Raw genomic sequence first — 62,277 nt, forward strand, 5'->3', positions numbered from 1 at the left:
ATCACTGTATATTGTTGCAACACCTCCCCCACGATCAGTCTGACGGGGCTTATGCTTATAACAGTAGCTTGGTGGAGTAGACTCATTTAGGCCAATATAATCATTTGGTTTTAGCCAGGTTTCAGTCAAGCAGAGTACATCAAAACTATTATCTGTGATCATTTCATTTACAATAACTGCTTTGGGTGTGAGTGATCAAAACTTTATGAGCCCAAACTTTAAAAATTGTTTTTGTTCATTTGTTTTACATTTTTCTGGTTTTATCATGGTCAGATTTTTTCTAGATCCTACATTAAATGTATATTTTGACCTCACTATTCAGGGAACAGACACAGTCTTAATAGATTGGAAAGTGCAAGTACTTCTATCATTTAAGCGGGTAGAACAAAAGCCATCATAGCAGTTATTTGAGATATTGCTTAGCAACATCCCAGCAACCATACAGAACACCCTAGAGACTGCATAGCAACACCCTGGAAGCCACCCAAAACTCCCTAGCAACCGAATAATAATACCCTGACAACCACCCAGAACGTCACCCACAAAGCTTTGCCCTGGCAGCCGCCCAGATCGTTTTAGCTTTGTGGCTGCAAGTGCTGCAGGGGAAGCACCATTTACATTTTCATCAGAAAATGGAAAAATCTAGTTTGGAAATATTTTCTCATTGCAACCCTGTTTTTCACATTATAGCTGATTGGCTTGACTAACACATTTCCTCATGGTGAAGCACTCAGCTTTGTCAAAACATCCCAGTCAGCCACTGAACAAACACAAACTGCTCCTCACTGTCCAGATCACAACAGTAATACAGTGACACATGCGGGCTAGCCTGCATTATTTGAATAGGAGGGTACTGAGTGTTATATGATGGGTGACTAGAATCTAAACCCGTAGGTTAAATGTTGAGTGGGCAGATGAGAGTGTGATGAGAGAAGAGCGGGTGAGATGAACATTTACACCGGTGAGTCAGTGAAGAAACACTCAAGTCAGAGCTTTGAAGGAGAGTGGAAGATCAGAGATTTACAGACAACTGAAATTCCCCCGTTATTCATGTCAGAGAGAGAAAGAGTGAGAGATAGAGAGTCAAAAAGAGGGGTAACAACAAAGAATGAGATGTGGAGGGGCACTCGAGCAGAAACCAGACGTTAAGAGTTAACAAGAAGTTTGATGGGTTGGTCATATTGATCCAGAGCTATGGAGGCTGATTTGACTCATTCTCCTGGGAACAGAAGAACAGATTCCTCCAGTTCAGTTCATCTAATTTTAACCATTTACAGCATGATAAATTTCACCCGTAGATGAAAAAGAAAGATGAAGAATATAAAAAAATATGACAAAACCGCTTGCTCTTTAAGAGAGGTTTGTAAGAAATAAAAAATAAAAAAAAGTACTTCCCACCTGCTACACAAGCTTTGTTGGATGAATTTCACCTTGTCAAGAACACGTTTGGGTCATATTTCATCTAGAAAAATAAAATCAAATGAATAGAAAAATATTATATTTTGCTGTATAAAAAACTTTTTTTGTGCATTTTTCATATTTTTGGAACAATTTTTCACATACAAATTCCATACAAATCATTTTTTTCTAATGCAAAAGTTGCTTTCTCATATATGCAAAATTAAAATACAATATAACTTGTAAAGTATTGATATATCATGATAGCAGCTGATGTATTTATTTTTGACATTTTAAATATAAATATATATGTGACTCTGGACTTGTTTCTAATTATTTTTGGAATAAAAGAAAAATCTAAAAAATTGACCCATACATTTTTTGTTATACCCGTGCTACCTATGACTGGTTTTGTGGTCCAGGGTCAAATGTGTGTGTGTGTGTGTGTGTGTGTGTGTGTGTGTGAGACCCCCACATGGAGTACAGGTCACAGGAATATTGAATTGATTGTATATATTTTATTTATTATTTACATGTGTCTATTTCTATGTATTTATATAACATATTGTCATGAGAATATGTCAAAGAGAACAAAGTTGCATTTTGGGAGATTTGCCATGGCGACTATTTGCCATGTCTCTTCAGTCAAAGCTAACCTATCCTCTTTCTTCATTGCAAAAAGGTTAGTTAAATGGCCAAATGTCAAGAAAGATGACTAATTCACATTCTTTACTGTCCAGTTAATGTATTTCAATTAGATACCTATTTAAATAGTAATTTCAGAACAGCTGTCCTGTCATAGGGTTCACTTGTGTTTAACACTTTGCATTGACTTTGAAGTGGTCAAGTTTATGAGTAACTGTACATAAAATAAGTATTTTAATGTTTTTATTAAAGGGTTTGTTTTTAATGTCAAAGTTAGCAACTGCCAGTGTGAGGATACAAAAATACAATATAACAGATACTGTTATTACTTACCTGTGTAACTTACCTGAATTTAGTCTGCTATGTGAGTTGTGTGAAACATTGAAAGGATTTATTTCTTTGTTTATTTAACTGTTTATTTGTTATCACTGTGTGTTTGTATATATTTATACTTTTTTTCCCTAATGTGAAATACTGTGGGTTAAAAATTCATGGATTTATCGCTATGTTTTGATTAAAGTCAACAAAGAGGACCGCTTGACTAAAGGCAAATTGTTGTCTCTGTCTCTTTCTTCATTGCAAAAAAGACAATTCTCATCTGTTGAGTGGACTTCCAGGGTGGGGTCTGCAACAGATTTGTGGGGGCTCGTCCGGGATCATCTTCTAACAACACAGTGAAGTTGATCTAGAGATTTCTGAACTGTGGGACCAGAGACTTGGTGGTACTGGAGCCATGGTGCAGGTGATCGCCAAGTCTACAGAGATGTCAAGTGGCAGAACGTGTGAAAGTGGTGAAAGGACGGCTGACTTCATCTTGGGAAATTGACTGTGATGGAAGGGACTGCGGGAAGTTTCATCATGGCAGATCATGCAAGAAGAAGCCTGGTGTAGGACATTAGGAAGTGTTTGATCACATTGTCTTCTGATGAACTGTTCAGAGTTGCCAACATCTTTGGTCCAGTACCAGGAAGAGACCAGTCAGAACTAGACCCAGAAGACTCTGAGAGATGTTATGATCACATTAATGCCTTCATGTCCAGTGAGTTTTTGCTTAAATCAGAGGACCAAGGTATGAGTGAACTGTTATCGTTACAAGAGACTGTGAAATCTGTTAAACAAATGTGCACAGTTGTATATTCACAAGAGATTAACAAAGACATACCCACTACACCCAAAACTCAATCACTCAACACTACTGATCCGGTTCAGTCAACATCATCATTCAATGTAACTGGATCAGGGGACATTAGAATGGCAAGAACTGACACCGACAAAGAGGATGCTTTCTGATTATGAAGAGCTGAGTAAGAAACTTCTTTAATATGTGTCTATACCCACACAACATAATCCACAACAAACTAGTGCCACGACACAACATACAAACCAACCTGAAGTTCCAAAGCAGCACCATTTTGACAGGATGTTCCTTATGAGAAGCCTTTCTTACATTCCACACCTGGAATTTAAGATACATGGGGGACAAATTGGGGATCACACATCAGATATCACCTATAATAATGTTTGTAGGCAGTTAGATAATGGTGTAAAAAAAAACTTTAGTGATGCAGAAATAGTCAGAGGGGTACTGCGGATTATAAAGCGAGGATTTCTCAAGGACAAAGACTACATGACCATCAGAGAACTTAAGGGGTTTTTACAGTCGCATTTGGGTGACAGAAGTAGAACTGAATTGTTTCAGGAGTTAATGTGCACCAAACAAAGGCTAGGTCCACCATCCCATTCAAAGCCCAGCATGGCAAGTTGTGCCCAACTCAGCGAAGAGCCTACTAAGGAGACAAAAGCTTTGAAAGAAACCCCTGAAATTAAAAGTCATAGTGATACTATAAAACAACTTACCGCAAAAAATGATGCACTGACCAGCATGGTCAATACTATGAAACACTCCACGTCACCATCACCTGAAGCAGCTGTGAGTGTTCAGTGAACAAGTCTACTGCCCTTCACATAACCTGTCCACGTGGCTGTCCAGAGTGTGTAGAAAGGGGGCTTCAAGGCTGTACTCACTCGTTTCGTTTGCGGTCAAGAAGGACATTGTGCTGTTGGATGCCTGCAGAAGCAACAACGACAAGGAAAGGAAAAGCGGTCACTGAAAGGGGATGAACAGTGACCGAGGTACAAATGCCCAGCCAAATGTAGAGCATCCACAACTAACAGAGTCAGACACAAAAAGAACCACCTTCCCAAAAAACACTCATCGAAAACAGGAAATCAAAGCATCTGTTAATGAAGAAGGAACCCAGACACCTACTCTTATTACCTGCACACAGAACTCCAGATGATTCAATAATCAGGCTGATAGGGAGTAAAGCTTTGACACACTGTAATTTGAATAGTTTACCAGTAAGGGCACTAATGGACAATGGGGCACAAGTCAATATAATAGACCACAAATGGAAGGAGCAGTACTTCCCAGATGTTGAAGTGAGACCACTCAGAGAACTCCTGGGGTATCATGACAACCTTAAAGTTTATGCTGTGAACGGACAGCCAATCCCATTTGATGGCTCTGCGATCATAACTGTGAACCTATTAGAAAATTATGACCCTAGTCTGTCCATCAATGTCCCTTTCCAGGTGAGCAGTCTGCAGATTGATAGGCCACTATTGGGTTCAATGTAGTAGAGGAACTGATACAAGGAAAACCTGAACGTCTAATGCCAACACTTGTCTTGTTACTCGCTGGAGCCATTGATGTACCCAGCATAAAAGCACGGACCTTGATCAATGTGGTACAAACCATTGATTGTGGCTGTGAGGACAATAGCCTGAAGGTCGGCCAACGTGATGTGGTCAGCTCTGCAGGACAGATGGTCTGGGTGAAGTGCAGAATCCAACCAAACATGGCACAGTTAGACTCAGTGATTTGTTCCAACCTCAGGAAGACAATGTAGTTCTGACACGTCTAGACATTGGTGAGGGCCTCCTGGAGATACACTCGAAGATTAACCCTTATGTGTCTATACCTATTGGAAACAACACTTGGAGTGATGTGACTATACCACGGGGTACAGTAATTGGAACTGTACAGTGAATTGAAAAAATACTGGACCTTGAGCAATCAACTACTAGACCAGTGCACACTGCGATGATTCAAACTGCTGCAAAACTGCTGCAGCACACTGTTGGTGAAGTAAGGAGACTACTAGGCTTGCTTAGTTATTATCATGCTTTCATTCAGGATTTCTCCAGAATAGCAAAACCATTGTATTAGCTTCTACAGGCAAAACCTGATACTCCTAGAGATCTTCGCAGTCAGAGGAAGGTCAAAGGTCCACAAGTCCCCTCCAGAACTCCAGTGGAATGGACTAATGACCATCAGCAAATTCTGGAAGAGTTAATGGTATGTTAGTAAGCCCACCTGTGTTGGCCTATGTGGATTTCAACTTACCATTTACGCTCCACACTGATGCATCTGAGAGGGGTCTGGGAGCTATCCTCTACCAACGTCAAGATGGAAAGTTGAGGGTCATTGGGTACAGTTCCAGAACACTGACTGCAGCTGAAAAGAATGATAGACTACATAGTGGGAAGCTTGAATTCTTAGCATTAAAGTGGGCAATGTGTGAGAAGTTCAGAGACTACCTGTTCTATGCTCCACATTTTACTGTTTACACTGACAACAACCCCCTGACCTACGTCATGAGTATGACAAAACTCAATGCTGTGGGACATCGTTGGGTAGGAGAACTGTCTGACTTTCGGTTTGATGTCAAATACCATTCAGGGAAAGCTAACATTGATAGAGACACATTTTCTCGCATCCCCCTGGATATGGAAGCGTATGAGGCAGAGTGCACAGAGCAGTAATCCTCAGATGTAGTGCAGGCAACCTGGCAGGGAAACCATGCTGCTAAACAGAAAGATGTGGCTTGGATTGCTGCCCTCCAAATTTCTTCAGTGAGGGATGAACAACTGCTGCATAGCACATGGATGCCGAACAGAAGTCAAAATGAGCTGATCAGGGCTCAACAAGAAGACTCAGTAATCTCTCAAGTAAGGCAGTGGAAGACCATCTCACTTACCAATGAGGTGAGAGGAGAGGTGACAGGGGCTAGCAAAAAGTTCTTGGATGAGTGGAACAAGTTATACCTGGAGGCAGTGATGGAGTACTCGAGTCCTGGACTCGAGTCCGACTCGAGTCACTATTCTTTGGACTCGAGTCCGACTCGAGACTCCATTCTCTGGACTCGTGACTTGACTTGGACTCGCGGAATGATGACTCATACTTGGACTCGGACTCGAGGATATATAAAATCGGACTTGAGCATTCATCACGTTGTTTTTGACTAAATATGTTATAAAAAATTATATAAGGTGTTACACTTTTCCTGTTTTGTGCCCAAGACCGGCCGGGATCTATTTTTTTCCCTCACAGACACTGCTACCGCTAGCTCTCTTTGCTTGACAACACACTCACTGACGTCACTCACTTTACGCTCGTGCATGATTCGCGGGCTAAATGTTCACATTTGGAAAATGCAGAAAGATGTGCCCTGGATCGTGAACTTCGCCCACACGAATTTTACATGCTGGAAAGAGCAGTGCTAAATGTTGTGTGTGTAATCGCACAATTGAGGAAAAGACTGGGACAACTTCAAACTTTAACAGACACCTGTCACGGATGCACCCAGAAAAGTAAGTAAAATGCTTTCCATTGGCTAACGTTAGCTTTTAAAAAAAATATTATTGACTAATGCATATATGATAATAAACAGAAGAAGCTAGGGTTGGGCGATGTTTGACAATTTGGCATCAGACGTCGACGATGTCTAATGTCTGGTTCAGATTACACAATTTTTTTTGTCTGTTGATAACTTACTAGTCACTGTGTCAGATCAGATTACATGATTTTTTTTTTCTCTGTTGCGATAGTCACTGTGTCTGATGCTTTTAAAATGCAACATGAAAATGCAGCATGATTAAACATGCAATTTGTAAATTTTCTACGCTAGTTCTCAATCACAAGTTCACAACAATGGAAGTAAACACATGCTTTTGATGGCGTCGTAAAGTTGCAAAGTGTTGCAAAGTGTATATGTCAAATCAGTTAATAAACTCCCTTTGCAATTGTGACAGTGGTGTCATTTTTGTTTAATGTAGAACCTCTTTAATACATTTTATCAGTTCTTTGAAGGTCCCAGAGTGGAGACATGTAGGCACTGGGAGCTCGAGACTCGACTCAGACTCGAACACTGGGGACTCGAGACTTGACTCGGAGTCGAACTCTGGTAATTATGACTCGACTTGGACTCGACTCGGACTCTTCTTTGGTGACTCGAACTTGGACTCGGACTCGAATACTGGGACTCGAGACTCGACTCGGACTCGACAGTTGGTGACTCGACTACAACACTGCCTGGAGGTAGGATTTTTATACAGATGGACTGGAGAGAGGAAGCAAGTTGTCCTTCCTAACAAATACAAACAATTAGTGTTCGAGTACCTTCATGACAAGATGGGGCATGTGGGTAAAGAGCGGGTGCTGAATCTAGTGAGAGAGTGTTTTTTTTTTTGGCCTTACATGTAGAATGAAGTGGAGGAGAATGTTTCTAAGAGGTGCCCATGTATAAAGCAGAAAAAACCTTCTGTTCATGTTCGAGCACCTATGGGCGGCATAACATCCCACTCGCCATTGGAACTGGTGTGTTGACTACTTACACCTGGAGCCAAGTAGTGGAGGTTATGAATATATCCTTGTAGTCATGGACCACTTCACAAGATTTGCGCAAGCCTACCCTACAAAAAATAAGTCAGGACAGACTGCTGCTGAGTGCCTTTTTAAAGATTATATTCCATGCTTCGGTTACCCTGCCAAGTTGCATCATAATAATAATACATTTTATTTGTAATGCGCTTTTCTTAAACCCAAAGCGCTACAGTAATAAAGTAATAAATAAAATAAAACAAAAACACCAAAAGCAATACAACAATTCATTAGAGAAAGACAGTCTTAAATAAATGTGTCTTAATCAACTTTTTTAAAATAACCCAACGTTGGTGCATTTCTGACGGGCAGAGGAAGAACATTCCATAGCTTAGGGGCTTTGTATGAAAAGGCTCTTTTCCCCATGGTCTTTAGCTTACATGATGGCTGGTGAAGTGAAAGAGAGTTAGTAGAGCGAAGAGAGCATGATGGAGTATAAAGACTGATGAGATCACAAAGATACTCAGGTGCAGTCCCATGAAGTGCCTTGTATGTTAAAATAAGAATTTTAAAATCAATTCTCGCATTTACGGGAAGCCAGTGTAATTGTGAAAGAACCGGTGTAATGTGTTCACGAGGAGAAGTACAAGTGAGCACACGAGTGGCAGAATTTTGTATATACTGAAGCTTGCTCAACGACTTAGCTGGAAGGCCAGAGAACAAGGCATTACAGTAATCTAACCTAGTTGTTATGAAGGCATGTATAAGCCTTTCTGTGTCTGCAAAAGAGAGAAAAGGTCTAAGTCGAGCTATGTTTCTCAGGTGGAAAAATGCAGTTTTAGAGATGTGTTTTATGTGTGGCGCTTCAAATGATAATTGTGGATCAAAAATGACACCAAGGTTTCGCACCTGTGAAGTGGGGATTACTGTACAGGAATCAACAATCAAACTGATCTGCTCGGCCTTACTAGTAGCCGCCACTGTACCAATCTGCATCAGTTCAGTTTTGGAGCCATTCAGCTTCAGGAAGTTGTTATGCATCCAGATACTGATCTCTGCTAAACAACCACGCAAAGCTATTAATGAGCAATGGACATCAGGACTAGTGGTGATGTAAATCTGCGTATCATCCGCATAGCAGTGATACCTAAGACCATGTTTCCTAATGATGTGCCCAAGTGGAAGCATATAAATGTTAAATAATATTGGACCCAATACTGAACCCTGAGGAACTCCCTGTCGAACAGGCATGGTATCTGAATTGTAGTTACCCAAGCCAACGAACTGGGCACGATTCGTTAAATAAGACCGAAACCAATTGAGGACACCTCCAGAAAGACCCAACCAATCTTCCAGCCTGTCAAGCAGAAGAGAGTGACATATAGTGTCAAAAGCAGCACTGAGGTCTAACAAGACCAAAATACTGCATGCACTGGAATCCGCCGCGATAAGAAGATCATTTACGACCCTAATTAAAGCGGTTTCAGTACTATGCCCTCTTCTGAACCCAGATTGAAAAGGTTCAAAGAGACTGTTCAGAGCTAAGTGATTATTTAACTGAACAGCCACAACACGGTCAAGAACTTTAGCCAAGAATGGGAGGTTAGAAATCCGCCTGTAATTGGATAAATCAGAAACATCACAACCAGTCTTCTTAGGAACTGGTGTAATGGCAGCTATTTTTAGTTCTGGAGGAACAATTCCAGAAGTCAATGACAAGTTCACAATTGAAGTAATAAAAGGGCAGATTGATGCAAGGCAGTTCATAATGACCGATCAGTGAACCCGTATCTAAAATACTGGTTGTAGTGTTCATGGACTTCACTGTACTTATAATAAAATCATCTCCGACCATTTCAAAGTTTGAAAAGGTAGAAGTTGGGAAGTTTGAAGGCTGGATATTAACTAGCTCAAGAGGAGCGATGGTATTTAAAGTGCTATATATACCCTCAACTTTACCGGTGAAATAATGAAGAAACTTATTACACTGGTCAACAGAGGAATGAACAACGGCCTTAGTTGGTTTGAGAAGATTGTCAACCAGTCTTAAACAGCGATTTAGAATTTGTTGCAGCGTTACCAATGATGCTTGAATAGTAGCTCTTACGTGCAGTATTCAAAGCAGAATGGTAAGCAGACTGTTGTTCAGTGTAAAGAAGCCTGTGCACTATCAGGCCAGATTTTTTGTACTACCGTTCTAATTGTCTTCCGGCGGCTTTCATTAAACGTAAATCCGGGGTAAACCATGGACAGGGTTTCCTAAAAGTAACAAGCCGTTCTCGCACAGGTGCGAACTCATCCAAAAGTGAGGAAAGCATGGAATTATAGTGCTCCACGGAGCTAGTAGTGGGAAGCCCAGAGACAAAAGTCGAAAAAAGAGTGAAGTCCATGTGCTTGATGTTACGAAATTTGATAGTGCACTCAGAAATGGATCGTGAAGACATAACATTTATGTCAAAAGTAATAAGTCTATGGTCACTTATACTCATGTCGATACTATCCAGAGATTGGATACCAACACCAGCAGAACATACCACATCCAATATATGGCCCAGCCTATGGGTCGGAAAAGTAACATGCTGTCAAAACCATCCAAAATGTCCAAAAAGGTAGCAGTTTTGACACAGTTTGGATTATCAATATGGAAATTGACATCACCAGTCAAGACCATAGACGGACAGAGTGGACTAAGAAGTGTCAGCAACTCAGTAAACTCAGAAAAAGATAAAGGATTAGGTTTTGGTGGATGATAAATGAGCAGCACAAGAACAGGTGAAGCACCATTGACTTTAAAAACCAAACATTCAAATGATGAAACAGTAGGAGCATCGATAACATCAAGTGATATATTTGACACAAATATTGCAGCCAAGCCACCACCCTTACCAGAAGCTCGAGGCACGTCAATATATTTATATCCAGATGGGGCACACATGTTTAAATTAAGACTGAAGTCATTGTCTTTATGCCAAGTTTCACTGAGACAGAGAATGTCAATTTTCCTGTCAAGGATAGTGTCAGTGATAAGTGCCGTTTTATTGTTTATTGACCTCGTGCTGAAGTGAGCAAGTCGCATAGTGCTACAGCACACATTCGCCGCGGGTTTTTGAGAGAGAACCTCAGGATAGCGTAGGTTACCATGGCCGATTCCACGGCAACCAGAAGTATGAGGCAGTGAGCACCTGCGGTTCGACCAAAGTGCAGTGACTCCAGCACCGGCAGTAGAACGACTCAGACGAGAGCCTCTATGATTATAACTAGGCCGGCGGAGGAGCTGCATGGAACGCAAAGTTTGTATGACGCTGATATCTGGACGGCCATGGTGTCCCAGGGACAAGAGATCAAAGAGAGAGTATCTCAGCATGGTGAAGCATCATGACCAGGGTCGAGAGTTTGAAAATGAGCTCTTCCGTACACTCCAAACAGTTTGCATGAATAGGCCATTCACAAATATCACCTTACCATCCTCAAAGTAATCCAGTGGAAAGGTTCAACCGAACACTTTTACAGATGTTGAGGACGCTGGCAGACAAAGAGAAGGAAATGTGGAAAAAACACCTTCCACAAGTTGTGCATGCCTACAACTGCACTAGGCATGAGTCCACTGGGTATTCCCCTTTCTATTTGTTATATGGACGAAATCCTCACCTCCCAATAGACCTAATCTTGGGTCTTGTGGAAAAGACAGACGAGGTCACACATAAAGTGTATGCAGACCAGTGGGCAACCACAATGGCTGATGCATACCAAATTGCAGAGGAGCACAGCCGACAGCCTAGTGCTAGGGGCAAAGAACAGTATGATCGAAAAAGAAGAGGAGTCATACTAGGAGACACGGTACTTGTCAGGAACCTTGGAGGACAGGGAGGCCCTGGAAAGCTGAGATCCTACTGGGAAAAAGCAATTTATGTGGTGAAGGAACAGGTGTCAAACAACCCTGTATATATAGTTTGTCCAGAGAACAGAAGTAGCAGAAAGACCAGAATGTTACATCGAAACCTACTTTTACTGGTGAACGACTTACCCCACTGAAATCACCGCATACAAGGAAACATGCAAAAGAAAGAAAGACATACAGGTGCTGGTCATATAATTAGAATATCACCAAAAAGTTGATTTATTTCACTAATTCCATTCAAAAAGTGAAACTTGTATATTATATTCATTTATTACACACACAACCTAACCCTAAGGTTGTGGGTTCGAGTCTCAGGCTGGCAATACCATGACTAGGGTTGGGCGATGTCTTTAAATTTGGCATTGGACGATGTCTACAGTGAAACATTGCGATGGACAATGGGGAGGGGATTGGGAGAGGTGTGCCTGAAGCGTGAATTCTTATAAGGGAAAAAAAATCTAACAATTCCTAACAGTGTATCTACACTGGATGTGAGCGGTGTGGTGTGACAAAATACTATAGAACCACTGATCTATAATAGAGATTCATTATATATAGATCAGTCAATAGAACTCAGTATAATCAGTGATGCTGTCTACACTGGATGCAGCGTGGCATAACACCACAAATCCCTGACAGTAAACAGCTGATGCGGCTCGGCACCACACGACAACTTTCACGTCCGGTGTAGACACTGTGTAAAGGCACACCGGATGAGAAGCTTTGCGCCGCGTCTAGGACATCTTGAGGTATCGCACACCGGACGTGCACATTATATACGCACAAGCTCAATTTCCATCTTATTTAATATAAAACTATGCAGATGTCGCTCTGTGGTGCGGTAGGAATTTGAACAGCATCCTGAGTCGTAGCTGGGCGCCGTGGACAGACGCTGAATGGCGCCACCAGGGTGTGCATACACTCGTAGAAAACAATGTTTTATTTTATATAATTTTAAAGACGTGGCGCAACGTGACGTGGTGCGACGTGACGTGGCACTGCGCTTCTCGTGCGGTGTGCGACCCCCTTAATGAGAGATGACTGAGAATGATGTACAAACAGAGTACGTGGGATCGCGAATCTCGAAAGTGATAGTGAAACTAAAAAACTGTTGTGCATTCAAAAAGGGGCGGGGGCGGGGGAGCATCACGATGCCAGCGCAACATCGTGATGTCTATCAGCCATCGGCGATGGACGATGGCATCGTCTATCGGCCCAACCCTAACCACGACTGAGGGGCCCTTGAGCAAAGCAATGAAACCCCAACTGCTCCCCGGGCGCCTCAGCATAAATGGCTGCCCACTGCTCCGGGTTTGTGTTCACGGTGTGTGTGTGTGTTCACTGCTGTGTGTGTGCACTTTGGATGAGTTAAATGCAGAGCACAAATTCTGAGTATGGGTCACCATACTTGGCTGTATGTCATGTCACTTCACTTCACGTCACTTCACATATGAGACATTAGGTCAGCCTACATTGCAGCCACATACAGCAGTTAACACTGTTGGTTTTTATGGGCCACCAGCTAGGCAAAAAAGGGGCTTTACATCATACTATCCGACACCAACATACTTAACTCTTTACTGCATACCTTCAGGTGACATACCTTTTATGCCATGCCAGTCATTCACACCATTTACATACCATGTATGTGTCTATTGAGACTATGGTGCTTATTAAAGAAAATTTGGGAGGTATTATCTTCTTTGTCTGGGAGAGTGTGACCCCCACATGGAGTTCAGGATTATTGAATTGATTGTATATACTTTATTTATTATTTACATGTGTCTAATTCTATGTATTTACACAACATAGTGTCATTAGTGTATGTCAAAGAGAACATTTACATTTACATTTTACATTTAATCATTTAGCAGACGCTTTTATCCAAAGCGACTTACAAATGAGAACAATAGAAGTAATCAGATCAACGAGAGAACAACAACAGTATACAAGTGCCATGACAAGTCTCAGTTACTCTAGCACAGAACTCATAGCAAGGTTTTTTTTTTCTTTTTTTTCCCTTCCCGGGAATAGGATAGACCTAAAAAAAAAAGGTAAGTGCTAGTATTAGTTGGTCAAGTGCTGGCGAAAAAGATGAGTCTTTAGATGTTTTTTTGAAAATGAGTAAAGACTCGGATGTTCGAATTGAGATTGGGAGGTCATTCCACCAGATGGGCACAGTGCAGGAAAAGGTCAGTGAGAGTTATTTTGAACCTCTTTGGGATGGCACCACAAGGCACCGTTCACTTGCAGAACGCAAGCTTCTGTAGGGCGCATAAGTTTGAACTAGTGAGTTTAGGTATATTAGGTATATTGGCGTCTGCTTTACTCATTTTCAAAAAACATCTAAAGACTCATCTTTTTCGCCTGCACTTAACCAACTAATACTAGTACTTACCTTTTTTCTTTTCTATCATATTCCCAAAAAAAAAAAAAAAAAAAAAAAAAAAAAAAAAAAAAAAAAAAAAAAAAAAAAAAACCCCTGGCTACGTGTTCTGTACTACACTAACTGAGACTTGTCATAGCACTTGTATACCGTTGTTGTTCTCGTTGATCTGATTGTTTCTACTGTTCTCATTTGTAAGTCGCTTTGGATAAAAGCGTCTGCTAAATGATTAAATGTAATGTAAATGTAAATGGTGCCGTGCCAGTGGTCGTCTTGTAGGCAAGCATCAGTACCTTGAATTTGATGCGAGCGGCTACTGGTAGCCAGTGTAACCTAATGAGGAGAGGAGTAACGTGAGCTTTTTTTGGCTCATTGAAGACAACCCTCGCTGCATTCTGGATCAGTTGTAGAGGCTTGATAGTACATGCAGGAAGGCCCGCTAGGAGAGCATTACAATAGTCCAGTCTGGAGAGAACAAGAGCTTGGACAAGTAGTTGGGTGGCTTGCTCTGACAGGAAGGGTCTAATCTTCCTAATGTTGTATAGGGCAAATCTGCAGGACCGGGTTGTTGTAGCAATATGGTCTGTGAAGCTTAACTGATGATCCATCACAACTCCTAGGTTTCAGGCTGTCCTGGAAGGAGTTATGGTTGACGAACCCAGCTGTATAGAGAAGTTGTGATTTAACGACGGGTTAGCTGGAACCACCAGCAGTTCTGTCTTAGTAAGGTTGAGCTGAAGCTGATGGTCATTCATCCAGCTTGAAATGTCACTCAGACAGGCTGCAATGTGAGCAGCTACCGTCGGATCATCTGGTCGGAATGAGAAGTAGAGTTGAGTATCATCAGCGTAGCAGTGATAGGAAAAGCCATGCTTCTGAATGACAGATCCTAATGACGTCATGTAGATGGAGAAGAGAAGTGGTCCAAGCACTGAGCCTTGAGGAACCCCAGTAGCAAGCAATTGTGACTTAGAAACTTCACCCCTCCAAGACACCCTGAAGGATCTATCTGAGAGGTAGGACTTGAACCACATGAGTGCGGTTCCAGAGATGCCTATCTTTCTGAGGGTGGACAGTAGAATCTGGGGATTAACTGTGTCAAAGGCAGCAGACAGATCCAGCAAGATGAGTACTGAGGATTTGGAAGCTGCTCTTGCCAGTCGCAGGGCTTCAGTAACCGAGAGCAGGGCAGTCTCAGTTGAGTGGCCGCTTTTGAAGCCAGATTGGTTGCTCTTCAGGAGGTTGTTCTGTACAAGAAACATATAGAGTTGGTTGAACACGACTCGCTCAAGTGTCTTTGCAATGAATGTAGGTCTGTAGTTTTCTAGAAGTGCTGGATTTAAAGATGGTTTCTTAAGCAGTGGGCTTACCCGAGCCTGCTTAAACACTGAGGGAACTGTACCAGAGTGAAGAGAGGTGTTGATAATGTGAGTAAGTGAAGGTATTACTGAAGAAGAAATCGCTTGAAGGAGGTGAGTGGGAATAGGATCAAGTGGACAAGTAGTAGGATGACTGGACAGGATAAGTTTGGAAATGTCCATCTCTGAGAGTGGAGAGAAGGAGGAGAGAGAGTGTGTATTCATTGTTATGAAGTTATCATCCGTCTGCGGTGTGGAAAATTGGTCACTGATGGTTCTTGTCTAATTTGTGAAGAAAACTGCAGTCATCGGCTGTAAGAGTCAATGAAGGAGGAGGTGGAGGCGGACTAAGAAGATAAGAGAAAGTTTTGAAAAGTGTGCGAGAGTCAGAATAGTTGTTAATTTTGTTGTGGTAGTATGATGTTTTAGCGGTGAAGACATCTGCAGAGAAGGTAGAGAGGAGAGACTGATACACACTGAGGTCGGTAGAGTTTCTTGATTTATGCCATTTCCTCTCTGCAGCCCTGAGTTTAGAGTGATGTTCCCTGGGGTTTATCTAGGTGGATGCTGAAGTCACCAAGCAGTACCAGAGGAGTACCATCCTCAGGAAAGCTTGATAGTAACACATCCAACTCCTCCAAGAAGTTTCCCAGTTGACCTGGGGGACGATAAACGACCACAAAAGTTGCATTTTCTAAATACTGAGCGGCAGTTGAGGGAAGAGTTGCCATGGCGACTACTGTGCGTCTTCAGTCAACAAAAAGGACCGCTTGACTAAAGGGAAACTCTTGTCTCTCTCTCTCTTTCTTCTTTGTAAAAAGGTTAGTTAAATGGCCAAAGGTCAAGAAAAATGACTAATTCACATTCTTTACTGTCCAGTTAATGTATTTCAATTAGATACCTATTTAATGAGTAATTTCAGAACAGCAGTCCTGTCATAGGGTTCACTTGTGTTTAACACTTTGAATTGACTTTGAAGTGGTCAAGTTTATGAGTAACTGTACATAAAATAAGTATTTTAATGTATTTATTAAAGGGTTTGTTTTTAATGTTAAAGTTAGCAACTGCCAGTGTGAGGATACAAAAATACAATATAACAGATACTATTATTACTTCCCTGAATTCAGTCTGCTATGTGAGTTGTGTGAAACATTGAAAGGATTTATTTCTTCTATTCTATTATTACTATTATTTTATAACTTCTATTATTTATTTATTTATTTATTTATTTTGGGTGGTGTGACCTTCATTTCCAAGATTCCAGAATGAAAGGGAGCATTCTGATATTTTAATATTTCACTGTTTGCAACTTCATAAAGTAAAATAACCAGATCTTTTGTTCATTTTCACATAACCTCTCCATTTAAAATTCATAGATCTGGCTATGTATACTGTAGCAAAAAAGTTATGAACGTTTCAGTCACAGCACACACAAATGCATTAAATATTCATGTATGATTAAGTAGGCTGATATGGATTTCTATATTAGTCTACATTTGAATATTAATATATATCTTAATTGTCTGGACACAATTTTTGGTTACGCCTGAAGTATGTGCTTTGAATTATTCCCTTATATAGGCATACTTCACCTCTAAGCGCCTTTGCCCATATGTGGGATATTAGACTAGCGATGGTATGATACCAGTAGGCTTTGATTCTGATATTGGTTAGAGATCATAACGCTCAAGTTAGGAATTAAATGAGTAACGCATAAACACGCTCATGTTACGTATGGTTTGTGTGACTCGATTCAGAAGTTACATTACTGCAGTCAAGAGTTTTACATTGAGTAGGTATTCCAGTTCAGAGAACAAATTTGCTTGCAAAGCCTCACGGGACGTACACAATTGCCTCTCTCAGCGTGAAACAGAAAAAAAATTCTCAGAAATCAGAAATTTCCCAGAATTCAACACAAACACTAAACAAATCGACATGTACCATCAATCAGCCAATACAATTTTTAACAGAATAAAATCTAACATTTATTCATTTTTAAAAAATAACAAATTGCTCATTTTTAAAACTATATTGTAGCTTTTTCAGCAAGAAAATATTTGTGATTTTTTTACTTAAAAAAAAATTATTTAAAGAAAAAGCTGTGCTCAGATGGAAATATAGCTGACGATCATCCACTGTCGTGGTCAGCAAGGACTTCCACTGCCCTTTTTGCAGAAGCAAGTCAATATTTTCCGTCAAGACATTTCTTACTTCCCTTTTCAAAATAAAGTTAATATTGTGCTAGAATACATCACGCCCTGCAGTTACTTCTCAGCAAATACCAGATCTCAAACAGCAGTTATGATTTGGGATAGAAGATATATGGATGGAAAAACTAATAATGGATAGGTGAAATGTTATCTGAAACATCGGTTAGACTTTCAGTTAAAAAACAAGAAGATTGTGATCTCTGAAGAAGGGGGAAAAGTACAGTCTCTTTTCTTCTGAAAATGAAACTGGGGGTGATCAAGCTTAAAAAAAATAATTAAAAAAAATCCCCAAACGGCCATGTTGATTTCGCTTATTCCAGGAAACCCAGTGAGTGTGACACATGCAGGTCACAGGTCTCTATAGCTGTGGCTTTTGTTGTATATGACAGGGAAATCAATGAGAAAAACACTCCCTGGTAACGAAGTGTGTTTATTTACATTGGATAGCTCAATATGAAATATGCATCATGACCACTGTTATCCTCATCAGCAGTCGCCTCGCCTTCCAAAAAAAAAGTGAGCTGAAGTTGCATTTTCAGAATTGAGATTGCTTCAATTCCATCCATTTCCAGTGTGGAAACTGTTTATCTCTTCACAGAAAAGTAAATGACCTTCATTGTCAACTTTCAAGAACTAGAAGAAGTGCGTCTGGGATGACTAAATGACTATTATATTCGATAGTGACAGTTTATTTCTGCTTTTTTTTTTTTTTTTTTAATCTTGAAAGCTTCACTGAACATGCATGGAATGGAAAAGAATGATCACATGAATACATTTTAATTATGGCATACATTAAAGAAAATTCATTTTGTGTTCCATGGGAAAAAAAAAGAAAGACATGTGGGTTTGGAACAACATGAGGGTGAGCAAATGATGACAATCTCGTGTTTGGGTGAACTGTCACTTTTAAAATGAACACAAGTGCTATTGATTAGGTACTTACCTTTAAATGAGATACAAAAAAAAAAAATGAGATAATGATTTTCAAAGATGCTGTTAAGCTGGTATTTTCTGTATTCTTAACTGATTTGGTTATTGCAGTTACCACATGTTGTTGACTGAGAATATTTTAATACATTTCACAAATATATATTCAGCTATGCTCAGGAATGTTAAGCTTTGTTATAAATGTGTGTATATAACACACACACTTATAACAATAACAATACATAACATCTGATAACACTGTCTAGAATGGCCTCATATCAAGATCACATTTTAGTCAATTTTTATAAAGCTTTGCATAGGAAGAATATGAAATAACACCAAGCAACAACTTTAATTCAGTCTTAAAACTCTTTATTTATTCTTATAATTGAAGTTATAACGTTGTCCAGACTTGTTAGATATTCACAATGAGCTCTTGAGAGGAACTACAGCTCTGCTGAATGACTCGGAGATGTTTGATGTTTTTCCACACGGCTTTGTTAAAAATGAAACCTCAAACATTTCCTCAAAAACACTTCTCCCCTCACTTTCATATTGGCACAGCACTGACAGTAAAGTGGATGACTGGGTCTTAATAAACCTGACGTGATCTTTCTCTTTGAGCCTCGGCATCTAAACGCAATCCAGATCCCGCCTGTGACCCAAAGGCAAGATGATGAGAGAATGATGGCTCCCTGAAACCTTAAAAATCACAGTATTAATATTCTCCACAGTTCTGAGCAGACGGGAAAAGCTGTGGCCTCAACTGTTCTCACTGCAAGCCTAATATCAAGAACCGTAATATTCAACCACTGAAGCTGCTTTCTGGATTTGAAACACGTGCCGTATAGAACACAGCAAATAAACTCGTCTCGTCGATCGTTTTCAGTCCGACCTCAGCAAACTTCACTGCAGCAAATGTTCCTCAAGAAAGCAAGGCAGTCAAACTCAGTCTTGTGGAGAAAAGAAGGCAAAAACCAAGGCAAAACAGGACCGACTACCACAAACATCTGCACCAATGTAATGACTAGCATTGAAATGTTCAAAAGGAATGTCTTCAAAAACACTAAGAAAAGGTTCAGTCTCTAAAGGATATTTGCATGTCACAGGAATGTCAACACAGCACTTATTCAACCATGAAGTTTCCCGGGATTCCTTGGGACGCTTTTGGGCCGTCCGCCTGCATACTCGAAATCAATCATTTTATAAAATCATAGCTTGAAATGAAATAAAATTAACAACGGAAAACTATCAATACAGAAACACCTCCGGCTACATGATCATCACTCTTTTGGTCTGTGATTTTAATTTTAGTCTTTTCAATCAAATATACCAGAGATTTAAATCTACGCGGGGCAAATGAATTCAGTCCGATTCTCATGAGGGAGGGGGAGATGTTGAGCTGCGTTAGATAAGTTCCACGTAATTTGCCGGGAACATGCCGAAACGGCCATCCGGTGCGTATCCTCGCCACCAGCCTTCATCAATCATCTCGATGCCGGTGATGATGTCATCTGGGTCAAACGAGATCTCTGTGTCATCAGCTGAGAAGACACACATAAAGCAGATCAGATCACAGATTAAATGATATAAAAAGCCGTATAAAGGCCAAAGTCTACTTCTGTTTTGACACAAAACCTTAGCGGAATTGGAAAAATCAGGTTGTGTGTTTACAGTAGGTGCATATTATGCTGATGATCGCATTTGTGCCGTGCAGGCTGTATGCATACCAGAATTTACATGTACAAAAAGTGTCAAAAAACAGGACGTGATGCTGCCTTCACATGTCATATCCCACTTCTGAAGCTGTAATTATGAGTATGTAACATTCAAGTGCTTTGTTGTCAGAGGTGATGTCATTCATTCGTTAATTTTTGCCTGTTTTGGGGGAAATCTCAGCCATGGAATATTTAGTCAATATCCAACAGGTTTTGAATATAATGTAGCATCCCATTCATTGATAACTATATAAACATCTAGTTTTCAATACTAGTTTTATTTGTATAAGTTATTTGTATAAAGAAATAAACGGTCTGTCATTTTTATGGTAGGTTTATTTTAACATATAGAGACAGAATAACAACCAAAAAATCCAGGAAAAACTCATTATATAAAGGTTAGAGGTTGATTTGCATTTTAGTGAGTGAACATTACGCACTTAAAATAAAATCAACTCAAAAAAAAAAAAAAAAAAAAAAAAATCTAAATTATCGACGTTACTGATATTCAAAATGATAAGCAAACGCTGCTTTGTTTATGTTTCGTATATCGGCATCATAAATCTTGGAAGAACCAGGACATTTTTTAATATAACTCCAATTGTATTGGTCTGAAGGACAAATAAAGTCATATACACCTGGGATGACTTGAGGGTGAGTAAATCATGGGGTGATTTTTATTTTTGTGTTTCATTTCATTTCAAAATGATCTCAAAGTTCCAGTTTTTAAATACAACTTGAGAGGCTACTCATGTCCAATTTCTGCCTAGAAAACTATTTATATTTACAATAATTCCAATACAAAAAAATTCTAATAAATAAGCTGAACAAACCAGATTTGCAGTGATTAGTTGATCTTGCAATAAACTCTCAATACACCAAGAATTTCACCTTTTGAGATATTAATTCCGGGGGCAGTTGTAGTCTTATGGTAGAAAGTTAAACTTGTAACCTGAAGTTCATGAGTTCGATTCTCAATACCGACAGGAAATGTAGGTGGGGGAGTGAATGAACAGCACTTTCTTCCACCTTCAATACCCATGACTGAAGTAGCAGCAACAATTGTATGTGTTCACCACTCACTCACTGCTCTGTGTGTGTGGACTTGAATGTAGAGGACAAATTCCAAGTATGGGATACAATACCTGGCTGCATGTCACTTATACTGATTTTCTTAAAAGCATGACTGAGAATTCATACTATGACGATTTTAGTAATAGCAGAATGCAGATGGCAAAGCAGAAGAGATTTGTGCGAAAGGAATGTGCATCTCTATGCATTGTTTATCATGTATAATTAATACACACCAGCTTGGTAGTCATACAGAGCCCTGGCGCAGACGCCGCGATCACCTGTCGTCTCATACGTGTTCTGCTCCTCCGCCTGACAAACATCCACAAAACATTCAAATCAAATCAAACACATTCAAATCAAACATGCCTCACATCCCCCGAAAAACAGCATGAAATAAATTTTAAAAAAAAATCCATGATATGAAAATTTAGTGGCTTTTGGTTCATATATATTAAGTTTGTGCTCCTCTGGCATATGCTAAAAGACTGACAAAATGAGTTCCTAAAAAAGTACCCCTTTAAAATGCACAATCTTTTACTTCTAGAAGAACAGACGAACAATAACAACGACTCAAACTGCAGTACACAAAATACTGTCCAATCAAAAGCTCTCTAGAGATGATTTTGGCTATAACTGCTGTCGTTATTCAGAATTAGTTAGTTCTGGTGGTGAGTGTCGTACCAGTGCTGGATCCTCATAGATGGCGTCTTCTTCCACTACTGCCTCATACTGTGGCTGCTTTTGTTCTACAGGCATTTCATAATTATCAGCGACCGCTTGTACATCTGTAACATCAAAGAAAACAAGACGAGAAAAATCATTTGCTATGGGTCCTGTAATAGCACACATTCCCCACAAGGTGGTGCGGACAATCAGTTGATTGACTGATGATGATAATATGACAGTGAGATGGGATAAATGAGGGAGCTGATAATGTGTGTGTGTGTGTGTGAAGCCCACCTTCATACTCTGGCTCGGGTTCTGGCTCTGGTTCCACATACTGATATCTGGGTTGCTCCTCAAAACTGGGCTCTACTCAAAACACACACACACACACACACACACATGCATGGAAACACACATGCATGGTAACAAGATCTGTATTCTGACAAACAGAGCATGGCCAAAATATATCACGATATGAGTGATTTTATATGATAGCAACTGTATATAAATCACAATATAGTTATTTTTGCTGGGAATTCCACCAAAAAATAGCAAATAATCAATTAGTAAAGCATTTTTTTAATAATAGGCTGCACTAAATACTTCACAAACATTTACAAAAAATCTTCATGTCATTTGATTATTTTATTTTCGATTTGGAACTTGATTGATGAAAAGCAAAAGACCAGATTATTAGTAGCGTGTAAATCCACCATCAGTGCAAATGCTTCCAATTATTTAAAAGTAACAATTTAAAAAAATATATAAAAATAGCAATTTATTAGAAATCTGAATGGATGAGCTACATTTAAAGCCAAATAGACTATTGTTTTCTAGATATACAGTACTGCAGCATAATTGTGATAGTATACAGAAATGCTCTGTGGCAAAAATTATTGTTCAAAAGTTTTGGGTCAGTTTGTTTTCCTGAAAGAAACCAATACTTTACTGATCAAAGATGCATTAAATTGATCAAAAAGTGGCAGTAAAGACTACATGTACAAGTTACGTTCAAATTAATGCTGTTCTTTTAACCTTTCTATTCATCAAAGCATTGATAAATTCCACAAACACTAAGCAGCACAGCTGTTTTCAACTATTCTAACAATAGTAGTATTCCTTAAGCATCAAATCAGCATATTAGAATGATTTCTGTAGGATCACGTGACACTGAAGATTGAAAATTCAGCTTTACATAACACCAAAATATATTACAATAGAAAACATTTATTTTAAATTGTAATACAATTTTAGAATTACTGTTTGTATTGTATTTTTAATAAATGCAGGCTTGATCAGCGTAAGAGACTTGAGAGAAAAATCTTAATCGAATCCCAAAATTTTAAACAATAGTGTACCATCACAACGCTCAGGCCTTATTTTGAGATGATTATTTCATTATAAAGACAGTTCACCAAAAAAAATTCATTTCCAATAAATAAACTGTCATTCCTAAGCTGTATGACTTTCGTTCTTCAATGTAACACAAAAGGAGACCTTCTAAAGAAACTTCCAGCTATTGAATGGAGACTGGGCCTTTTAAGCACCAAAATAACAAAAATGCACAATAAAAGTATTAAAACAATGGTCCAATATGACCTGAGAAAAGTAGTGATGCCCATCTCATGAACAAATGATTCTTTCAGCTGAATGATTTGTTCACATATACCATTTAAATTGAAAAGAGTGGCCTGGATAGTTTTCAAAAATTCTTCTTTTGCGCTCCACAGATTTTTTTTTATTTTTTTAGGTGAACTGCTCCTTTAAGTGCACAAAGCAAACACACAGCGATCACACACACACACACACACACAGCAAACAGCATCCTGGAAATCCCGTTTATTTGGAGGTGTACCGCAGAATTTGACAGCAAGCATGAGGAACGTGTGAGCAGTTAGATGTTAGTTGAGATGCATGAAAACACCACACAAAGAGGTAGAGAGTGAAAGTGTGTGTGAGCATGGAGATGGACGACACACCAAACCTTTCCAAGTGAGCGATAAGGAAGGAATGATAAGGTGCGTGTTTGTGTACCTCTGGCTCGTAAAGGTGAGGCCTGACGCACGGGAGAGCGAAATGGCTCTGGGTCACATGACTGCTTGGACAGAAAAGGGCTGTTCAACCGCCCTGAGACACACAGAACAGAGAATGACAAAGAGAGAAACCCAAGCTGACAGATGGCTGACGGAGTTATACACAGCAGAACAGACCACAAACATCGTTTTAGACAGAAGAACTGCAGGCTGTTTAATGACAGTGTCGAATTTCAGACGGACGAACAGGGTTGAAATGCACGGAGAACAATGGGAGAATGGGAAATACCACAAAACATTGAACAATCAGGAGTTAGTTCCTGCATGCATAAGAAAACACCTTCTAATTCACAGACAAGGCCATTCTTTAAACACGTCTGAACACATTCGCTACATGAAACGTGACCCACATAGCAAAAAGGGAAGCTAAATATAGCATGCAAATAATGTGGCATTTAAATAAAACACTTCCAACAGTGTAAATTGTGCTTGTAGAGATCTCATCAGGACATCAGTATACTGCTAATGTGCACATTTGGGATCAGACTGTATTTGTTATTTATTATCCTTATGAGATATAAACCTTGATATTTATAACCACAAAATTATACTCTCAAATCATCAACATTTTCATTTGTATAGAGATTTATACACTGCTGTTTATATACTAATATTCAAAAATATTTTTTTTGTATTATTTTTTAGGAAATCAATGTTTTTATTCCGCAAGAATGCATTCAATTCTATCAAGAGTGACAGTGAAGTATAATTATATATATATATATATATATATATATATATATATATATATATATATATATATATATATATATATAATATATATATATATATATATATATATATATATATATATATATATATATATATATATATATATATATATATATATATAAATATATAAATATACACACACATATATATATATATATATATATATAAATATATATACACACACATATATATATATATAATTGCAATAATATTTTAAAATGTTTTTACTTTAGTTCTGATCAAATAAATGCAGCTTTTGTGAGCATAACATACGTAAAAACATTAAAAAAAAAAAATCTATCAACCCCAATATATATATATATTATTACTATATAAATAAACAATATTACTTATTGATTACTCAAACATACACACACACACACACTTATTTCTACCTATGTATCTATATAAATATATACACATACATATATATATATATATATATATATATATATATATATATATATATATCTATTACAAAATAATACAGTATGTTATAGTAAATATTGTAAGTATTATAAAAGTAAACATAAAAGAAAAAAATCAATTTATATATATCTTTTAGTATGAATTTAAATTTATATTTACATATAAATACATATATTGTTGTTTTTCTGTTTTGACTCATATAGTGTGTGTATATGTGGGACACAGAGTATGTATAAATGAACGGTACCTGGTTTTGGACTGGACTGAGTATTGTCTGTGTTAGCAGGGTTGATGCCCATCTCTCTCTGTTTGAACATTTCTCTGGGATTAACAGAGCGCTGGGAGACAAGAGCCGCGGCTTCCTGTTACAAATATACACACACAGTAGCAATCATTACTGATGACCCTGATGCCAGTACAAGGAGGCTTTTCACAATTTAAGAGCTAGAGATACAAAGCAAGTTGCTATACTGAAAGAGGAAACACAGAGCAAAACAAACATGCTGAATCTCAGATTACATCTCCATCTTAGTGTATGCAAGATTTAAATACTGACAAAAGTGCCTGGGTGATATAATGGATGTTAATATTGCATCAAGCATGCTTTTTTAGGCTAATATTGTACACAACATGTTCAACGGACAGCTCTCTGATGTGCTATATCTACATGTCATTTGATAACATCTTGCCAAGTACTACTACTTCATACTCAAAAATACATACACCAAGGGAGTGCATACTATGAAATCTGTATTGTAAATCAGCATTGGTGAATGAAACCATTGCATTTATAAACTGGGTTTAAGTCAGAGAGAGAGAAAAAAAGCACAAGCCTGTTCAAGGCACTGAGGCATAATGATAAAACAGACATTCATTTGAGTCACAGCAGTTTGCCAAGTAAGGCAATTTGAGAGAAGGGGAAGAGAAAGAAAGAGTCAGCAGTAGAGGACACAGCCGCACTGTATAAAGAAAACAATTAGAAGGTTATAAGAAAGTTGAAAGAGTCCTGTTGTCCAAGGCCAAAAGAGACGTTTGATGCTTCCTCTCACTCACGTTGGCTTTTTCCACCGACTCTCCGCGTTTAAAGGGTTTCTGTGCTGCCTGCTTCCTCTCCTCCTCCTCCTCCTCCTGATGGACATCAGCACACTTTAATTCTCACACACTTCGTTCTATTATAAAACCTAGCCGGTTGTATTTGAAGGTATCATATTTGTTTATGCTGTCTTCTTATGGCTAAATTCTAGAGCAGAAGTGAAAGCTCAGAGAAAAATCCACCCACTCTGCAAAATGACTAAATGGTAATGCTAAATATTTAAATATACTTAAAACATTCAATTCAAAAATGGATGGATGCACTTTTTTGGCCTCCAAAATCTTGACCACCATTCACTGCAATTATAAAGACATTTTTTAATATAACTCCGATTCTATTCATCTATAAGAAGTAAATCATGGGGTAAGCCACAGAGCATGCTATCAAGGTAGATTGGTAATCACAAGCATGTTCTTGGATTTAATCAGTTTTGGCCCTCGCAGATCGGGCCCTGAGACCTGTGTGAACTGTATATGTGTGGCACTGTGCATATGGCCTAAATACAAAACCACAGATTGTCTTCATTTAACTTATTTGTGTCACAGCATCTCGCTGGGCTGTCAAGAGTTTATTTTGGAAATGTGGTTTAAAGATTATCTATGTGCAGATAGAAGTGTACAGTGGGTACAGACAACCACACTATGCTAGAAAAAAGGAAGTATTTGTCGTCGCTACACACATTAGCGTTGGCCAGTATGACATACAATAATAGAATTTTGCTATTGTGTTTATGCCAATGTAGATCTATTTAAGTGTCTACAAGTGCACCAGACTGTTTGTGAGAGTGATAAAGAAACATGGAGTGAGATGAAAATATAAGTCGAAGTGAGTTAGAAACCTAAAGATTTTCCTTTGTTCTCAGAATTATGATTATCTGCCGTTAACATCCCAAAAACATATTTTACAAAATGTACATGCATATGTTAGCAACAAAGAAAAAAAATATAGTTCAGTGTGTTTTGTGGTAGTATGAAGGTTTTAAACATATTGTGGCTTCTCTACAGGAACTATGTCAGAACATGTCCACAGCGGTGATATGTGGATTTAAATAACCGCACAGGTAGTGTGTGTGTGTGTGTGTGTGTGTGTGTGTGTGTGTGCCGCTAACCCATTGCTGTTTCTGCTGGCCTCGATTTTCTGCCTCCTGCTGCTGCTGGTACTTCCTGTAACACAAACACATGAGGTTTAAAATGAACACTCAGCAGGCGCTATCCAGTTGGCAGATGACCTTACATCAAATTGCAACAAGGTTTGAATCTCATTTTTAAAATGACAATTTGACCATTGGTGATCTCATTGATAATCCATCCAAAAATGAAAATTCGGTCATCATTTACTTATGTCATACTGCTGAACACAAAATAAGTTATTTTAAAAAATGATGGTGACCAAACAGTTTCAGGTCAATGCAATTCAGTTTCTTTGTCAATGGAATGGAAGTCCATTTTTTTTTTGTTAACAGAAGGAACCAAACTGTTCCCGAAAATCAAAAAAACTTCCTCAGAACAAATAAAGTCATACAGGTTTGGAACAACAGAATTTTCATTTTTGGGTGGACTACCCCTTTAAGGACACTCAAATGCACAAGATGTTTATTTGTTCAGACGTTACTGACCTTTGTTCATTTATCTGTGATGCCCTCTCTTTTGCTTTCTTTTCCCGTAACTCTGCTTCCTTAACCTCTCTGTCCTTCCTCTCTTTCTCTAGCCGCTGCCTCTCTTCTGCCGCCCTTCTCTTCTCCTCCTGAAGACGCTTCTCCTCATCTTTCTGCAGAAGAGACATTATGCAAAACAAAGACCGACTCAATCAATTATGACAACTCAATAGTTTAGACATGGTAATGTATATGACAATGTTAATGTATTTGGCCTTGGTGCACTAGATCTGCTAAACGCTGCTACGGCAGAGCAAGTATGGACTTGACATTGCCAATAAATACTCAGACGTGCTGCTGTAAGCATGTAAGATACACTGCTGCTGCTGCATGAATATGCATACATAAATCCAGTAGCAGATATAGACAGGTGGTGCTGGGGGAGGTGGAGGGATTCAGAGGAACTCAAATAGATGCTACAGGACCAGATTCCAGCAAACACTGAACCAGAGTATTAAAATGTTGAACAAGCAATCTCATGGGCTGCAGAATCTGCAGAGGCCAATCCACTTGTACCATGTACTAAATTACATGACTGCCAGCAGATTGCATGTAAATGAACCTGTGCAATCTAGAGTTTCATGACTGAACTAGATATATGATTCATAACTTATCTTCTTGACACTGTATCTGTAAATTAATCTTGATTCTCTAGAGTCTGTAAATAAATATAAGTCAACAGTGTTAAAACAATGGTTCTCAATCAGGGGGCCCGAGCAATCTTCTAATGGGGGCACAAGATGACTTAATTTAAATTAGGCACATCCACCCCCTCAACAACTTTTTATCCTTTGAAGAAACAGGATTCACATGATCTAGAAAAAAAACCTGGATTAATGAGATAGCCTAATTATAAAAGTCTCATAACTACATAAGATACATATATAATCTCATAACTACATAAGCCTTTTGTAAAAATGCAGAACTGTTCGTCTCAGAGCAACACACAGCGGCATTTATCATGTAATTAATTAGATTAAAAATGTTAATTGCTTACCAGCCTTAATTTTTAGATATGCCAAGCTTTAACCTATTTTAACGGGTAGAATTCCTGAGTAAATATATTTTAAGTTCTAATCCTTAATACTTATTCAGAATCGAAATCTATAAACCAGAAAGCTGAACATTGTTGCAGATCATGGGGAATCACGGAGCAAAAAGGTTTGAGAATTGCATTAAAATGCTTTTTTTTTTTCTTAGGAAACTGCACAACATATTGCAAGTAGAAACTTAGATGCATGTATGCTGTATTACCTCTGCCTGGGCCCAGAAAGTGTCTTTGTTGGTTTTCTTGATTTCAGACATGGCATTAGTCTTCTGGTAAACAGATCCCTATATGGAAAAACAATGAGTGGTAAATTATGACTAAGCCCAGATGGGATATTTAGACTTTGCATTTTCTGTGCTGATTTAAGCGGAAAAGTTCTGTGAAAAAAACCACCCGAACATGTTAAAATACAAAAATACAAAAAAAAAAAAAAAGAGCTGAAGAGAGAGTATAGCTAAAAGCATAAGCAAATTAGCCAGAATATTTAATAAACACCCATGCAAGGGGGTGGGGGATCTCCCACAGGTTTCTCTGGAGTTCTGCGGGTGCAGATTCCACGTGGGCCTGATTATACCCAAAACAACTAACCACATGCATAACAATATATGAAAATACATCAAAATTGATTGTTGTTAAATTGTACTATAGATAAATGACTCGATTGCAGTTTGTGGGTACATTTGGGGCTCAGCAGAGAAATTATTCCAAACCACCATAACAGTTTCCACATTCTGAGCATTCTGGCTCATTCCATGTGAAACTCCTGACGCAGCACTCTGAAAGAGTGTTCGTGATAAACAAGCAGCATTTTGGCACCGACCCTGGCACCACTGTGCCATCAGAAGACCTGTCTGATGCCTTCTGCTGCTGACCACAAACTAAACTACCAAAGCTTAGCAGTTTTTTTTTTTTGTATTAATTAACATGAATGAACAATTAACACTACATTTATTACAGTTTTTATTAATCTTTGTTAATGTTAGGTAATAAAAACACAGTCGTTCATTGTTTGTTCATGTTAGTTCACAGAGCATTAACTAATGTTAACAAGCACAACTTGTGATTTTAATAATGCATTAGTAAATGCTGAAATTAACATTAACTAAGATTACTAAATGCTATAGAAATATTGTTCATTCTTAGTTCATGTTAACTAACGAACCTTATTGTAAAGTGGTACCAATGTCCTTATTACCACTTTTGATTAATTTAATGCATCCTTGCTGACAAAAAATAAATAAATCAGAACCTTTTGAACAGTAATGCATGTATGTTCAAAGACTAGAAATAAAAACTGCACTGGACACTACTCTGTTGCATTATGGACAAGGTATGTGTGTGAACTGACCACAGGCCCCTGCGGCCCGCTGTCTCTGAAGCGATTGGACTCTTTGTGAAAGCTGTAGTTGGCTCCTGAGGCTTTGGCCACTTTCTGCATGATGGCTTCAGGCTCCACGTCCTCATCTGCCCGTGCATTTATCGTCACGTGAGCTCCCTGCAGAAACAGCGTTGACAGTTTTTTTAGTCCCACACACATTCACATACTCAAAACTCAATTTAAACATGCGTACGAGTTACGAAACCATCAGACGGAAGCGTCGAGATTCACAGATTTCAAGTGAAACATGCCCACGCACACACTTTTGTCAATTTATTTATTAGCAACCTTTGGCTGCGTGTAAGCTCTTACTGAAAACAGCTAGCTTAGAAGGACCACAAAACAAACAAACATCTTCTAATGAGAAGAGGAGGCCTCCACCCATTTCCCTGTTTACACCAATGTGTCTGATGCAAGCAAGTGATTGGCTCAAATAAACAGGAATCCTGACTCAAACATCTTTTCTCTCTCATCATCTCTCAATCAACAACTTCAAGCACTTTTATGTCCAAGGGGTTGATTTTTATCTAATTTAGCATGATAAGGAAATTCTACTTATTTAATTTCTAAATGCATCGTACGCGTGACCCTATATTTTTTTTTTAATCAAACTGTCGTAATTGGATCTTTTAGTTGAAACAACAGACTTCTCTCTCTAGTGGTTGTTTAGTGGTCTTCTCCAATCATTTGGTCAATTTAAAAGGTTGAGGCTTGTTGCCAAAATGCCACTAAAATTGATACAAATGCACCAGAAATGTAATATATAAGGGCAAATAAAATAAAAAAGTTAAATAAACAGTAGGTTTGGCCGATATACCTAAGATTTGATATCTTGATATATCTTTTAAAATTTTAACAGTTTTTTTTGTTTTTGCTCTAGAAAAAGGTGATTTTCTTTTGCTGGTTTCTGATTTAACCCTCTGGTGCTCCTTATTTGGGAGTCACACTTGTGGTCTTCACAAGTGACCGGACACCTGAAGTTTTACCCCCCACCCCCTAAGTAAAATTGATGTAACATATTTTTAATCAATAATACTTCATTTAATATTGTTTTTTTTTTTTAGATAAATTTCATTTTACTAAGTAATATTTATGCAATAATTATGACCAATTTCTTCCTGTTAAAAATAAAAATTAAAAAAAAAAATTATATTACTTTGCAATTAATGCAGTATTTCATGTTAAAATACAGTCAATGCCTTTAAAATCCACTTTTTCAAAGCCAAATTAGTGTCATCTGGTGGGAGTAAATTAAGAAAAACATCTGCAATTCTATGGTTTAGCCACTAGATTCCTATATAGCTCTACATAAAATGCCTATCAATTCTCTAATTGTTTTTAGACATAAATACTTATTTTTATTACGTTGTGGATGTGGATATATGTTTAGACATTCTCAAAGACAACTTTTTCTAAAGGTTTAGATTTTTATTATTACTACAATCAGACCTGAACACAGAGAAAGCATTTTGTAACACAAAACATTAAAATTCTATAAAAATTTTACAAAAATTAACAGGCATGTTTTATCAGAGCTTAATCGTTCTGGGTCTGATCTGATTTCAACCACTTATTTCAGTTTTCTGACTCATTTTGGGTATATGGTTATAGCCATACCAATTCATTTGAGTGTGTATAATTGTGTATGTGTGTGTATGTGTGAGTGGATTTGTCTGTTTTGCACTCTTGATGTTTTAGAGTGTCACCCCTTCCTTGCGGTCGACTTTTTTACTGCATTGTAGTTGAATTCTTGCTTATATTTGACATATTTGCTATGTTACAGTCACACCAGTTCATAGGTGTGTGTGTCAGTACGCTTGTGTTTGTGAATGGATGTGTTGGTTTTGCACTCTTGATGTTTCATCTCGTCGTTGCTGTGTACTTTTTTTTCTGCATTGCGGCAGATTTGTAGATTGTACACACCAGAAATCTCTGAATTTTTGTCGATTTACCATTCATTTCCTATGGTCGGTCATTTTTGACCGACGACCACTTAGCCTGCTCGAATCATGCCCTCAATTTTTTTTGTTTACATTCTTAATGCCATAAAAGTCACCAAGTTTCATACCATTCTGATGAAGCTGTGATTTTTCCAAATTCAAAACAGAAATGTTTTCAGTCAAAAGTGACCGAAGAGCACCAGAGGGTTAAGACATGCTTTGTGTCATGACTTGATGGGGAGTAATTCTTCTTCCACACCCATGTTGCTTGCTGTCGACATTTTGATAATGACGAGTTACGCTTTGTACTACTCAAGAGACATTAAGGTGGAGAAGGTGGCGTGAAACTGGTGATTGGTGTGGTCTTTGGCACATGAATCTTAATTTTCAACAATATTTGATATTCGTTAGGGACGACAGCCTCACGGTTAGTGCGCCATCGTATAGCACAACTGTGCTTGTGGTGACCCGAGTTCGATTCCCATCTCGAGGTCCTTTGCCGATCCCGCTCCTCTCTCTCCGCCCAATACTTTACTGTCATTTCTCTACTCTCCTATCCAATAAAGCATAAAAGCCCATAAAATATAACTTAATATTCTATATTAATGATATTCAGTCATTTCTTTTGTGATTATCATGATAATATGGTTAATAATTGATGCATCACCCAGCTCCTAATAAACAGGAAGTTAATAAAGTGTATTAATTTACATTTTAGGCAAAATACTATCAGTGTTATCTGTATTTTGCCAGCAGTTCCAACCGAAGCCACAGCAGATTACAGAAGACGTTTTTAAACAAATAGGTTAGGTGAATTATTCAATGACTCATTTGTGAATAGTTACTTGCTTCATTTCTGAATAATCAGCTGTTTGTTTCATATTTTAAAAATAATGTAAGTTTTTTTTTTTCCCATATTTTATATTTCTACATTAACAATTTTATTAAAAAAACGAATCTCATAACATAAATGTAATCGCAGTGTAAATGTCTCTGAGCTGCATTAAACAAGTCTGTCTCTAGTGAAAAGATGGATTTTGTTGAAACTGATTTCATTTAATTGATAACAGCCCTATAGTGTATTATTCGGATTGATTCACTTAAAGAATTTAACATGAAATATGCATACGTTTAATTAAAGTTAAAATGCCATTGCCATTATAAAGGTAAATAGCTCCTAGAAATCAATTTAAGTTGGTAAATATTACCCCTTAATGGGAAAGTTCATTTCTGCTTTAAATCTGGACAGCCGTAATTATTTTTTAGACACAGTGAGAGCTTGTGGTCGGATGTTGTCATGCTCTGTATAACTACCAACAAAGCCAACCCAAATTTGTCTGGATATAGCCCATGATGTCATGTCCTGTTGTGAGCATCTAGCTGTGCTGTGAGTCATAGTCAGAGTTCACAGACCGTTAACTCAATCACACAACCAAACACACTGTTCACAATACTCACACACTTAACAAAATAGTACATTTACCTTAAGGAAGTTGGCTATAGAGCTCACATGGTTCGCACACTGGCCTTTTCTGGCATCTTTAACACCCTCACCGGTCTGAAAAAAGAAATGTCAATACCTGTAAACATGAACAAAACATGGCTGCAAACATGCATGTTAAGGGTGGCTAACGACCAAAATATTATATTTATTTTACATTATTGTAATGGCATTTATCACAATATAGTTATATAACAATAAAACATTGTTTCTATATATCAGATAACCAAGTGGCAATATCTGGTTTAAGATAATGGTGTGAATAAACAAAATATACCATCATGCTATTTAGTCCTGAAAATTTATATCGGATTTGGTGAATAGGAGCTAATCTGATTCATAAATACATTTGCCAGAGGCACTTTACTAGGGCAACAGCGTCTGTAAATCCTAAGGGCACCTTTGTGGTTCTATAAAGTCAAGAAACAAAATCAATGTGATGAGTTACAGAAAGAAGGAAAAACCCACCCAGTTAATGAGGACATATTTGGGAAGGCCGGAGTTGGGGTCTTCAACACGGCAGAAAGCGTACATCACCTTCCCACTGTTCAGCTCCTCGACTAACTCCTCCAGACCACCATCTGAAAACACACACACACACTTAATACACACAAAAAAATCATGATTCTATCCTACTACAATCACTAATGAACTCAAGTTTTGATGCAAAATCTTTAAGATAATATATATTATACTATACTATACTATATATAAACAATAAATCTAACTTCAAAATTTAACTGGGTGAGCCAGATATTTATTGATCTAGGAGTTAGATTTGTCTAAAAATACTTTTAAAAGATACATTTAGCCTCTGTCCCATATCTCACACACACTTTCAGGGCTGAAATTTGTTGATATGCATGAATATGCACACCTACTGATGAACCATTCCAATCTTTTAATTTGAAAGTAAAAGTTTATGCAAGTAAAAGAAATATATATTTTCTGAAAACATCCATAATAATTATGTTGTTGGACTGTTAAGTTCAAAACAATTTTAGAGTCGATACTGCTAATTTGGATTGTATTCTTATAAATTTAATAAAATAATATATTATGTCAAGTATACTGTATAAATATTTTCTTGCATCGTTTTTTTCATCTAAAATTGTAAATTCCTTAAGAATTTAGAATAATTTTGTTAGGTAAATGAAGTAATAACACATGAATCGCATAGTACCATTCAAAACTTTGACATTTTTGTCGATGATACAAAACAATATGGTCTTAGTTGAATACACACTCACACTCACACACACATACACATATACATAAACATATACATATATTAAAATCTTATGTTCCATTGGGTCCAAACAGACTCGGGAATGCAAACATCATATGCAGATTTTGCATGCATTATGAGCTGAAACCAGTGCCTTTTAATTAGGACAGGGTTATTTAAATATTAACAGAAAATACTCTCACTGTACTTCAAATAAATATTTCATGTCAAAGGGTTTACAAGAAAAGTTAGAGAACCACAATTTATTACTTAATAGTATATTATAAGTATATTAATCTATGAATAAAGATACTATGATTAATAGATTTTTTTATTATTCATTGGAGTCTTTTATCATTTCACTGTCGCAGTGATGCGGTATAAACACAGAGGCTGTGCATTCGTGATTTTAGCACATAACATTCTTTTACCAAGGTTAAAATCAGTGTTTATTTATTCTCAGTTTCCTTCTCACATGTAGGAAGAACATTGAATGAATCTTGGCCTGTCCTTAACAGTCTGCCGGTTCAGTGGACCACTCATGTAATTAATACAAAGAACACACTGTACTGAAAAACAATCGCCGCGGGCTGAAGATGGACATACTCTGACACTGTTTGCTTAAAACACTACATACCACATGATACTAATGTAAAGAACTCTAATTCACTAAATGATAAAGAAAGCCCACCTCCTTTCTCTGCCAGCCTGATGTCATTGGTGTTCCCCTCATAGGTGAAGAGAGCCCTGCAGAGACATCAAGTGCATTACATAAGCGTTAAACAGCCAGGTCACTGATGATTGAGGACAACACGGCTCTGGCATTCAAATTAAAGTCAACATGAAACGCCATTCACAAGCAATTTTACTCCCATAATCTGATGCATTTTCAAGTAAATCAGCATAAAAATCAAATCCTAAAAAAAAATATTTGCTACTTGGAAAAAACATAAAAAAATGAAATTATTTTATATTAATATGACGTAGATATCGAGGTGACACTCTGTGTGTGATTCTCTGATTGTGTCTAAACAAAGACACTTGTACAGCAAGGAAGCGGTGTCAACTTCCTCTTTGAAACACAGAGCCCAAGTCAACAGAAGTCAGAAATAGGAAGTGCTGTAAAGAGGAATAAGAACTGCAGCAGCCTTATTTCTAGAAGATCTCACAGGTCAGATCATCCTGTGACATTCATGCTCTGGAGTGCTTTGATATGGAAATGAAAGTCACAACTGTTAAGACAAAGCTGCTTCTTTAATAGGAGATGTTATATGGGAGAGGTCGAGCCTGTTCCTTCCGGAGATTTACGATGACTCATCAAAACTGTTGATTCTGTGACATTTCATCTGTCAAAATACCCTCTTTAACAACAAACATGCAGATGCAATTTCTCTCAGCAAATTCCTTCATCGACAGCACCAGAAGCCCATCATAAACTCCTCCATCTGTGCACAAACCAATCTCAAGTAGTGCTTCAGTTTTTTTTTTTTAATACCAAATTTCATATAGACCAGGGAGAACCAACGATGAAGTTCAATAATCCAACAGCAAGTCAACAGTGAAAATGCCTCTAATTCTGTATTAGAAGATTCAGTATAAGCACAAAAGAGCTGATGTTTATCCAGCATGATTTTAATAAGTACCAAAGGAACAATCGAAAAAGATTTCTAAATCAATTTACATAATTAACATATATATATATATATATAATATATATATATATAATATATATATATATATATATATATATATATATACATACATACATACACAAAATAACAGCATAAATCTAAAGTGACAAAGAGTTGCAGATAAATGAGAAAAAAAAAAATAACCGTAACTAGAGATTTTTTCATGTTTTTGGAAGAAGTATCTTAAGCTTACCGAGGCTGCAAAATACAGTAAAATAGTAATACTGTGAAATACCATTACAATTTAAAATAACGGTTTTGTATTTTAATATATTTTTTCAAATGCAGTTTATTCCAGTGGTGCAAAACTAGATTTTCAGCATCATCGCTCCAGTGTGCCATCATTCTAACACGGTGAAACATTTCTTCTTATCATGGCTTATTATTTTGTCTAAATTACTAATACGTTGAATTATAAAAGTCTTTACTGTCTCTTTTGGTCAATTTAATGCATCCCTGTTAAATAAAATTATTAAAAGTAATTCAATTGCAAAAAATAAAAGTAATTCCTTAAAAAAAAAAAAAAAAAATCATACTGGCCCCAAATGTTTAAACGGTAATGTACACGTTATTCTCGGGTGTCTGTATTTGTGTGATTTTTCTCAAATGATGTCAAATCTCTGGGTAGGATGATGAGTGTAATTAATGTAGGTCATTTATAATCACTCTTCATTTCTGAAGCGTTCATGACCCGAATCCCGTCCTCAGTTCCACTTCTTGAAACAGAAACTCACTTACACTTCAAGGTGCAAAGCTACAGGACTTTGGTCTGGTGTCAACATGTCAAACATTAATATCATTTCTATGACGAGACTCCACTTGTACAAGACTCTTACGGTTCTCTATACAACTGGCATTAACACTCATACTTGTGAGGCAACATTCTGACTATAAAGAGCAATTATTTTTGATAAAGACAATGAGGTTGCATGTAAATTGAGTCGCAAACAGTAGGCAGGGTCTGTCAACACAGCAGCCATATATGGAGAAAAACCACAGGAAAATAAGGAGGTAGGAGTGGTTCAAAGCCCATGTTCTCCAGAAGTTGGGATGCTTATGAACTGATCTCAGACGTGCAAGCATGCAAAGCAACACTGCACAAAAAAGGTCAAAGCATATGCATAATTTAATATAAACTTTCATCGCTGGCAAGTGAGCAACAGTGTATTACTGGGAGGAAATCATTTCTGGAAGATTCAGTGTTTTTGTGCACGAGCTGTGAATGGATGAGGGCACACGAATAAAGTGCATCATAAACGGCCACTGTATTGATTCAGATGAGGACTTATGTGGTGATAAGCAAAAGCAGGGCGATTAAAACGCCAAAGGAGCAGCTAACATGCTAAACGTGAGGATGTCAGTGAGTGTAACGGAGACGCTACCCTTGAGTCACTACTCACCAGTTAGTCTCTGACTTCTCATCCACCACCTCTTTATAGGCCGCGGTAAGAGCTGGGCCGTTTTTGCTCAGGTTCACAGCCATGATGGGGAAATCTGTGGGTTTCTGACCGTCCGACGCCGGGGACAGACGCTGCAGTGGACTCCGGGGGTAGATGGGGATCTCTCGGCGGCTCTACGCAGACAGGAAGCGCGCAGCGCCACATCACGTAGCCCTCACTCCTCCCTGGAGCGACCTTACGAACGCTACTATGGTGACGGCGTAGCTCATGAATATTAATTACGCAAAGCGAGGTTCGCCCAATAAGCGTTCCTGATTCGCTGCAGAGCTGACGCTAGTGTGTGGGCGGATGTCAGCTGCCGAATGATGACTCGGCTTATGAATATTAATGAGGTTATGCGACTTCTGAAGGTAATCAAGCAACACTCTGGCCAAGCCTTCGTCGTAGTAGAATTGTGTAACTTAAGCGGCAGCGACATCTGTTGGACAGGCAGGAGAGTCGCATTTCTGCCTTTACTTCTTAAGACAAGGGATGGTCAGAAATAATATACATATAATTATAATTAAAAATTGCTGCACCACAAACCTTTCCACCATTATCAGATATTTTATTTATTTTTTTCTGCCCTTTTTGCTGGGCAAAGACCATTTTTAAAAAGATAAATCTTTGGAATTATTATTATTATTATTATTTTTTACTTACCCAAACATTTTGAATGGTAGTATTATGGTTTAAAATATTAAGGATCACAACCATTTTCAGCAATTATCAGTGTTGGAATTTTCTGCTTTTTTTCTCCTTCTTCAGAGACCATTTTTAAAAATATAAATCTTTGGAATTTTTATATTTATTTATTTATTTATTTATGCATGTATGTATTTGTTTGTTTGCCCCAGAATTGTGAATGGTAGTATTTTATGCTTTAAAATATTAAGAAGCACAACTGATAATTTTTAACACTGATAATATTAAGAAATGTTTCTTGAGCATCAAATTAGCATATTTTATTGCTGAAGGATCATGTGACACATTTAAGTAAAGTAGTGATACTGAAATTTCAGCGTTGCATCACAGGAATAAATAAAAAAAAAAAAAAAAAAATATATATATATATATATATATATACATACATACTTACATATTTATTTATTTTTTTATTTATTTTTTTTACACTGAATAAAATCATAAATGTCTCATAACGGGATTCATGTTTTGTTATGAAAAATAACAAAAATCTTTGATCTTGGGGTAAAATATAACCTGTACTTGTGTGTGTGTATGTGTGAGAGAGAGAGAGAGAGAGAGAGAGAGAGAGAGAAAGAGAGAGAGAGAGATTTATCCATTACACAATAAAATATAATTATTTTGTGAATTCTGTCAGTGCAGTAGATTAAAAGTAAATTCTGAACGTCTGTGCTGTTGTCTATACAATAAATCCAATAGAATGTATTAAACAAAAGGAGCTTTATTGACTAAAGTTGACACCTTGGAGGTTAGTCTCAGCTGTACTGAGTCTGAGGAGAGAGCTGGTTAGATGACAGGGTTTTCTAGCACAAACGGTTAGCAGGAGAGGTCATTATGGCTCTGTGTACGTGTGTATGTGCTACACAAAGTAGTACAGTACCAATCAACAGTTAAAACAAAGTAAACAGTACAGTACAGTTGCTGATACATTGATGGTTAAGGCTAAGGTTTTATTGAGGGTCTTGGGGGAGGTGAGAGAATGGAAAAAAGATCCCTGATATCTTGCAAATAGCTGCGGAAAAAAGGTTGTAGCCTACCAGAGTGCAAAGCATGCTATACTGCCTCAGCACAATCTCAAAAAGGGTTGCAACTGCTTCAGACGAAGCATCTCGTAATTCCAGGCTGACTGCGTTTGAGCTGATGACTGGAAGACGACAAATAAATAGCAAATAAATAAATAAATTAAACAAACACTCTACTTCCAGATGCACAACCGGGGAGCCACATTTAGTAGTGAAAAATTTGCTGATACAAAGACAGTATCATCGGTCTTTGAATCAAAGTTAGGAGAAGTTGACATAAATTTTACATTCAGTTCAATTTAAAAGAAAAAAGGAAGGATGAAAGAAAAATTCTATTGTCATTTGCGCACCATCATGTTTTCCAAATCCAACCGATGACTTTTTTCTGTAAAACAAAAAAGGAGAAACTGTGAAGTATGTTCACGCTGCACTTTTCCACACAAGGAAAGTGAATGGGGACCACAGCTGTCAAGCAACAATAGCAAAGTTTTCCAATAAATATTTACTAAAATTTGAGTTCGGAATAAACTTTTATGCCACTTTTTATTCAGAGCTTGAAAGTTTATGGTCCCCATCCGCTTTCATTGAATGGAAAAGTGCAGCGTGAACAAACTTCAAAATTTCTCCTTTTATGTTTAACAGAAAAAAAGTCATCGCCTGGATTTGGAAACCATGATGGTGTGTTAATGATAATAGAATTTTTCATCAGTTCTGTTTGGAAAAGTACGTAAATGATTGCAGAACTCACATTTTGGGGTAAATATCCCTTTAAAAGCATATCCAAAGCTATACCAGACACAAAATATCAATTCTCTTGGTGAAAGTACACATATATGGTGCTAAATATAATTCTGGCAATATTTAGCCCTTTTCAGGGAGTCTTGAGCTATGGGCTTGTGAAGAGCAGCACCAGGAGGTGAGAGTGAGGAGATGATGTTCACACTTCTTTCCCGACGGAAAGCGTTTGAGAAGCGGCTTCCCAACCCTCCCGGGCTCCAGTTCAGACGAGTGAAGAAATATTTTTTCAGTCTGCTCCGTGTAAACATCTTGATCATCCACCTCTAAATAGGCAGCCATGAGTTAATGAGTGCGTTTACAAAAATTAATTTACAGTAAAAGAACTTGAGTCCAGCACCTGCGCTGGTCATACATCAAACGTACCATCTACTCGGTCAAAGGTTAGTAATATTAGCGACTACAGGAAGAGTATCTAAATATTATTAAGGATTACACTCTTGCAGACAGATTTGTAGAATAGATAAATGCTAAACAGCCGAAAAATATTGCATTCATACGCTATGACGTGCCCATTGCCTGCAAATCTAAAAGGGGCATAATCACGTTTGGCAGAAATGGTGGCATTTGTTTTTGTTTTTTCACACAGTCCCACCGTTCAGCATTTTTGCTCCCTCTTTTTTTTCTGCAAGCAAACTGGGTGAATTTTTAAGACAAGTATAAAAATCTGCCTTGATTCCTAAAGCAACTTCACAATACTTATCAAAACAAATACTTACACATCTGCCATATCATGCACATGCGGCTGAGGTGAACTCAATTCAGTGGCCGTTCGCATAAGACGCGTTTCTGCGTTAAAAACAGGTTGACGGAGCTTTCCATGTACACTTGTAATGTTTATCCATATGTACAGTAAATATGGTTAACGTGCCCCCAGAGCAATCTGAGTGGTCCTTTCTGTTAAAATCAACACTGCACATCAAACGATAAACAAACTAGTGTTTGAAAAAGTGCATGTTTACACAGAGCAACATTAAAAATACAGCGCGAATGGAAAGCAAGAGCATGTCCTGTGTGAACGGCCAGCTTAAATCTGAAAACGACACAAGGTTAAATAAAGAATATGTCACAAGGAGATATGATTAAAACCAAATTAAAATAAAAAAAAATTATGTCTGATAAATAAAAATAACACTATGTCCTAATGAGATGCAATGCAACACAAGATAAAAGGTTTGTTTTACATTTTGCTTTTGTCCTAATCAACAGTGATGGCGAAAAGCGACTATTAATTTTAAATGTATATTTTTTTGTTTAATTTTTAATTTCTGCTACCTTGTGGCTGACATTGATTAGACCTATCTGTGTTTTGTACAATATTAAAAGTTTAATTTGTGTTATCATTTTGGTATGAATTTAACACCATAATGAAAGCGACAATGGATAATTAACCTCAGATCTTAAAAACACCTTGAAATACACAAGAACGTTCAAAAAGAACAAACAAGTGCATTTCACAACAAGATGACAAAATTGTATCAACCACTGATAGATTTTAAATATTGTTAAAACTGTTAATTTTGATGAAATTACATATTTGTTGCACAGTGAGAGAGCAGTAAGCTTTCAGAGAGAGCTCCGCCCACACACTCTTCTGATTGGCTGTGATTTGCGATTGATTTTTGTCACATCTTGCTTTTCTGTGTCCGAAATCGCCCCTTATTCCCCTTAAAAGTTCACTATTTGTAATGGTGTCCAAAACCAAGGTGGACATTATTGAGATCACTCATTCAGTCCCACGATGCACTGCTATAACTAGTGTACAATCGATGTACACTCAACAGTTACAATGAATTTCCGCGTATACTCCGTTTCCAAGTTCGCACACTTGTTTTCATTCAGTGGACATTTACATTTATGCATTTGGCAGACGCTTTTATCCAAAGCGATTCAGGCTATACATTTTGTTTACCATGTGTGTTCCCTGGGAATCGAACCCACAGCCTTTTGGTGCTGCTAACGCAATGCTCTACCACTGAGCCACAGGAACACCTGTTGGACTATATAAGTGAAGTAACGTAAGGAATAGCGAATGAGGGTATAGGGGGCGACTGTTGCTGGAATCTCATTGCATCGCATCTAGTTAGGACATGGTGTTATGTTATGTTTTTTTTTTTTTTTTTAAATCGCTCAAAGATATAGACTCACTAGACTATTTTTATGACCTCAATTTGTTCAAAAATCAAATCTCATTTTTTCAATAGGGACACAACCTTATCCTAATCACATTCATGGTGTTTTATGGGATAACACTGAAACGTTAGGAAGTTGGAAGGCGGAGACTACAGTAAGGTCTTTCTGACACCCGATTTTTTTACATTCTATCGCAAACCGGTAAAAATAAAAGTGCACAGACAACTATGGTTTCCACAGGGACGGTGCAATGGTTCAGACGTGATCAATCCTGTCTCGCCGCCATTCCAACTTCAGCCCAATGTTTCCTCATTCTGTGATGACAAGAGTAAGAACGCCAGCAGTAACACTGAGAAAATCACAATGACAGTAATAAGAGAACTAACAGTAGTACAAGTCTAACTTCCTGGGTTGTGGTACCCCGAGGTTTGTCCGGTTTTACAGTTTTCCTGGAGTTTTCCAGGCTAAGCCGTTGTGATGGCGGATCACATGACAGCGGATTCAGCACATAGCGGCCAATGTGTACCAGCGGCTCTCACCTCCGCCTTCTGCTTCCCTTCCAAGGGTCTGGTGTTCAGACGTCCCCTCCCCTCAACATTCACTTCTTTTGACTCCTCTTGTTCAAAGTAAAAACACATTTCTCTGTCCGTTTGATTTTGTAGTGTTTTAGTGGCAGGCACTCTCACATGGCGTACTTTTGCGTCCATTCTCTCGCTAGTCTGTTGTACCTACGAGCAAAAAAAGGATACACTCTTATGATACAATTCAAGCTACATTTCTGTTTTATTTCGTTTTATTTATCAGTGCGGGCAGGAATGCTTTACAGAAAGTGGATATTATGTGATACTTTATTCACTTTATATGCTTTAAACATGTAAAACATCCATGTTTCACATCATTAATGAGTGCTTCGATAACATTATTGTGTATATGTTACATTAACAAACTAATGAATCAGTTTTTGAACCAGAAACGAACTGTCTCAGACAGACTCTGAATCAGACTTCCCCATTTGCCTGAGGCTCTGGAGGTAATAATGTTGTAAATAATGTTTGGTTTCTTGCACAGACCAATCATTTTGCTTCATAAGACCACCATATATCCTCAGGAGTCACAGGTATTAATTCTGTGTTGCCTGATGCTTTTTGTGACAGTAGCATTTTTGCTTAACATTTTTCAGGATTCTTTGATGAATTGATGAAGTTCAAAAGAACAGCATTTATTTCAAATAGAAATCTTTCGTAACATTATACATGTTTACTGTCATTTGTGATCAATTTAATGCATCCTTGCTGAATTAAAGTATTAATTTCATAAAAAAAAAAACTACTTATCCAAACATATAAATATAAGAAAAAAATCCCTTACATATCGGATGGCCTGAGGGTGAGTAAACTTACAGCAAATTATCATTTTTGGCCAAACTACCTCTTTAAGCATGTTAGGCTTAAAGAGATCATAGTCGGCTAACAATGTCTGGAACTTCAACACACCTCTAGACATGAGATGCAGAACTAAGCAGTCTGTCGGTGCTTGTAATAATTTTTGCGTCTTTCTTGGACAGTTTTACATGCTTCCACACTGCCGACATGTTTGCTGCATTAGTGCATGCCTCTGTTTGATCGTGTGACATCATTGTTCGGTACATATTATTTGGTCTTTTCGCTTATTTTTTCTTTTCGGAAATTTCGGAAACATTCAGTGCATCCAAAGTCTTTTGTTCTTAATCCAAATGTTACATAAAGCTGTTTTTGTACTGATGGCACACTTATCGTGTGTTATAATTCTGACATCCATCAAATAAAAGCAGAAAACCACCACAAGTACTTTTACATTTATATTAAATTTTCCAAAAATAGGCATTTGATCAAAAAAGAAAAATGAACATAAACAATTTAAAAAAAAAAAAAATTAAATGTGCATGTAAGGGTCACTCACTTTTCTCTGTCTGCTTTATATGTATGTGCGATCTCAGGTACCAGCGGGTCATCTGGGTTTGGGTCACATAACAGGGAGCAGATAGACAACAAGACTACAAAAGAAAGGGAACACATTAAAAACATATAATCCCAAAACATCCTGATCGTCTCTCCTGCTGGAACGAGAAGTTTCTCTCTCACTGCCCTGTGTTTGTTTGTCATATATAACACAAACAGATTCCTATGGAGAGATCCAAACAAGGTCATTGCTTAGAAAGGAGAGTAATCACTGCAGTCTGACAACATCACACACACCAGGCTCGGCGCTCAGAAACACCAAGGCTATACAGTCCTCAAAACAAACAGTCTGTCCAACAAGTGCTCAAGCCACATGAGAACATTATAATACCTAAATTATAACAATCATCTGTCAGTTTGAACATGTACTGTAGGTTCTAAGAAAAAATTCTTATTATTATCAGTGTTGAAAGCAGTTGTGCTGGTTAATATTTTTGTAGAAACCATGATACATTTTTTTTCAGGATTAATTGATGAGTGCAAATTTCAAAAGAACAGCACCTATTTGAAACAGAAATCTTTCCTAACATGAAAAATGTCTTTGTTGTCATTTGTGATCAATTTAAAGCATCCTTGCAGCAATAAACAATACATATACAACAATAAATTATTTCAGATTTTTTATTTCAAAGTGCTTATTTATCATGCATTGAGACATTGCCTGAATCTTACCTTTGGATACAGTAAGTGCAGGAGACCACTGAGATCGCAGGATGTCCAGACAAATACTTCCGTTACTGTTAATATTGGGGTGGTAGATTTTTGTTGTGAATGCGACCTGTCAATCAATGCAGAGAATATTGATAACAGCATGACAAGCCATTACGTACATTTGCATTTGTCTAATATCGCAAAGCAACTGACCTTTGGTGGTTTAAAGGGGTAGTCTGTTGGGAAATGAATGGTAAGGAAGAAAACCCCTCCTTGATATGGACTGTCATTCTAAAAACCAAGAACACAGCTTTGCTAATGTATGCACGTACTGTCTGCAACTATCACAAAACCGGCAATATTTCAACACATCTCAGTATTTATACTGAATGTATGATAAGGACAGGTTAACTCAAAAATATAACATTCAACAAAATGTATTTACTGTGATTGTATGTGGAGATCAGCCAATCAGGACAGATGCTGTTTGCATGTAGCAGTGTTAAAGGTACAGTCACCTGGTTATTTCACTAAACTTTTACTTTTTCTGGTACAAGAAACCTTTCATTAAAATTTAAGTGGACCTCAAGCAGAAAATAAAATGCTACAAAGGTGTTAAACATCCCTTTTTTTAATAATTAAAAACCTTTCTTAAAGGGATAGTACACCCAAAAATGAAAATTACCCCATGATTTACTCAAGCCATCTTAGGTGTATATAGAGTTATATTAAAAAATGTCCTGGCTCTTCTGAGCTTTATAATAGCAGTGAATGGGTGTCAAAATTTTGAAGCCCAAAAAAGTGCATCCATCTATCATAAAAAGTGCTTTACACTTTTAACCCAGGGGGTTAATAAAGGCCTTCTGAAGTGAATCGATGAGTTTGTGTAAGAAATACAAAACGAGAATTTGGAAAGAAAAATGTCGGAGGATTTCGATATAAGCCAAGAGTAGGGATCGACCGATATGCATTTTTCAGGGCCGATGCCGATACCGATTATTACAGATCAAGGAGACCGATAACCGATATTTTGAACCGATATGTGTCTAGTGTAAAAATGAAAATTAAGAATAAAAAGGCCTCTGACAAAGACTCTCTTTAAATTATTTTAACACATCTTTAATTCTGAGAACTGTTCATAATAACATTAATATTAATAATAACAACAAACATAAAAAGTGCTGGGGGGAGCATCCATCAGCAGCATTCTGTAAACTAAGTAAAACTTGCATCCATCAGCAGCATCCTATAAACAAAGTAAAACTTAAAGCAAATTTAAACAGCAACAAATGAACAAATAATGGAAAATAAACAAAATCTCTCTCTCTCTCTCTCTATATATATATATATATATATATATGTGTGTGTGTGTGTTATATTTAGCATTTTATTTGCAACCCAGAATTGCATTAAAAATCACACACAACCCATATTGTAATAGTGTTTGTTTTTTTTTTTTTTGATGTGTAAAATGTTTGTTTGACTGTTTATCACGGCGATACAAACTAGGAAGTATACAGGACAGCGTCATCCAGAAACGTGCAATTTGAGATTATTGACAATTTACGTTATTAGCATAGGGTTATTAGCAGGGTGCGATTTGTGAAATAAACAGGGGGGGGATGCTTTTGAAAAATTTTATGAAATGTTTTTAATACGACGGAAATTGTATTTAAGTGTGATCTCAGTTTAATAAAAAAACAAATTACATCGCGAAAGCGAGCAAAAATTGTAATGATTTAATGTCCACGGTTATTCAAACAACAAATTACATCGAGAAAGCAAGCAAAGAACACAACGGAGCATTTGTGAAACTCCGAATCAGTTAAACCATTGCGTCGCAAAATGATACACTGTTTCGAAGCGCTTCAATCGGATCGCGTATCGCGAATCATTTGATTCAGATCTGGACGTCAAAGCTAGATTTCACTACCTCCCTTTAAAAAACTGGGATAAAAGTTATTCAGCAGAGGCAGGGATGCATAGCCAGAAGGGGGGAAATCCCCCCCATCCTGGTTATTAGTCAAATGAGAGAGCGCGGCCGCGGAGATAACTAAATCAGGAATAAGGAGCTCGCGTCGCGTCAGGGTGTCAGAGCTCGCGCTTGATGCCCTTTCAGCTCTTCAAAATTGCATAATGGTAATTCTGAATCTGTATGATAAATTATTTTGCAATCATGTTAGAATAAAGCAATATTTCTCCAAATATGCAAAAATTTTTTGACTAAGAGCCCTAACGGAACGGACGCTGTTCAGTGAATCTATGTGAACAACACAAAAAAAAAAAACCGCAGCAGACGTGAATTCATTCGTGTTGATAATCTATTCACAATATAACGTTAAGTTGGCCGAATGGTGAGAGAAGTAGGTTTTAGTTTCACTATCTCAGCACTGATGTGATGATCCGTTAAAGCATATCACTGCAATGACGGACATTGACCGGGAATTCACAGTATAATAACTGAATGGGGCTTGTCATCATAAATCGATTATATTTAGGTGTTTTGCAACTTCAGTGTAGTGATTTATTGCAACTTCAGGAACGTTTACTGCATTCTTACCTTCGAGAGAGAACTTATTGATGTGTGATGATGATCACTGAAGCAGCTCCTGTGCTTTCGGTGTGAGAGCGGAACATTTTTCCAGCAGCGCCAGCCGTATTGATTGGCCAGGCTCGTGACTCCCAACAAATCAGACGGACGATGTGGGCGGGGCTTAGTCTAGGCCACAGAGCGTTGCACTCTGACTGAGGTGGCTGGATCAGTGCCAGATCGCGCATTTCAAAATAAAATGGTTTTATTGGCAAATCGGTTTTGAAAATGGCCGATGCCGATAACAATAAAAATGCTTAATATCGGCGCCGATAATCGGCCACGCCGATAATCGGTCAACCCCTAGCCAAGAGGAAACTGGTTTTACTTTGGCTCTCGCGAGACTAGCGTATTCTCACCGGAGCTTACACTACACCTCTAGTGAACGTGTGTACAACAGTTAGCAGGAGCTAGATATTACAGTTTATAAAGTTTTAAATATGGCTATTTTTCTTACACAAACACATCGCTTCATTTCAGAAGCCGGAGTCGTGTGGAGCACTTTTTATGATGGATGGATGCACTTTTTTAGGGTTCAAAATCTCGACCCCTATTCACTGCCATTATAAAGCTTGGAAGAGCCAAGACATTTTTAATATAACTCAGACTGTATTCGTCTGAAAGAAGAAAGTCATATACACCTACGATGGCTTGAGGGTGAGAAAATCATGGGGTCGTTTTCATTTTTGTGTGAACTATCCCAACTATTGCCACACATTTTGACCAATGAATTTCCATGATTTCCCCATGAGATTTTAAGATTTTTATGAATCTTAAGTGTATACATTTTTTTTAGGACTGGAAATCACAATTCCCTCATATTTCATGACTGTGGGAACCCTGTAATTTGAAAAGAATAAGGCAGAAAAATGGCTGCTTACCGGCCCCATTATTGTTGCCTGCCAGTGAAACACTGAAAAACATGATTCATTATATAAAATCAGCTGGCAGTATTGAAGCAGAGCAAGAACTGATCCAGTGTATGCTGAGAATGGTAGTTAGTGTTGGATCACTACTAGAGTGAATGCATGTGAATATCTATATATTTAACCACTAATCTGACAAAAATATTTCAACAGTAACTTTTTATAATCCACTCGTTCCTCATATACTCACAGTCCTCTCCGACCGGACCTGCTGAACACTGAGCTGGTGGATCTCTCTGTAGGTCTGTCAGTTCCTGAGGGAAACAAAACAGCCATGTCATGTAAAACAGCATTTCTGTGCAATAACCTTAAGTGTACTTAAGAGAAAATTGATTATAGTAACACAAAGGATTCTTGGTCTGATCAAAATGTTATCAGCACCAGGATACTTCATTTACTCAAAATGCTTTCTAAAAACAGAATTTGGCTCATGTTAGTGTAATGTGGTTGCCAACACATACTCCTAATGCTCTGGCTCTGAGCTTTGTTTCCATATTGAGATTCAGGTGCACTGCCAGCACAACCAATGCTGCGGCAGTCATCTCATAGTACCTCGCAAACGGTCTGAGAATGAAGTATGGCTGTATAAACAAAGCGTGCGATTGAAAATATCCGGGTGTACAGAAATATCAGTTGTGGAAAACAGGCTATTCGTATGAGCTTCTTTTTTACATTTTTCAAAATATGAAAACAATGTATCTGTGTGAATCTCCAAATGAAAAACTATATATCATAAAGACAAAAATAATGTGTTAAGGATTTAAATCAGCAATTCAAGGTAGTACAGCTAAAATTTTTTAACAGTAGACACATTATATTTTAAACTGCATTAACTTACGGGTAAAATTGGAGTTAAACATGTTCATGATATGTTTCATGAGAGTCACCAATGTGTATTTTTATTAATGCTTTAATAATGTTAAATTTGTGCAGGCATTTAAACGAGTTTCTATCTTACAGCGGTCTCTCAACAACTGTTGCCACAATGTTCGTCTGAATTATAGAAACCCAATCTCCACTTCTTTTTGTACAAGCACTGGACAATATTTACACGGCCCTTTCTGTCAGTCGCATACCAACTTCTCTACAGTCTGGCTCAGTATTTGGCATCAGGTGTATTTCTGTAACTATTCTGAATCATTCACTTGAAATATCTCATATCTCATTCTCATGGCCATGTCACCTCTGTAATTCACCTCCTGAGCGGCTGTTTGTATTGCTAGAAGTTGCTGTCTGACTCACAGCGCCTGAAAACACCTCTCTAAAGATAGACGCAGAGCGGTCAGCTGTTCACAGACAGCACTTTCAATAACTTTAACTCTCAGCATACTAAAAAAAACATAATAAATGGCTTTTATGGATCAGTCCATCATACCTAACACTGTATACAGCAACAGATCAACATTAAATGTCACTCAGTGACATCAGTGCAAGAAATAAAAGAATGAACCGCCCCTCAAACTATCTGACCAAATAAAACTATATCCTGAATTTAGAGACAGTCATAAAAATATATATACATCATATATGGATTGCAGGTTTATGGCAAGACATATATCACACCATAAGCATGCAATCCAGTATATTGGTTTATCTTCCCCAGAAAAGACTGTATAGTTTAGATAAAATCAATGTGCACAGTAAGTAAAGGTAAACAAATCTATATAATTATAGATTTCTTCAATGGTGGAGTCTAGTGTATCAATCAACATGTAGCCTGTATTCACACCTGCTATTGCATTATACTTACATGCTTAAATACACATAAACAGGTTTTCATTTCTGATATCGTACACATGATCGTTGCACAAGACTGATCCTTATAAAACAAGATCTGGCAGGAGCAGCACAACAACACACCACATACTGTGTTACATCTGTGCTGCTTTTAAAGGGGCGGGGCTTTTACAGTCTATTGTTGACACTCTTTCTTGAGCCTTTGTTGATGTAACATGGCACTCGGCACAAGTTAAATGTCTATCTAACATTACTCATGGGTCTGCATGCATTTTAATACAATATCTAAAAATGTGCATCCGATATTTTTTATGAATGGATCAACGTATGCATTATTTCACAGGACTTCTCAGACCTTAAAGGGATAGTTCACCCTTAGAAAATTCTGTTGTTTATTCACCTTCAAGTCATTACAATCCTGTACATTGTTATTTTGGCTTCAAAAGTCAAATCACACTGTGAAGTATCCTAATTTACTAACTAGCTGCAATGTGATAAGATTCCAAGTATAAGTACATTTATCTGTCCACGTCAGATGTGAAATAATCAATCCCAAATTACAGCCAATCAGAACAGCTTGTGGGCGGGGCTATTTAAATACATAATCTATTAATTAAAATTCAATGATTTTAACATTATTCAAAACACATACTCATTGACTGACACAAACCTTGTTATGAAATATACTTGTTTGTTCAGTTTGAACATTCGTGTTTCCTTTAAGTTCTTTTTTTCACGATCTGAGGTGAATTATCTGTTGTCGTGTTTATTATTACAGCAATTAAGTCACACAAAAATTATACTTAAACTCAAAGGATTTTAATTTTGTACAAAACGCAAGCAGATAATCTTTAATATAAGCTGTATATTCAAAATCTGAAGTTTATATATATATATATATATATGCCATTATTTCTTCTGCTGAACACAAAAGATGTTTCAAAGAATATGTGTAACCAAAAAGTTGATGCACTCCACTGACTTCCATAGTATGATATAAAACAAATTATAAATAAAAAAATAAAACAGCATGGAAGTCAAGGGGGACCATCAAAGGTTTGAATACAAGCAGTCTTCAAAATATGTTATTTTGTGTTCAGCAGAAGATAGGACTTCATACAGGTTTGGAACAACTTGAGGATGAGTACATGATGACAATTTTTATTTTGGATGAACTATGTCTTTAAATTTTGAATATAGCACACAAGTCAATGGGGATTTTTTTTTTTTTAATACTCCCTTTGGAGCAGGTCAGTAAAAATGTTGGAGTTTTTTTCCAATTTTCTCCTCATTTAGAAAAACAAAACATGAGGGTGAGTAAATGACAGAATTCGACTCGTTTATTATAAAACACTCAGACTACGGGATCCCTGAAAGAAACACACAGACTCTAAGTGATTTTTTTTTTCCTGATTAAAGTCGCTAGTTATGCGGACAGGGTGGCTGTTGAATCTGTTAAAAATACCCTCCTCTGTCCTAGTGCCCTATTTGCCCAGCCATATATGGACACACTGACACTGGGGTTCAGCGTTTGGCAGCTCGAAAGCAGTCGTCGCCCATCACGCATGCGCACCAGCGACGCTGCGCTCATTCATGATGACCGACAACAGAAAAGATACATTTTAATAATGTTCCCAGCGCCCTCGCACTAACATGCCACAAATCTGTCACAACAGCACCTGTCAGCCCCCAAATCATGCGTTATACGCGCACAGATGCTCACGCTGCAACATCGCATAACGCCGATAGCCGATGTCGATCACATATTGCGCAGAACAAACACGCACGATTAGCCGTCTCTAGGTGACGGTGAGTGTTTATAACAGCGTGCGCGTGAATCTGTAATGATCAGAAACACACCGCGCGTCTGTCGACCGCACGCATCCACCATCGGCCGTCCGTCTGTCTTTGTCTTGACCAGATAGGCACAAAATGAGCAAAGTGCGACTGCTGTACATCACAACAACATTAGAAGATGAGGAGCAGGACATTGACGAGGTTATGGATCCACACACTGCACACAGACTCACCTTCTGGATTCTTTTCAACGCCATTTGCTCGCTTTGTTACTGCACTGTTTGTTCTAACGTTAGTTCAGAGACTGTCGGCCTGTTCAGTTTGGACGAGGACGCTGCCGTTTTTCTCCTCAGTGTCACACGTTACGTTTGTTATAACACCGAGGCACAGATTTGGACATTCACACCGCTGTTTGAACGGCAGTCGCCAAATTGAGAGATTCTTACCCCTTCTAACCTCACTGACAGTTTTTAGTGCTGTAACTAGACAGCAGGAAGATAATCTCGCGATACAACGCAAAGGATTTTAAATAATATCGCGATACTAGAGCGTGCGCTTGAGTTGCGAGGGGATGCTGGGAAATGTAGTTCTGGGAGTGCTACGCTCGTAGTTAGGTTAGTAGTAAGGGTAAGTTAGTTGTAATAATCGAAGATGAAAATTAATTGACTTATTTTAAATATGATTTTTTTTTTTTTAAAGAATATGTTTGATATATTTTTTGTTAGATTAACTTTATATATCAGACTAATTCAAAACCTAATTTTGCTAATTTTCAAACAGCCTTTAAAGTTTAGAATCTGTAAAAAAAAAAAATACAAAAAGCCCCATAAACAGTCTCTGTTAATTGAATTTAACATATGTTTGTGATAGATAGAAAGAAATAAAGAAAAAGAAAGAAATAAATTATTGTAATTAAATGTATTGTTAAAATTAAAAATGAAAAGAACACACCATCACTGCCCACCAGTGCTGTCTTTCATTATGGTCTTCAGGTAATGGCCCTCAGATTATCCTCTGTCACTGTTTGCTTTACTCTCTGGCCGGACCCTCGGCTGGAATCCGATGGTGCTGGTGGCACATTTCTGGATGGGCTCGCCGAGGACCTTGAAGGGGAGATGTCGTGGCAGTTCTGTGTCCCAAATAATGCGCCCCCTCCTGATGCTTGTCCTCAGGCCGTGTGGTGGGAGTTGTAATCTGGGACATTGCCGGCTGGCACCTGGTGGGATTGCTTTATTTCCTTGGCCAGTTCACCTTGCCATCTTGCAGTGGTGTCACACTTTTTTAAAATGTGAACAGTCAGTGGCAGCCATTTGCCAAAGTTTTTGGTGTCTGGCTATAGCAGATAATGATTAAATTTTTATGGCTGTTGGCTTAATATCCATTGGTAAGGTGGTCAGTTAAACATTTAAAGTTATCTCTATAATTTCTGTCTGCTTCACCTTATCCCCTTCCCCTCCCATCCCTGGGCGTATGTTGCCCTGGATTTTGTCACCGGTCTGTATCCGTCCAGTGGTAATACTGCGAGTCTGATTTGATTAGAGCCTCCACCAGTCTGTCTTTGGGATTCTATTCACAGACCAATGGCCGAAAAGAGCTTGAGAATCAGGGGGGTACTGTGTTTTTGTTTTCATTATTTCGCTTGCATTTCATAATCAGCAATGCCTTTCATTATCTCTCAGCTGGTCTGCTCTACTCTTGATTTCTGCTGATAAAACACAGCCAATGACTGATGATTTTTTGCACTTAAATCATGTTAACATGCATATTGATTATGTCTTGTGTTTATATTATTGAAACAGTGGGTATTTTAACAATAATGGATTCACTTCCATTGTAAGTGCCTGGCAGTAACCAATATTCAAAGCGCTCAAAACAATGGCGAAACCCTCTGGTCAAAATGGCGTATGCAACATAAACAGTCAAAGTGTGGGTTAACCACTGATCTAATATATATTCTCTGTTATAACATATTGAATGAAATATACAAACAATTAAATACCATTAAATATGAAGAGTCCTTCATTTATTAATATATGTGTTTGTTTTGTATCATCTCACCCAGGGGTGGTAAATTAGAACAATTAACTAGCATATCTGTTAACTTAAATTTGAAACTAAATTATAAAACTAACCCGAGATCAATTACAACCATTAGCCACTACTACTTGACCTTATTTGGATATGACAAGGCATCGACCAATCATTTTATCACATTGTCCCACTTTACACCTGCATACTAGCACATTTGTGTTTCTGTGCGGACTTCAGATTGGGTTCAGTATCATGAAGGAATGGATGGTATATTTTGTTCGGGGCATTTGACTGAAGATTGTTTTGTAAACAAGGTACAGTGTAATGGAGAGTTCACACCAAGGAACATTTGTTGAAAGATGAAGCAGCCAACAGTATTGAATATGACAGCAGCTGCAGCAAACCATAAGTAATGTTAAACAATTTTATAATGCTTTGTTTGTAAATGGTTTTGTATGGATAATGTTTTTTTAAACACGATTCATGATGTGTTGGAACAACTAATCTATAGAGCTCATATTTACATTTATATAGTGGACAATACTTTTTCTATCTAATGACGTTAGACAATCATAAAGTGGCCTTTTACTGGAGCCACTCCTTAAAGGGGTCCCATATGATGCGATTTCAAGTTTCCTTTCTCTTTGGAGTGTTACAAGCTGTTCGTGGATAGATCAGATCCCTAAAGTTGCAAAGACTAAAGTCACAAACCCAAAGAGATATTCTTTATAAAAGTTAAAACTCGTCTATGCACAACTAAAACATACCCCCACTCGTTTAAACATACCCCCACATGTCTACCTCACTGTGTGGGAAGATTTGCATAACACTTCCCAAATGTTCATGCAAAGAAAGAATAATAACTTTGATTCTCTCTGTAGTTTTGTTGTTGCCGCTGCTGTGTTTCGTTGTGAAAGCAAAAATACTTTGTTTGGTCTTCCAAAAGAGGACACAACTAGAAATCAGTGGTTAAGTTGTATTAACAACACTGTTCCAGAACAGTTCAAACCAAATATGTCTGTGTAAGCAATGCATTTTACAGAGGACTGTTTCCTGAACCTTCAATGCCAGCTGTTCTGACTCACAACCTGTAAGTATGTTTTCATATTTAAAGAATGTGCCACTGATGATTCAAACGCTAGTTTTGAGTAGTGAAGAGTAGCACTTGTTTTTTCTCTGATCACAAATGCAGACAAATGGTTTTATGTTTACGTGGTGCGACAAGCAAACGCAACATGTAAAAAGACAATATAAGTCATTATAATCCGTAATTATGTCCCCACTGGACACAACAAATGCCTTGTTTGTAATGGGTTTTATTGTTTTTGTCTCGTCTTGCCGGGACACAAGGCATCACAGTATGGTAAGGGGCGTAACATTTCCGTCACATGCTTGAGGCATTTGGCCAATCACAATGCACTGGATAGCTGGCCAATCAGAGCACACCTCACTTTTCAGAACGATGAGCTTTGTAAAAATCGACGCGTTTCAGAAAGGCAGGGCATAGAGGAGCAACAATAATGTCATATTATATGACCCCTTTAAAAATGGATAAGGGTCAGAATGAGGGTTGAAAATAATATTGGGGGTTTGTTTTGTTAACATTAAAGTGCACCTTAAGGAATGTAATTTATTACAATATTAAAAAATAGTCAGAGTCATGACAGTTTAAAAGATGTGATTCTCATCAACCAATCAACATCGCCAGAGAGAGGCAGGCCATTTTTGAATATTAAATGAGAAGCTTTTGAAGTGTTCTAAATAGAGTGGGGGAGCTATGATGTCACTTTGTAGACCGATCGGCTGTTAGCATCGCACTGGTTCCCTATCTGTCAGTCTGTCGAGTTATGTCGTGACGACATAGGGGCTTCACTTGGGAGTCCCAGTCTTCTCTGACTTTAAGAGAAAACGCCAATTAAATTTGGTTAGTGGATTTTGTATACCTGAGCCACTCCCCGTGCATACGGGTAGAAATAGGCGACAGGTGCATCCACTATTTAGATTTTTGCTCTGGAGCCGAGTGGGTGATAGTGCTTGATCTCCACAAAGCCCTTTACTGATCTGACTGGAATAAGCTGTCCCTGTTTGGCATTATGGTGCAAACAGCGGTGTGTCCCTGTCATCAGTGATTCCCCTGGGCACTTCAACTGAAAGAGCAGTTTCTCTAAAAGAGCAAATCATGGTCGGTTAGCATCTTTTTAAAGATGCCGTTCTGTCTGTGTTCTCTTAGTTGCAGTCATTATCTGTCCTCTGTTGATGGACACGATTGTTGTCTTCAGTGTCTGGGCATCCAACATGATGAAGCTGCGTTCGTGGAGATCACTGGAGACATGATGGTCAGTATAGGAGATCGCTGGAGACTCAGAGGTGAGTACAGGAGATCGCTGGAGAAATGATGGTCAGTATAGGAGATCGCTGGAGACTCAGAGGTGAGTGTAGGAGATCACTGGAGACGTGATGGTCAGTATAGGAGATTGCTGGAGACTCAGAGGTGAGTGTAGGAGATCACTGGAGATGTGATGGTCAGTATAGGAGATTGCTGGAGACTCAGAGGTGAGTGTAGGAGATCACTAGAGATGTGATGGTCAGTATAGGAGATCGCTGGAGACACAGAGGTGAGGGTAGGAGATCGCTGGAGACTCAGAGGTAAGTAGATCACTGGAGACATGATGGTCAGTATAGGAGATCGCTGGAGACTCAGAGGTGAGTGTAAGAGATCACTGGAGACGTAATGGTTAGTATAGGTGATCACTGGAGATGTGATGGTCAGTATAGGAGATCGCTGGAGACTCAGCGGTGAGTATAGGGGATCACTGGAGACGTGATGGTCAGTATAGCAGATCGCTGGAGACTCAGAGGTGAGTGTAGGGGATCACTAGAGACGTGATGGTCAGTATAGGAGATCGCTGGAGACTCAGAGGTGAGTGTAGGAGATCACTGGAGACGTGATGGTCAGTATAGGAGATCGCTTGAGACTCAGAGGTGAGTGTAGGAGATCACTGGAGACGTGATGGTCAGTATAGGAGATCGCTTGAGACTCAGAGGTGAGTATAGGAGATCGCTGGAGACTCAGCGGTGAGTATAGGGGATCACTGGAGATGTGATGGTCAGTATAGGAGATCGCTGGAGACACAGAGGTGAGGGTAGGAGATCACTGGAGACGTGATGGTCAGTATAGGAGATTGCTGGAGACTCAGCGGTGAGTATAGGGGATCACTGGAGATGTGATGGTCAGTATAGGAGATCGCTGGAGACTCAGAGGTGAGTGTAGGAGATCACTGGAGACGTGATGGTCAGTATAGGAGATCGCTGGAGACTCAGAGGTGAGTGTAGGAGATCACTGGAGACGTGATGGTCAGTATAGGAGATCGCTGGAGACTCAGCGGTGAGTATAGGGGATCACTGGAGATGTGATGGTCAGTATAGGAGATCGCTGGAGACACAGAGGTGAGGGTAGGAGATCGCTGGAGACTCAGAGGTGAGTATAGGGGATCACTGGAGACGTGATGGTCAGTATAGGAGATCGCTGGAGACTCAGAGGTGAGTGTAGGAGATCACTGGAGACGTGATGGTCAGTATAGGAGATCGCTTGAGACTCAGAGGTGAGTGTAGGAGATCACTAGAGACGTGATGGTCAGTATAGGAGATCGCTGGAGACTCAGAGGTGAGTATAGGAGATCGCTGGAGACTCAGCGGTGAGTATAGGGGATCACTGGAGATGTGATGGTCAGTATAGGAGATCGCTGGAGACTCAGAGGTGAGGGTAGGAGATCGCTGGAGACTCAGAGGTGAGTGTAGGAGATCACTGGAGACGTGATGGTCAGTATAGGAGATTGCTGGAGACTCAGAGGTGAGGGTAGGAGATCGCTGGAGACTCAGGGGTGAGTGTAGGACAGGGATAGGCAACTCCGGTCCTGGAGGGCCACTGTCCTGCAGAGTTTAGCTTCAGCCCTCATAAAAACTCACCTGCCTTTATCTATCTAGTAATCCCGAAAAACACTAATTGCCTTGTTCAGGTGTGTTTAATTAGGGTTGGAGCTAAACTCTGCAGGACAGTGGCCCTCCAGGACCGAAGTTGCCTATCCCTGGTGTAGGAGATCACTGGAGATGTGATGGTCAGTATAGGAGATCGCTGGAGACTCAGAGCTGAGTATAGGGGTTCACTGGAGATGTGATGGTCAGTGTAGGAGATCGCTGGAGACTCAGAGGTGAGTATAGGGGTTCACTGGAGATGTGATGGTCAGTATAGGAGATCGCTGGAGACACAGAGGTGAGGGGAGACTCAGAGGTAAGTAGATCACTGGAGACATGATGGTCAGAATAGGAGATCGCTGGAGACTCAGAGGTGAGTATAGGAGATCACTGGAGACATGATGGTCAGAATAGGAGATCGCTGGAGACTCAGAGGTGAGTATAGGAGATCACTGGAGACATGATGGTCAGTATAGGAGATTGCTGGAGACTCAGAGGTGAGTATAGCAGTCCCAGACATAAAAGACAATTTGAATAACAAATTTTTGTATAGAAAAATCAATAAAATAGTTTAAACAAAAATATGCACTAAATAAATGGATGTGATCATTCATTAAAAGCATGTGGTTGTTTTTCTTATAAGAAAAGGTATTATTTTATTAGTAAAAAAAAAGCACCGAAGTTGACATGGACCAATGAGAAGACTAAAGTTAAACAGTGAACTCCCTTCTTTTATCCATTTATGTCATTTATGTTCATGTATATGTAAACACCTACACTGGTGTGTGTATAAGATTTTTTTAACACTAATAACAAATAATACAAAATTTATCAAAAATTACAGTAAAGACTTTTACACTGTGACAGATGTTTCGCTTTTGAAGTAGGCCTAAATGCTGACAATTCAAGTCTGCTGTCAGGAATAAATTTAATTGTAATATATAAAACTGTTATTTTAAATTTAATAATATTTCTCAGTATGTTTGTTTCACTGTATCTAAAAAAAAATAGCCTGGGTGAACTTATGAGAAAAAATAAAAACATAAAAAAATCAGACCCAAACTTTGGGATGGTAGTGTTTGTGTGTCTGTGTCTAGTACAGTAGTTCTTTCAGAATATCTTTGTAGGACAGAGTTCTGAAGCACAAACTCATTGGGTTAAAGAGGAGAAGGATCTCTTTGAGAAAGGACGAGTATGATTTCTGAAACAGTGCTCTCTCTCATAAAAGGAATTAAATTGTATTTTGTTTTTTTATGTTTTCTAGGAGGCACTAGGACAGTTCTACAGGTGAAGAGTACCTTCAAAAATAAGGTATTCCCATTTCAACATTACCATATGAAAATTCATAGGCTTTTGGTTCAGATGTGTGTAGTGCTTTAAATGTATTTCATTTATAAGGGAATAATTATAAATACAGACATCCAAGGGGGTATTTTTAAAATCTAAATGTAAAAAAAATTTCTTGGATTATGTTTTATTTTATTTTTAATAAATAATATATTTTCTTTAGACAGGTTAAAATATAGATTTTGTATATCTTCCTGATCTACAGCAGCTATTTTATGTTGCTTACATCAACACTGAAAATATTACAAGTGTATATGTCTAGTGTTCAACAGTTGGTCAGGCTCAGTGATCATGGAAAGATCTGTGAGAAATGGATTTACATCACCTTGGGTGTTTCTGAGAAACTTATAACTGTAAGTTAGTGAGTTGGTAATTAGATGGTAATGAAATTAAGAGCATGCTATGTCCTATTTATGGTGCCAGTCAGTAAGTCATGAAATGACAAAAAAGTGACAATAAGTAATCTAAAACAGGCTATAAAGTATATCTAAATGATATTTATAATACATACGCATCTCTTATTTTCTTTTTTTCCCTAAAAAATACAAATCCCTGAAAGTAAACATTACAATTTTTTGTTAGTTTGTGAAAAGCTAAGGTAGTGCTGTGGTGTCTCTATCCACAAGATGGAGCTGTTTGTCCATTAAAGTTGAGATTAAATCCTAAATATTCGTATGTCTTTTCTTTAGCACTTGCAGAAAAGCGCAGCATTACATTTCCATTATGTCAGCATTGGGAAGCTGAAATCACAATAAAGACGTAAAGCAATTTTTACGTGAAAAAAAAGGTAAATTATTGTGTGTATGTGTGTGTGAATTTCGTTCTCCAAACTAAAATTAAGCATCTTATTTTAATTAATTAATTATTTTTTTAATTTTTAATTTATTTATTTATTTATTTATTTTTTGCTGTAGCTGCTGGCTAACAAGTAAATCCACGCCATTCAGATAAAAATCAAATAAATAATAGAGGTATGCCTTTTTAACTGAAAACTTGAACTGTATTCAAGCACAAAGAGTACTTCTCAAGGGGTTGGATCAGACTGTCACGTGTATTCGCTATGTTATTCATTTTATACAGTCTGTTAATTATAGTATATGATGGCCATAACAATGGTTTCATGAACTGTTCTGTTGTAACTGTTTGAATTTCACTAAGTGAAGCCTATCATTTTAAACACCATTCTAAGCTTTTAAATAGCCTATAATAGGTGGGTTCCCCTTGTGACAACCTTGTGTTTAATGAACTGTATCTTGTTTCCTGGGCAATAACAGTGGAAATCTTCAATAGCTGTTTTGTAGCCAAGACTTTGAGGTATGTCTATACAGAAAAATATTCACTGGAGTAAAAGTCTGCTTCCACTCATCGCTTCACAAAAGCACTGACAGTGAGCAATAACTTATGTGGGTAGGAATGTTTTTTTGCATCATATTTTGGTGAATTAACAGTTTTATAGTGGGTTATAACATTTCATTCTACTCAATACTCAATGATCAGTTTCTTTTTCTCAGAGCTAAATACAATTGCTTAAAGGAATATTAATACACTCTAAAATAGATGGCTCTTTGAGTGTTTTTTACACATAGTAATAGTTATATTTAGAACTGCATTGTCCTGAAGAACATGTTTATGTTGAAATGGTTCTCTGTGTTAGAGTTTAGGGGTCTTTTTTTTTTTTTTTTTTTAAATCTGTAGCTGTCTAAATTCAGTCAAAGCTGCCTCAGCATTGATTTTCTGGAGCTCAACACTCGCATTCTTAAAATGTCTCCAACAGTTTAACTTTCAAATTGTTACTGGTTTCTTACCAATCATGTCTTTTTTTCTTTTTTGAATTTGAACAGAGCTTTTTAAAAGAGTGTCTAGCACTGTTTGGTTGAGGATATTTCTCTCATCTTCTCCACGAATCACGTAAGTGAGAGAGAGATTGAATTTATGATACATATTGTTAAAGTTTTCCATTATTACTTAAGTTCATGCGTACATACATTATAGATATCCATTTTTCTTTTCATGGCTCACATACTATTTGTTCATAATGGCTACTTTTGGCCTTCTTAAACATAAAGCTCTTGCTTTACAATTAGAAGTTAACAAAACAATAAAAATAGAGTCAACCCTCATTTCTTAAAAGACGAGGCAAAGTAAATGGAGCTATTTTGGGGGAATTTACAAGCAGAAAAGTGAAGCTTGTATTTTTATGAAAACAATGACATTTACTCTTCTGATAAAACGTATGTACATTCTAAGATGTTCTCGACATTCTGGTCATTTTAGAGTTTCATGGCATGTCAAAGTTGTAATATCGGAGGCATCTTGACACAGAAAATTTTATCTTTACACTAAAATCATGTAAACACGCATATTGCTTATTTCTTTTGGCCATACCATTGAAACAGTGAAAAC

At 37.9% G+C, this 62,277-nt stretch overlaps 2 protein-coding genes and 1 long non-coding RNA gene across 10 annotated transcripts; 1 reads left to right on the forward strand and 2 right to left on the reverse strand.

Moving 5' to 3' along the window:
* Positions 1 to 18,842: 18,842 nt before the first annotated feature.
* Positions 18,843 to 38,378, reverse strand: LOC109075848 (drebrin-like protein B). Of its 8 annotated transcripts, none has more exons than XM_042730236.1 (15): positions 38,133 to 38,377; positions 35,733 to 35,788; positions 34,282 to 34,394; positions 33,796 to 33,870; positions 30,343 to 30,489; positions 29,201 to 29,278; positions 27,908 to 28,059; positions 27,401 to 27,455; positions 26,253 to 26,324; positions 25,447 to 25,561; positions 23,980 to 24,072; positions 22,240 to 22,311; positions 21,961 to 22,064; positions 21,513 to 21,588; positions 18,843 to 20,031 (listed from the first exon to the last, which is right to left on the reverse strand). In XM_042730236.1, exons 1-15 carry the CDS (start codon positions 38,213 to 38,215, stop codon positions 19,895 to 19,897), a joined length of 1,428 nt encoding a protein of 475 aa, XP_042586170.1. In that variant the 5' UTR covers positions 38,216 to 38,377; the 3' UTR covers positions 18,843 to 19,894. The 8 variants fall into 8 exon arrangements, with proteins under 8 accessions (XP_042586170.1, XP_042586169.1, XP_042586172.1 ...); XM_042730235.1 differs by having other exon boundaries at positions 26,253 to 26,327; positions 38,133 to 38,375; XM_042730238.1 differs by lacking the exon at positions 26,253 to 26,324.
* Positions 38,379 to 42,817: 4,439 nt separating this feature from the next.
* On the reverse strand, positions 42,818 to 53,045 carry LOC109094574 (ubiquitin-conjugating enzyme E2 D4). Its single transcript, XM_042730243.1, has 7 exons — positions 52,758 to 53,045; positions 49,181 to 49,244; positions 48,946 to 48,977; positions 45,688 to 45,765; positions 45,496 to 45,601; positions 44,765 to 44,858; positions 42,818 to 43,554 (listed from the first exon to the last, which is right to left on the reverse strand). The coding sequence occupies exons 1-7, from the start codon at positions 52,779 to 52,781 to the stop codon at positions 43,509 to 43,511; spliced, it is 444 nt and encodes a 147-aa protein (XP_042586177.1). The 5' UTR covers positions 52,782 to 53,045; the 3' UTR covers positions 42,818 to 43,508.
* Positions 52,100 to 60,661, forward strand: LOC109094575. The gene is made up of 3 exons (XR_002018593.2): positions 52,100 to 52,725; positions 59,792 to 59,838; positions 60,564 to 60,661. It is a non-coding gene; the product is annotated as an uncharacterized LOC109094575 (long non-coding RNA).
* Positions 60,662 to 62,277: the final 1,616 nt, after the last annotated feature.

The sequence above is a fragment of the Cyprinus carpio genome, chromosome B8, assembly GCF_018340385.1.
Source record: "Cyprinus carpio isolate SPL01 chromosome B8, ASM1834038v1, whole genome shotgun sequence".
NCBI lineage: Eukaryota > Metazoa > Chordata > Actinopteri > Cypriniformes > Cyprinidae > Cyprinus > Cyprinus carpio.

Excerpts from the sequence above, each read along its gene's own strand:
- LOC109075848 (XM_042730235.1), bottom strand. The coding sequence starts at position 38,215 with ATGGCTGTGAACCTGAGCAAAAACGGCCCAGCTCTTACCGCGGCCTAT. Across the intron at positions 34,395-35,732 it reads CAGGCTGGCAGAGAAAGGAG|ATGGTGGTCTGGAGGAGTTA; the intron begins GTGGGCTTTCTT and ends GTGTGTTTTCAG. Across the intron at positions 30,490-33,795 it reads CTATAGCCAACTTCCTTAAG|GGAGCTCACGTGACGATAAA; the intron begins GTAAATGTACTA and ends CTGTTTCTGCAG.
- LOC109094574 (XM_042730243.1), bottom strand. The coding sequence starts at position 52,781 with ATGGCGTTGAAAAGAATCCAGAAG. Across the intron at positions 45,766-48,945 it reads AGGCAACAATAATGGGGCCG|AATGACAGTCCATATCAAGG; the intron begins GTAAGCAGCCAT and ends CTTGGTTTTTAG. Across the intron at positions 44,859-45,495 it reads TGCACTTACTGTATCCAAAG|TCTTGTTGTCTATCTGCTCC; the intron begins GTAAGATTCAGG and ends TTTCTTTTGTAG.